This window comes from Uloborus diversus, chromosome 6 (genome assembly GCF_026930045.1).
Source record: "Uloborus diversus isolate 005 chromosome 6, Udiv.v.3.1, whole genome shotgun sequence".
NCBI classification, from domain to species: Eukaryota; Metazoa; Arthropoda; class Arachnida; order Araneae; family Uloboridae; genus Uloborus; species Uloborus diversus.
Genome location: NC_072736.1, coordinates 139,551,983 through 139,624,071, shown reverse-complemented (window position 1 = coordinate 139,624,071; position 72,089 = coordinate 139,551,983). Strand labels below are relative to the sequence as shown.

At 33.3% G+C, this 72,089-nt stretch overlaps 4 protein-coding genes across 4 annotated transcripts in view; 1 reads left to right on the top strand and 3 right to left on the bottom strand.

Annotated features, from left to right (window-relative positions):
• The window catches only part of LOC129224626 (uncharacterized), a 19,599-nt gene extending 14,918 nt beyond the window's left edge, over positions 1 to 4,681 (bottom strand). The window contains exon 1 of the mRNA XM_054859110.1: positions 4,474 to 4,681. Coding sequence (XP_054715085.1) covers positions 4,474 to 4,561 — 88 coding nt within the window. The 5' untranslated portion in view covers positions 4,562 to 4,681. The remainder of the gene's footprint in view (positions 1 to 4,473) is intronic.
• A 7,046-nt stretch (positions 4,682 to 11,727) lies between these two features.
• LOC129224008 (protein YIF1B-B-like) lies at positions 11,728 to 37,305 on the bottom strand. The gene is made up of 10 exons (XM_054858403.1): positions 37,239 to 37,305; positions 33,678 to 33,717; positions 30,591 to 30,734; positions 28,392 to 28,537; positions 26,720 to 26,824; positions 25,650 to 25,731; positions 24,018 to 24,075; positions 20,206 to 20,361; positions 14,977 to 15,070; positions 11,728 to 11,958 (listed from the first exon to the last, which is right to left on the bottom strand). The coding sequence occupies exons 2-10, from the start codon at positions 33,697 to 33,699 to the stop codon at positions 11,785 to 11,787; spliced, it is 981 nt and encodes a 326-aa protein (XP_054714378.1). The 5' UTR covers positions 33,700 to 33,717; positions 37,239 to 37,305; the 3' UTR covers positions 11,728 to 11,784.
• A 232-nt stretch (positions 37,306 to 37,537) lies between these two features.
• Positions 37,538 to 38,865, top strand: LOC129224321 (methylglutaconyl-CoA hydratase, mitochondrial-like). The gene has a single exon (XM_054858759.1). The coding sequence runs from the start codon at positions 37,842 to 37,844 to the stop codon at positions 38,742 to 38,744; it is 903 nt and encodes a 300-aa protein (XP_054714734.1). The 5' UTR covers positions 37,538 to 37,841; the 3' UTR covers positions 38,745 to 38,865.
• Positions 38,866 to 45,397: 6,532 nt separating this feature from the next.
• LOC129225204 (ADP-ribosylation factor-like protein 2) lies at positions 45,398 to 71,863 on the bottom strand. The gene is made up of 5 exons (XM_054859771.1): positions 71,743 to 71,863; positions 65,158 to 65,268; positions 64,901 to 65,063; positions 57,158 to 57,238; positions 45,398 to 47,329 (listed from the first exon to the last, which is right to left on the bottom strand). Exons 1-5 carry the CDS (start codon positions 71,805 to 71,807, stop codon positions 47,195 to 47,197), a joined length of 555 nt encoding a protein of 184 aa, XP_054715746.1. The 5' UTR covers positions 71,808 to 71,863; the 3' UTR covers positions 45,398 to 47,194.
• Between the last annotated feature and the right edge of the window lie 226 nt (positions 71,864 to 72,089).

The window sequence follows — 72,089 nt, the reverse complement described above, 5'->3', positions numbered from 1 at the left end:
GAACTAAAGCCTTATTAGACTTTAGTGAATGTGAAACACCTGCTGACCTCGTGGTGGCTGTTCATAACCTTTCACCACTGCCTTGTAAATATCAACAGGCTCATAAAATTCACTCTGATAACACTAGATGGTTGCACCGTATTCATGGGCCACAGCAACATCAGTTTTACCCGCCTAAAATTCTTATTATTTAAATCCAAACTTACGACTGTCTTTTAATGAATCCGTGTCTGTTACTCTACTGTTTTTTTTTTAATTATTTTTATAATTATCGTTATTATCATTATTATTCTTTTTTTTTTAAGAAAACGAATTCATATGCTCGTTTTGCATCACTAACTACAGTGCAGCGTATCTAATAGTGTTTCTGGAATGGTGTTCCGCGGAACCTCAAGATTCTATGCCGAACAGTCAAGGGTTCCGCGAAACTGGACTTTCTTATAGTTCAAATTAGTCATTTGAAAATCGATAAAAATACGTTTTTAATTGGAGCTTTAATTAGTATTTTAAGATTAAACAGCAGAGAAAGTATCAAAATGAATGGGGACGTTTCCAAAATTTTAAAAGTTTTTTTTTTCTGAAAGAATATGCTTAAAAACATAAGATCTAACCATTTTTTAAATAGTTTGTTTAAGTTTAATATTTTTAAAAAATTACTTAAATCGGTGCGCTTTCATTATTTACATTTCTTGCCGATGACATCACAAATGATGAAATACCATTCTGTGTTGCCATTCACAGAGCAAAATATTTATTTTGCATCTTTACTCACGCGTATTGGCAACGATATGGTTGATTATATGGTTTATAGCAAGCGTAGAGCGCAATTTTAATTCGCTACTTGATTATCATAACGTGGAAACACGGTACAAAATGCGGCAAAGTGCATCATTTGTGACGTCATCAAGACCACGCCTTGTTTGCAAAATCGGACATTTTAAAAAATTAATTAAAAAATAACTGTTGGGAAAATGAAAGAATTTTCTGGGTCCATGTTATTTTCTTTGCTTATTCTATCAATTTCAGTGACTAAACGTACTTCTTTTGACTGAAGGAAACAACCCCATTGTAGATTAAGAATTAATTTATTATCAACTAGAAAATCGCCTGCCAAGATATGACGGGTGAAAATTGCTTTTACATTTGAACGAAGCCATTGCCTGTTAGGTGATAGTTTGATAGTTGAAATTGTAACCCTAACTCCAGTGGATTAACCCTTAACTACAGTAGGTAGCGTTCATTGTTGACAACTTTTTCGTTTCTTCATTCCCCTGAAATGACACAGTCTATCCAGTAGAGCAGTTAAGTTACCGGATTCAGTTCAGCCTTGTCACAATCAAGCCTTTCCATGCATTTAAACATTACCAAAACATGTTATCAAATTATCATGCCATGGCGCGAGTTTCATTGTTGATGACGTCACGAGCGTTACTCGATCATTGGGTACTATATATATGAGGATGCACGACCTTCATGTATGTCAGTACCAGAAAACGAAATTCTTATTGAAACAACGTCTGATTCATCCTTGTAAAAGAAATGAAAATAATAGTGTTATTGGAATTCTGGTGCAGTTTAAAAGATGAATGTTCTCGATTGTCATGAAAGGTGAGGTGCTAGTACTTTTACCATTTTCAACCACATATACGAAACGGGGTCAGGAGTGCCCTGAACTTCAATTTTTAGGAGAGCGGAAATTTTCAATTTGCCGAATGGAACTCCAAATTTCCCCGAATACCGTTACATTTGCCGAATAGAGCTATAAATTTTGTCGAATGATGATAATTTTGCAGAAATCGTCAGACAACATTTGCAGAATAAAGTAATTTTTTGGGAGGTCACAGCGATCTTCCGTGAGACCTCCCATCGGAGTGCTCCTGAACGGGGTTCTCCAGTTATGCGTTAATAATAAATATCGTAGATGATGCTATTCTTGACATTCGAGCTCAGCTTTCATCTATAAAGCATAGGAAATATCTACAATAATAAAATAAGTACCCTTTCATTTCATTAAAATTGTGAACTTCAAAATTTCGTTTGAAACGAACTGTTTAAAGATATTTTAAGAAGCATTGTGTTAAAGTTACTTTTCGACGACAATAAATGTTACGTGAAATAATTTTCGTTTTTAATGAAGTGAAAGATCTTCAAAATATTACATTCAAACTAGACCATTAAAGAAAAGCCAAGGGTTCCACGAAAAATAAGAACCTTAAAAAGGTTTCCAATTATCAAAGAAATTAAGAATCGCTGTAAAAGAGAACTATCAATGATTGATCGCTCATTTACAGGTAATTCCAGATAGAGGGCGGGGAAAAATGAAATAAATCGATTTAGTTGAACATCCACAGCTAAAGGCATTTTTACGACAGTTTTTCTTTTTACTTTCTTCTATATCTAATATATAGAAGAAAGTATTGGATTCGTGCAAATTTTCGAATTTCGAATTTTGACGGATTCGAACGTTTTGAGGTGTGCTGAGTCCATTTCGACCATTTTTGGAAAATGTCTGTCTGTCTGTGTGTGTGTGTGTGTATGTATGTGTGTGTGTGTGTGTGTATGTATGTGTGTGTGTGTGTGTGTGTGTATGTATGTGTGTCACGTCTGTGTGTGACCAGTTTTTTGTGGCCGCTCTACAACAAAAACTACCGCATGAAATCGAACGAAATTTAGTACACAAATGTGCCCCTATGTGAACTTGTGCCCATTAGTTTTTGGCGCGAATTCCTCCAAGGGGGGTGGAGCAATGGGACGTTTTTCGAGTTACGCGTGCTTTCTATTCCTCAGGAAGTTACTTGCGGAATCAAACAAAATTTGGTCCATATGTTGGTATTAACAGGAACAGGTGCTGATTCAATTTTGGTGTCAATAACACAAACGGGGGTTGAGCTATAGAACGTTTTTTGTCGTCAATTGCGACTGCTGTATCTCAAGAAATAATGAACGGAATGAAAGAAAAATTTATCGGCAAGTAGCCCTTAGCGGGTATAAGAACTGATTTTATTTTTGTGTCAACAGCTAAAAAGGGGGTAGCGCAATCGCCCGTTCTTTTTTTCCATTGTGCTTTTTTCCCTATCTCAAGAAGTAATGCTACGTTCTGGTTGAAATTTGGAATATATGTGAATCCATACGTAAACAGGCTTTGGTTCAATTTTGACGCCAATCGCTCCAAGAGGTGTTGATTTTTTTTTTTTTTTTTTTTTTTTTGCGAATAAAAATAGCTTTATTAATGCAACAATAAGAAAGATAAATCGTAATAGATTGTCGTCTGCGTATTTCTCGTGATTTTAATTGTATGGAAATGATCGGAAATATTATCTCAATGATTTAAAATTTTTAACTGTTGCCATCTTATGTTTGTTAACAAATACAATATTTGTAATTAATTCAAGCAAGGCTTTTAAAATAACTTTCAATTTTCGCTCTTTGCTTTGCTTTTGCAATAATGCAGACATTGGGATGGTCGTCAAGTTTTTTCATGTGTAATTTGGTTTTTGTTGGGAATATTGCTTCCTCGTCAAGCATGGGGAGGGATCAGAAAAAAAAGAAAAATATAGAAGAAAGTTTCGTGATGGCCACAACATACTAGTTTAGATTTAGTTTCAATGTCAGTAGTTAGTGTGTATATAGAAATCATTTGGTACTTTTTCGTACAAATATTTTAGAAAAATTTCAATCTAAATTCTTAACTTTTAAGCTTCTCTCCGATGGGGCTTAAAGTAAAGCAACTTAATGAGGTACAGATTGCAATGAACATATAAAAATTGTCTTCAAAGAACCAGGGACGCTCCCCCCCCCCCCCCAAGAGCAATGGCTCGCCCCCCTCCACCCCAATTGTCACGAAGACCCTTTCCTCCCAAAAAAGAGAAAAATACCGCTAACCCCCCCCCCCCTTATGACGTGTTTTTGAGTTACAAATATTCAGTGCACAAAAATAGATGACTCGAACAAATATTTTCCTACAACTCCTGAAATTTATACAATTAATACCCCACTTATTACGTTTACCTGATGCTGAGTAGATTATTAGGTAATTATTTTCTTTTAATCATGAAGTTTTATTATTCATATTAATTGGTTCACTACAGGTAGATTTTTATTTGCTTATTTATTTAGTTAATACTTAATGCAAGAACAGTACGTTTGAAGAGATGGGGGTCTTATTATCCTTCTTTTTTTTTTCCTCTCTTTTTGAAATTTTTGCTCTGAATATGAATTTTACACATATCCAAATAACAAATATAAATCGTACAAAACAATTACTTTCAGTAACATAATTTATAAAATATACTATAGGCTTTTCAAAGTGTCTTCCTGCTTTTATTTTATAATTTTCTTGAAACTAAATAAAAATCTCGCGGTATACTCGAAACTTCTAATTTATGTTACCTACGTTACAAAACTTCTTATTTGTCAGGAAGCCATTGAAATAGCGCCAATTCATCATAACAGATATCGAAAACAAAAACTTACTTGTTTTCAAAGTTGCATCGCCATCGTAGACGCAAAGTAACAACGTCCAAAACACTAAAAAACATCTTTCAATAGCATTTGGTCTCATTTTAAATTCAGAGACCGTAACAAACCTAGATTCTTAACTTAGAAGAAAAAAAATACTTTCAATATTCAGGTAACTAAGAAGCGACAGGTGCAATATTCGCCTGATAAAAATTGACCAACCACACCCGTTTCCAAGGGATAATCGAAGTTTCTGATTATTTGAATTGCTATCTTCTAAGAGATAATTTTTTTCTGCAAAAAATACTTTATAAAGGACTCGAATGAAGTGAAATTTATCGCAACTCCCTTTCTTTTTCTTGTAAACGACAAGTTTCTTTATTTTTTATCTTTAAGTGTCAGCAGTTGGTAAAACTTTTCTATCTATACTGGAAACGAGATTTCAGACGCTCTGTTATGGTTTTGGCTGAGGAAGGGGCTTCGGAGGCGTAGTATTTTGAGTAGGGGAAAAGGGGGCACATGTGAACATGGTATGTTTTACTAGGATAACGTCAATCAAAAAATCTTGAAAATTCTCAAGTAATGGCAGTACCCGTCCTACTTCTTGGCCAAACTTTTGGAGCAGTGAGCCAGTTTATGTTTCTGTGGTGACAACTTCTTTGTTTTAACTAGTGTTGTAATTTTATTGCTGTTTTCTTCAAGTGAAAACATATTTTAAACAAACTAATAAGCTAAGCTTAATTATTGCAAACCATTATACGAACATTCAAGCAAATTTATGACAATGTTTAAATTTTTTAATTAAATTTAAATAGGTTATTTTTAATAATTAGTTCTAAAGTAGGTGACGGGGTCGGAGCACTTGTGAACACAACATGTAGGGGCACATGTGAACAGTTTCCATATCCTCACCGTAATATAAATACTAATATATCATAGAGGAAGATTATGCAGTCTTGAACTAAAAAAGAAGGAATTTTGAAGGAGTTAAAACCAAAATGAAAGAGTTTGAAGTGCCCTTTAAAAAAATTTCCTGAATGGAGGAGTATTGGAGAAGATTTGAAGGAGCGTACGAACAATGTGCTAATCTCTGGAGCTTGAAGTAATTTTGTACCAAATTTCAAGGCTGTAGTTGCTAAGGTGTCTCCTAGAAGCAGGCACGTCACAGACAAATTTTCTTAGGCGTTATTTTCTTTTTAATATGTAGAGATTATACTTTGCTTCCAACCTAACACAAAGATCCTTTTCATTGTCATCTTTCCTAGTTTTACTGTAGTCTTTCTAGCTTAAACCCTACCCAAAGGCCATTCGTCACCGCTTGACTTCTGACCTGTATAATCACTAGACATCCCATTTTCATTAACTATTCAATGTTCTCATTTGAACTTTCAATCCATAAATTCCTATATTTTTTTCAAAGAACCAGGCTTTTATAGTTACTCATCTGGTTTCATCAGCTCCAAACAGTCATTTTAGTACGCCTTTAGTCCAAGGCAGCAGTACACGGTTCCCAAACGTTTTAGGTCATGGAATCCTTAGTACTTTGCTTTAACTTCAAGGAACCCCGTCATTGTTTATGACTTTTGACAAAATAATAACGATCTGGGAGCCAAATGATAATGATAAAAAAATTCATTCGAATGCTTTCTTTTACATAGAAGAAACTACTAATCATGTAAAAATTTTTGTATTTTGACACATTAACTCATTTTAAGGTGTGCTGAACAATGTACCTATTTTAAGAATTTTGGGAAACTAGCTGTCCATCTGCTTGTGTTTGAATGTATTTGACCCATTAATTGTGAGCGTTTTAATTCAAGACGTAATATATAGAGTTGAACGAAGGTATACATCATGTGTACTCCGTGTGAACTGGTAATGATTAGTTTTGGCACCAATCTCTTCAGAAGGTAGTCCATCCTAACGACATCTGATATTAGCGTGATTGCCGTATTTCAAACAGCAATACAAGGATTCGCATAAAAATTGATGCTCGTATGCACTAGCACTTCAATGGTAGAACTGCTGATAAAGTTTAGCCAACAAACATTTTCGAGGGGTGTCACAACAAAATGATTGCTTTTGTCTTGAAAAATAATGTGCGAATTCAAACAAACTGAGTTACCAGGAAACCTTAGCTAAAGCATTTGCGGATTAGTCTTTGGTACCGATTTCTCAAGGAAGGGAGGGTTATGGAGTGCTTTTGTCACTCTGTTTGACTGATATTCTCTTTTATGACACAGCACCTTTGCATAATCAGAACTAGAACTGTGACTGAGACACATAACCTATACAACTTGGTAGCAATAACACATAAATTTGAAAATAATTCAAGACAAAAATTGCACCAACTTGGTTAATATAACTGGTAAAGTTCAAATGTTGCCATAACTCCAAATTATTATAAATGCAATAGTACGTAAATATCAATTGCTTCAATAAAAATTTACAGAAGAAAGTTTCATGATGTCCACTACATATATGGTGCAATCCAAAAGTAATGAGCCTTCGTTTAAAAAGATAAGTTTATTGAGCTGATCGGTACAACTGCCTAATAGTCTTAAAAAAAGGCACCTCCTGCAACAATGTACTTCTGTAGGCGTGGCTTTTCCACAACACAAAGGCATCCCTGAAGTCCTGTTTTGAGATATCTGCAAGGGCTGTCTTGACATGTGCTTGGATGTCCTTGATGCAGTCGAAACGTTTCCTTTCCAGCGCTGATTTTGAAAGTGGAAACAAGAAGAAATCAGGAGGCCACAAGCCCAGACTGTAGAAAGGCTAGTGCACCAGGCGAGCGTTGACTCAGACCTTCTTTAATCAGAACTTTCGTGCAGACTTTTCGCATATGCAACTTCTCTGAAACAATGTGTTGCACTGTTGTTTCTGATAAGTCCAGGGCCTTTGCTACTTGGTAGAGACTCAAACACCAGTCCGTGTTCAAAAACTCACTCGTTGAACATTTAAGCCAGTACAGGCCGAGGATGGGCGTTCAGACTAGAGCTCGCCAGTCACCACTTCCCGGCCTCGTGCAACTTTCCTACTTGCAAATAAGAAAGACACTCAGTCCCAAACACCTGTTGAAAAATTGCGAATGTTTGGGAAGGAAGCTGGAAGCAAAATCTGATCTCTTTGCCTTGCTCTGACAAACTTTGCATATCGCTGTGTCACGCACCACGTACAGGGGTTACTGTTGAAGCTGATGGTACCACTCCGAAAGCTGGGAGGCAACTGACTTGTGTTGCGCTGTAAAGCCAACAACCCAAACCAATGTTGCTGCATGCATCAGTATAACGTGAGGCTCATTACTTTTGGATCATTCCATGTACTCCAGGGTCCTCCATGCCTGTCACAGAGGTGGTTATCCTGTTTTATGATTCAGGTAGGGGACAGGCAACACCAGATCCAAAAAAACCCTAGAATTGATTTCAAATGGAAACTTGGAAGATTCGTCAAATTAGCTCACGTGATGGATCTTCAACCGATGTTGGTATCGTACCCGTGATCCTTTTGCCACAAACCTGGTGCCTTACCATTAGGGCTACCTCGGTCTGTGCTCACAGCATACTAGTTAACTTTTTACAAAAGGAACTTTTTAAAAAACTGAAGCTGTGTCAAAAAAATATCAATTTTAGCTTGAAAACAAAAGTAGCTCATTTAGTAGTCAGTTTAATAGCTCATACAAAAAAAAAAATTTTTTACATTAAATTGTTATAACAGTCTACCTTTATAACTCTTTGCAAGAAATTATATTAGTATGAAGAATGTAATTGATTCATTGCATTATTGATAACGGCTGTAAACTATGGTTTTATGACAAAAAGTTGAGTATGCATAACAGGAGCAGAATCCAATTCAGAACTGAATTTCTTTTTCTTGTACACATTAGTTGGAAAGCTTATATTGCATTAATAAGTTGTTACGTACCAAAGCTGTTTTAAGGTATAAAGTTTTGACTTTTTTAGCCAATGAATAGTATTCCTTTTCAATATCAAAAAAAATTCATCGAGTGAAACAGAATTAAACCAGATTTTTAAAATAGATTTATTTTTCACATTCTGGAAAGGACAGAGTCATTTGGTAAATGGGTTTTGTACTGTCGATTCAAAGTCCTTTTGAGAGAGCGGGAAGCGTTCCGCAAAAGATTTTGTAAGGTTTCTCTGATGACGAGATGGGTAATGCTTTTTTAAATACCACGAAATAGTTGCACTGTGTTTTCTTCATAGAGATGGTTTTCTTAAAGAACTTCCCTTTGCAGAGAGGAAAATATTGTATGGTGATTCCTCTTAGACAGAGAAGAAAACACTCATCTTTCTTTTTGCTGCGTTATTTTGTCTCCAACAACAAATGAGGCAACTTCTTCCTTGAATAAAATTAGCAACTTAGTTCAGTTTACCAAAAATAGTGGCAAGATAGGTAGGCTGATTATATTAACTGACGTTTTTTGTGTAAAAAAACTGCTAAAGATATTGATATCTCTTACTCCAGTTGAAAAACCTTCAGTTCATCTGCAAGTTCATACAATCTCTCAAAAGCTTGTTTTGGATAGCCAGCGTATTTCGTACGAAAAAGAACCAAAAACTTTCTCAAAATCAGATGCTGTTTTTTTTTTCTGGCATAACGATGACACAATGACGCTTACTACTCCAATCTGAACTGTGTAAAACAGATATGAAGCCCTATCCTATGAGCCCAGAACAACCACACTAGTGTGATCCGAAGAAACCTTGAATCTTATTTCTCTTTGAACAGACTCTGGTACATGCCCAGGATTTCTTAAAGGGAAGTGTTATGAAGGCCGTCATTTGGGAGATAAAAAAGATTCAATCGAAGCCCTCCCCAACTTCAATTAAATATATACATACATATATATATATATATATTAATGCATTTTGATGACTTTTCTCTGTAAAATACAAATATCATTGGTCTTCCCCCTCTCCCCCCCCCCCCCCCAACCCTGGCAAACCTTGAAACTTTGATAGGCCTGGTGTTATATGTTAGAGGTTTTATAATGTCAGAAAAATACACTAGTGTATCAAATAGTGAACGTTTGCTTAAAGACCACAATGAGGAGCGTAGCAGGGGAGAGGTTCAAAATTCCACCAGAACCCTTGGTTTCCATATTTAAAAATCCTAGTATGGTATTTTAAGTAAATATTTTTGTGAAGTGTTCCCTGCCCCTCCCTGAAGCTAAATTCTGGCTGTACTAGTAACTGCAATATTCATTCATTTTACAGCTTCTTTCGGAACAAACCTCATTACATGTTTAGTATGCAGCACATTTCAAAAAGTAATAAAAACTGTCCACAAATAATTATTGTCTTATGCCAATATGCAGATGTGCTGCCAGCAGAGGGCAACGCGTGTGAATCGAACTATAAAACACAGTAACATCATCTTAGAACTTAACTGACTTCTACAGTTTAATCAGTTTTCTTCCAGGACAATGAACACTCTTTCTTTCTGCTCTCTGCATGAGCAGAACATTACAATTCTTAAACCAAGATGGTCTTTACTTTTGTTAATTTAAAAGTTTATTTCGATTTCTGTACATACATTCATAGTGGAATATACGAGGGTCAATCCAAAAGTAAGGTTGCCATCAATTTTACAAATATACACCACTGTCTATGTCTATTCTCATTGAGATTTACATCGTTGGAAAGAAAAAAAGTTTCTCTATTATCATACATAATTTCCATCTTTTTCTGTGCATTATTGTCGACGGTGCCCTAACTTCTGTATCGAGTGTCACAGAATTCCACCGCCAGAGTGGCACATGACAGTCAACAAACCACTCCGTTCTTGACTGCAGTCTGGAGCTCAAGTCTAGTGATTACTACTTGTTTCCTAAGTTTAAGGAAGACTTTGATGGCCAACGTTTCCGGAGCGACGACAAAGTCAAAAAAATGAAAAGCTTCCTCAACAAGTTTGCAGTGAACTTCTGTGATACTCGATACAGAAGTTAGGGCATGTCGACAATAATGCACAGAAAAAGATGGCGATAATGTATAAAAATAGAAAAACCGTTTTTTCTTCTGAACGATGTAAATTTCAATGAGAACAGGCAATGCTTGTTCACATTAAAAAAATGCACCAAATGTTGTAATTCTTTCTCTTTTCATCTTTATTTGTTTTCAAAAAAAGCAATGACACAGTTTTTTTTTTTTTTTTTTTGTTCTTATGGGACTGTTGTTTCACCCAACTGCTTAAAATTAAGAAAATGTAACTTCTTTTTTTTAAAGATCTACAAGTGATTGGGAGTGAATTCTGGACTGTTCCCATTGATTTTAAATATAAAGCTAACAGAGAGCTGCAAAAAGTTTTCTAGTAGCATATTTCAAACTTTAAACTTTATAAGCTATAAGTAGTTAATTTATAACACACCAAGCAATTAAAAAATTTATCATATGTGACAAAATATAATTATTTCAGACAAATATAGAGAAAACAGTATTTCAGAGTTTTGACAAAATTTCTTTACAACTACAAGCCTGGTTATTTCATCCAGAGGCTGCAGTTTTGTCCTTGTTATGGACTCATTAGTGTGGAGTAAGGAATAATTAAGCTCGGTTATTCCCTAGTACAAATTCATAACCAAGACAAAACTGCAGTCTCTGGATCAGAAAACCGGAATGCCAGTATATTGCACGTAGTTCTGCCTTAGCCCTGCTTAATTTATTTAAAACATTAAAGTAAAGGACGGATACAAGGGAGGGGCGATTGTCCCTCCCTTGAGGGAACCTGCACCAGCAATTTTTCTGAATTAAAGTCCTAAAATGCAAGTGTCGGCCCTTGTTGATGATGTTAAGAAAAGGAATAGGGTTCAAATCCCCCTCCAGAAACTTTTCTGAATTTAAATTTCAAAAAGGCAATTTTAGACGATTTTTGGCAATGGTAGGAGAAGTTTGGATGCCTAACCTCGGTCATTTTGCAAAATAACCATAAATAATGCATAAAGACGCGATTTTAGACACCTCGTGTAATTTCAGGGGAAAGAACGGGTTCAATGACGATCCTCTGATAATTTTTAAAAACTGAAGTTCCAAAAAAGCGCAATGATTGAGGACCTTTGATGATGTTGGGGAGGGGGAGGGTTTGAAACATCCTTCACTAAATCTTTATACTTGAGTTGTTTTAAATGAAAATCATGTGGCATTAATGAAAATCATTGTATTTCTTTTAAAGTTTTATGGAAAAATAGATTCATTAAGCAATATATAAAGCCCATAAAATACTGACAATTTAAGTTTCAGGAAGACATACAAAGAAGAAAGAAATAATTTTGTATTTAAATACATTTACAAAACATAATTTAATTACATTTTACTCCACAATTTGAGATACAGTTTGTTGAGAAACAAAGTGTTTAGTAAGTGCATACATAAGGATAGGCTGAACTATACAAATTATTAACAAGAGATAAGAGCTGTGTCGGCTGCTAGAGGAATAATGATCAGCAGTTGTTTTTGGCAGAACTAGAACTCGTAATGTACGTATCTAAAGTAAAACAAGAATATAATTTCAATATTGAATATCATTAGTTTTCACTATAATCAGTGCAAAATATCATACTATTTAAAAAATTAAATAAAAATATATATGCCAGGGTTTTTACAAGAGGATTTGTGATTCCCATAATATTTTACAAAATTCCACTCAACTCCAAGGGCACAGTGGTCATAAAAGTCTCACTTAATATTTAGATCAAGGCAAGATATCCCATATTAAATTTTCCCCTAGTATGAACCCTGTATGCTTTTTAAGTCTTATATGCATCGCAACAGTTATTAATTTTAATGAATATACAAAAACACTTTGAAACATTTCCTGATCCTTTTGCTACTTAAATTTATTTGACATGTGTTCAAAAAAGTAGTTTCCATTAATGTACATAAATATTTATGTATAGTGCTTCCTGTACCCGCATATGGACTGTAACTTAAAAATGAGTATACATGTTAAGAATAAAATGGAATCTAAAAATAATTTACAGCAAAACATTTTCCACTTTCTGCAGTAACTTTGCTTTGATTGCATTTACCTGCAACTGTAAGTCTCTCAAATTAAAAACAGCAATCTTATAATATTTTCCTCTCAAGTAAATGAATTTCACTAACTGTTAATACTAGAGAAACAACACACAGATAAGGAAAAAATTCTTTTTAATAAACGATTTTTCTTTCAGTTACAAAACAAGGCAGCTTCAAACATGTCTGCTCTTATCTGGAATGATTATTATATTCACTGAACATTTTGATCACCTCTCGTATTAACAAGCTAAAAATTTTAATTTTGTAACAGAAGTAATGTGTTGCACAGCTAATTATTTTGTTTCATTTTAAAAAAACTTACTGCAACAGTTAAAAAAATATATGTAAAATAAGAATTTTTGCTCAACACCTAATAGTTGTACAGCAGCTATAAACACTTTTCATCATTTAAAATATCATTTAAATTGACTGACTTTGCTTTGATTCAGCTGTTGCTTTTACTCTGGACATTCTAGATTATAAGCTTTGTTCACATGATGCTTTTTTACTCTGGAATAAATCTGCTTTAAACCTCATATCAATTACGTCCACACTAAATGTGGATCTTTCTTCTTGCTTCCTTCCGGAGTAAATGACAGAGTTTTTTATACCCGAAATGCACTATGCAAAATGAGTTTGTTTTCTTGCTGGGTATAGCCACTAAGGATGCTGGGTAAAACCAATTCCTCGAGTACAATGTATTACCTCTTTTCACACGTGAACGGTGAATTTTCCAACTTTTTTTTTTTTTTTTTTTTTTGAAGCTGGAGCGGAGAAATGTGAAGTACAAAAGTCTCATGTGAACGTGGCTATAGAGTTTTGAAACGCTTATCAGATGCAGCAAAATATGGAGGGAAAAACCCAAAAAAAGGAAGTGCTTTGAGAAGCACTATTTAAGTTGCAGACTAAATAGTGCTTCCAGAGATGGATAGAAAAGCCCTTTGTGATCAAGTTTGTGCCCATTCTGAGCATAACCACTTGGATAAATCCTATGAAGGCAATTGTTCCTTAAGAGGATAAAAAAATGCTATTGGGCAAAAAACACACATTTTGATCCATATGTGACAGCTCATATGTCTCATTTTGCAAATTAAATTTAAAAGGCAATGAACAAAATTTTGTGGCATAAGGAATCACATATTACCTTATAAAATTATAAATTTAAAAAAAACATAAGCACTCACGTGCGGTACAACACAGCAGTTTTTCGTGGAATGGCCCTATTGCAAATTTTAATAATTATTTCTCAAAGTGACCTTAGATAAACAGAATTTGGAGACTCTGGAATAACCAACATAAGAAGCGGTAAGAGACTATAACAAAATCCCTATTAAGTCAACTGAGATAGTTCAAAAATAATGATAAACCATAAATGCAAGGTCGTCTTTTAAGTGACATATTTTAAAATGAGGTTTGACAGTGCAGTCGAACCTCGTTATCACGACACCTTTGGAACTGTCAACAAAGTGTTGTCATATATAGCCGGAGCGACGTCATAACCGGAATAGTTTAAAAATTCATAATTAAACATTAGTTAACATTAAAATTAGATTTAATGAAGAAGTTAATAGTATATATATATATATATATATATACATTTCAAATTAGATTTAACTAATGTAAATTTGAATTACTGGTGGATATAACAAAAATTATTTTGAAAAATATATATATTCACTTATTATTATTATTTTTTGTATAACTAAAAACTTTTCTAACTAAACTAACTTTTCAATAGCATTTTTAACACTCCTCCTTTCTATGAAAGTATCAACAAGAAAAAAACCAATTTAAGACTCTTCACTTTTGTCCTCAATTTGATTAGGTTTTGACATCTAAGCCCCACCTTTAGAAGATGAAAAAACCCTTTCTAATTCTTTTGTCCACTTTAGAGTTGTGTGTCCCTTTTCAATATAATGAGGAGCTCTTATCTCTTTTTCTCTCATGGGAGAAGCTTGTAGTGACCACCTACAGCTTAAGGTAGCTATGGTCCTTCTCTTCTCTTGCTGTTTCTCTCGCCCAGTATTACAATCCACCTGCTTTGAATTCCTTTCTATTGTCCCACTTGTCAAAGTCTGAAACTTGTACTTTCAGGACTTATCTACTCGCCCCCCCCCCCACCTCCATTCTTGAGGTGTCATGCCTGGTCAAATCTCTTGTAAGAGTCCGAAGTTCCTACAACAAATATTTCCAGATGTTTTCATTATTTTACTGAAAATTTAACAATTGCAAAGAAATATTTGATCCAGTTAGTGCAGCTCGAAGTGTCGTCGTAACCAGAGGTGCACCAAAAAGACTGTCGTAAAATCCGTAACTGCTTAACATTAAAATTATTTGGCATAAGTTCGGGACTTTGAAAAAGTGACGTGACATCCGGAGTGTCCTGAAATCCGGCTGTCGCGATAACGAGGTTTGACTGTATATGCAAAACGAAAATAAATAAATAATATTATGCTTCCAAAAAGAGCAGTCTTAAATTGCTTACCAGAAAGAATCCAAGGGACAGACTACTATATGCTAAAATGACATAATATCCTAATGAGCTGAAGCAAATACATGCTATTAATACAGCAACCATACTGAAAAATAAAAAAAAAATGCAATAAACAAGAATTAAAGTTATGCAATAACAATGGGTATATGAAATGAAAATAGAATATATATTTTATGCTAAAGATTTCATTTAAGCACTATAATTTTACCAATTTATAATACATATATGATGGCCTGAACTTGCAATGAAAGTAGTTTGCATGTATTTTATAAATATTAGGGTTCAGTACATAATACTGAAACTAAGATTTTGATTTTTCAGTTTAATTTTTCAGTTTAATCTCTAACAGTTTAATTTTCTTGGAATTATACTAGTTCATTAAGCAGGAATATTGAAGTACTAGATTTTCTGCTAAAATTTAGAACTACTTAAATATAAAGTAATAAAAGGCAGATTTTTTTTTTTTTTTTTCCACTGATTTCAAATATCAAAAGTAAGATTTGCAGATTTTGTGTGGATTCAATACTCTAACTTCTTCACTTCAATAACATTCCGTACTGTTTTTTGTTATAATGCTTATGGACTATGAACAACAAAGTAATAAGCAAAAATAGAAGTGTGTCCTCTAACGTGACAGCTACTGTTAGCATTTAAGTCTCATTTGGCAGTGTAAAGCAAAAAGATGTGGGCTCGAATAAAATAAATATAAAACTGACTTATCAGGGCATGTACACTATTTACAGAGTAAAAAACCAAGGAATTTCCAGGACTTTTTGTGGCAAAAAAGGAGTTTATAGTACAAATGAAATCAATGTAACCAAATTAAATACAGGTTACATTGCAAGTCAGAAGAAATGCATTAAAAAAAAAAAAAAACATTTAATTTGCAAAATTCTAATTGAAATGAATTCACTTTGCATTCAATACAGTAAAAAAAAATCTTAAGATTGCAATTCAATAGGTTTATATGCTAAGACAGAACATAAAAAATATGTCTGAAAACTTAGTTTTAAATAAATCAATACACATTTTTAGCAGTAAAGGGTTCATATGAGGCATGTAAGATTATTTAATTTATTTGCAGTGACAACATTTTTTAAAGATATTAAGCATGTTAATTAAATCATTTAGGGTTAATAATAATTCTCTCCAGAGTTTTGAAGCACGAATGAAAAACTAAGACAAATACAACAAAAAAGAGCATTTGAAAGAATACAGAATAAATTCAAGTTTGATTTATATATCTTACAGGTGCTCTATGTGTTAACCCTTGTTGACACAGTAGACAAATGTAATAGATCAGTTCCTGTCTCATTCTACTCAACATGGTACTGTCAACGTTATTGATAGCATATGTCATTCTTGTGAACTAGTAGTAGGGGTATATAAAAGTCATAGATTCCATGTCCTTTTTACTGCATTATTTAAAAGCACTGCATGAATGAATAACATGTGATGTCATAACGTTAAAAGTATTATACTGAGAATAGTGTGGCACAAGGGTGAATACAAGTCCTGGTTTCAGAGGGGGCCTTTTCTGGAAGGTTGACATAAGTGTCTGGGCATAAAAAGGTCAAGGGGAAACTTTCCAAAACATCAAGTCCCCAAAAAGCAGCTTCAGGGTATCTTGGTCACTTAAAAGGGGGCAGGGGCATGACCCCTATGAGATCCCCCCCCCTTCTTCTTCAACACCAGGTGTGGCAAGAACTGAACTATGCATTCTTGCATGTGGTATGCTCTCTGCGATGTACTCTTCTTAGTTTGTTTGTTTTTTTTTTTACTACACAGCTTTGAAACTGTGAAGGATATTGTGAATAATCTAGCATTTTACAGTTTGATACAGTATATTTAATTGAGAAACAGATTCAAGTTTAGTTACCTCCCTGTAAATTTTGTACATACAGTAGCCCCTCGTTATATCGCTCATTCGGATATATTGCTCTTTTCTTCTGTCTCCGGAAATATTAAAAGTCAAAGGAAAAAAAACTTCGCTTTAAGTTTGAAACCATTTCTCAAAACATATGGTATTGCTCAGAAAAGGTCTCTTTCTTCTTTATTTTGTCAATAAACAAAAAGAAGCTGTTCTTCAGAATCCACTGGAAAAGCAGCAGCAATACCTGTCATCCAAATGTACGTACCCGCGCAGTATATATCAGTCTGTAAACTACTTGACATCTTCTTTTGTACTGATACATTGCCTTTACAATGAGTGAGAGACATCAAGCAGGTGTCATACTAGCCCATGTAGAAGAGCACATACGCCCTTCATTTAGTACAGAAAAGATTTGTGCTTGGTTGCACAAACCGGGATTTGCATCAAAAAAAAGAATGATATGGACGGGCAAAAGAGTTTTCTGTAAACAATGGGGTTACTTTTACTTTTCACATCCTTTCTACAGCAAGTCAAACGTATTAGAAAGTCTATTAGGAATAAGAGGGTATTGGAGAATGCTCACTTTTATCTCCCGGCAGCTCAAAAAGATCGTCTTCATTCACCATTTGATATTTTTAACTTTCTGACGATGAAAATTTACTTAAATTTCAATCTTGTTTAAATTTCAATAGGTGTGATAGTACATTCGTGAACTACATCGAAACCATTAGAAAATCATGTCAAAAAGAACGAATGCTAATTTACTTATGTATTGGACTTATAACTATTTTTAGTGACCTCGGTTATATCGTGCTTTCGGATATATCGCTCTTTTTCTTTGTCCCCCGAAAAGCGATATAACGAGGGGTTACTGTACATTTTTATACTCTGACACATGATAGCAAAATTTTAGTTTTGCCAGAACCCAGTTTATACCAGTATTTTTACACCTTAAACAAAAAACACATTCTGCTGGAGGAGCTGTCTATCATGAAATGTTTCATTACATTATATTACACTACAGAGTCCTTGCAACTACCACTTCACATGATTTACCCGGTTGGATGTTGGATGGGGCCCTGAAGGCCTGTCTTTTGATCTAGACCAGGAGTCGAGCAACCCTGGATCCAGCACTCCCAGAGGTATTGTTTTCGAATAGGAACATGGAGGACTTTGTGACTATGATGTATGTAATATGCCCCCGTCATCATTAGTGAACACAGAGTGTTTTTGATCCTGCTGCCATCAAACCTGGGACCCTCCAGTCACGATTAGGCCACCAAAGTCCTAACGTTTTACTACACCAATCACACCATGCGCTTGCCTGTGAGAATAAAATAATACAAGGATTTTCCATATGTTTTTTTGTGCAATGTCAAAATTTCTCATGATTTTCAAGGCCTTGAAAAAAAATGAAACTCAAGGACTTTCAAGGTTTTTCAGGTCACATACGCACCCTGGCCTAGAATTTATTTATCTACTGAACTATATACAGTTGGCTCTCGATAATTTGAAGCCTTATAACTTGAATATTCCTTTCTCTCGAAGATTTCATTCGGTCCCAAAATAACTTAGTGTTTTCAATACAAAGTTTTCTCTGTACCTCGAATGTACTTCTTTTAAATCTAAGTTTTTGCAAAAGCTTCATTTTCATTTTATGAAAAAAATTAACCCCATAAAAAAGCACATTTTTCCTTTCATGCATTGCTTTGCTTATCAGTTTGTATGAAAAGGATAACAGGGTTCATACTCTATTTGGATGAAAAAATTCCATGACTTTTTCATGACTTCATAAAAATTTTCATGACCTTGTTACATGGAGAGAATAGTAGACTATTTAATATCAAACTTACCAATTTTTGGCAATGAGCATTAGCAAAACTTCTATGTGAACGCCACTACCTCATTGAAGCACTTACTCATGATTGAAAAATTATCAGTGTATACCAAAAAAACTAAACTATTATTATGTTTTTATCATATAAATTTAAGTAAAGTAAAATACAGTGAAAGCAATACAATAGTAATTTAATGTCTAAAAATTTCTTTGTAAAAGGGCAGAATGATAACGAATGGGAGAAAGGTTAAATAAGTCATTACTAAGTTTCAATAAATTTGCTACAAAAGTTGCATTTTAGTGTCAACAGTGCATTTAATCATCCACATAATTTGACAGTATTTTGGTTCTTTAAAGTAAACCCACATTACTTCAGTAAACTTATGCTTCTCTCTCTAAACCAGATATTTATTTTTTTTAAAAAAAAACATTCAGTAGCGAGTTAATCTTCTGAGTAAAATGTACTTGTTTACTTATTTGCACATTCTCAAATGCATATAAATTAACAGTTCAGGATTCCTGACATTGAACGTAGCAATGGGTTGCAAGGATTAGTTTTGCAGGCTGTATAGTGGGCACTACTGTTTTAGAATATTAGAATTTCCCTATTTTTGTATTATATCTCCTGACTAAAGATCTTCATTTTCTAAAGCTTTCAACAAATTGAGATAAACTGATAAATTTAGTAATTAAGTTTTTACGAGTGATGGAAACAAACTCAAATGCAATTGAATTGCGTTTTTTGAGTGGGTGTGGCAAAATCAAGAATGCAAGTTCTCTACTGTAGAACATAAAATATAAAAAGTGTTTAAAATAATGGTAAATAGGAAATGAGTGATATCCAGGCAATAAAATCACATTGGAAAAAGAACGAGCGGCTGCTACAGAAGTGGATGTAATGAGATTTCAAAATTCAAATTTGTTTTTGGGGTCGTTCAATTTTCCAGTTTTAATCGTTTTCATATGTGCAATACTGTTAATTCACTCTAGATTTCTAATGCCCTTTTAGCTACTGTTACTCTCTCTTAGTCCAGGACATTTTCCATGACTTTTAATAAATTTCTATGACTTTGAATGAAAATTTCAATTTTCCATGACTTTTCCAGGTCTGAAATTTGCTTATTTTTTTACATGACTTTCCAGGATTTCCATGACCCGCACTAACCCTGGGATAATTTTTTTACAAGAATAGTTGCGCTATTCATTATAATGCCCACAGAGCTGCAAGATTGCGAGAAAAATTCGAAGATTTTAGCCATTCCCTTGGACTTGGAGTTATCGAGAGTTGACTGTAAACAATGTTGCAACTTGCAACTAAATACTTATGGTACTTAAATAGAAGCAGAAATTCTTGAAATAATTTATACAAAATGTTAAGAAAATAATAAAGAACATTGAAAATATTAACAGAAAGTTCAAATTTTTCCCTGAATTATTTAAAAGCAGATTTATACAACCTTAATTAATATCACATTTCAAAGAATCAAAAAAAAATCCACAAAATACTTACCAAACATATTTATAGCAACAAAATGAAATCAAATCGAATACACTCAATGTTGAAGAAGCATTTAAAACATAGAGAGCGAGAAACAATAACACAATTTCTACCAAGGACCAGCCTAAGGCAGAGCTTGCTTGAATACCAAGCTGTTCTGGTGTAAATCTAATAGAAGGGAGAAAAATACATAAATTAAAACTTCACATTTAATGAACTGAATAATTATGATATTTCAAAAATACATAAAGTTATTTAAGATTTTCATTTTACAAACTGGGTTTTTTGACAGAACACAACAGTATTACATGAAATACACCGCCAGCTCAGTCATTCCAGCCGAGGACTGCAGTTTCGTGCTTATTAGCATTCGTCAGCTCGGCATAGGAAGGGAAAACTTCTAAATTAAGCCAAGAGTAGTGCCAAACAAACTGGAAGCTAATATAAAATTAGCATAGACCAAACAAGTGACCAAAGCACCACCTCCAGCTCAGTCGCTTCTTATGCCGGGCTGACGAGTGTTAATAAGCACGAAACTGCAGTCCTCGGCTGGAATGACTGAGCTGGTGGTGTATTTTATGTACTTCTGCCTTGCCCTGGCTATATGGCGGTAACTCAATAATACTACAACAGTATTATTACAACAGTATAAGAAAAACATTATTATTTGGTAATTTTGAAAGGTCAAAAGGAATAATGCTTAAATGATCTGAGTGATTCACGTACAGCTTCAGAAGTCCTTCTACTATAATTAACCTTTTCTCTCTGGATTTGCTACAGTTGAGATTTAAAAAAAATTATACATTTTTCAAACTTCCACTACATTAACAGTCTTAGACATTGGCAAAAGAAAGCAGCAGACTGTATCTCATTCATTGCATTCTATGAATTATATGAGTCAGTAGCAATTCAAGCTACAGCAAAAATGTTGGAGCATTTCCAGTGTTATAGCTATTTTGACTAATGAAAAAGAAACAGAATAATGACAAATGCATAAGATCATTTTTTTTATCACCAGATAACCTATTACGAACGGCTGCTTTATTTTTATTAACAGTTGTTTCAATGACTTAATAGCTTGTTAGGAGACATAAAGTTAATTTATATTCTCAAACTAAAATTTTAACGGAAATAAAAAGAAATTTAGTTCATCTATTTTGTAAGAAAACTTTTTAAAATGTCGAAACACACAAAATCTGATTCTTACGCAAGATGCAAAAAGATTGCACACTGAAATCAAAGTATGCATTCTTTTGCTTGCACATGGAAAAGCAGGCTCAGTAATATTTCACAGCATTTCTGAAATACAGTAGCACTCTCGAAAACTCTGCTGTTTGTTTTCTATATTACTTATCATTTCCTAAATAGTGGACTGTGTAAAACATGCACTTAAGCAAAGGTGCAAAATTATTTTTAACAAACGTGTTTTTTCTTTCTTTTCTGAAATCCTTTTTTTTTTTAATACTTAGAAAAAACAATACGGATTAAACATAACAGTGGAATTCATTGAATTGGATGATTAAAATTTGCAGAACTTCACCAATTAGCAGAAAAATCATAAGTATGCAAATGGCATCATAGCATCACTGGAAAACTTGATGAATTATCAATTTAATTTAAGGAAGGGAGCAGTCCTTTTCATTTGTATCAACCAACTTTTAAACACTGTTCAGCACTGGTTGACTACACCAAAAAACAGTTTGTTATTTTTAATTATTATTCTGGAAGAAAACAAAAACAAACGAGCTGATGCGTGCCTCACGACTTCCTTTTACACCAATTTAATGTCATTTTCCCATTATTGGTAATTTTAATGTGATTCAATAGTTTACTCCCTAAATATCACCAACAGTGGCCAAATTAAAACCAGATTTTTAAAAAAAAATCGCCAAATTTGTTGCCAAGTTGGCGACCAAAGGACTGGCGATATATCACCAAGTGTCCGCCAAATTGTAACACCATTTCAGTTTACATCGAAATTAACAATGATTTCCCCTCAAAAAGGGGCAAAAGACCCCTTAGAAACACCCGAATGCAACCAAAAGGGGAGGTGCACAACTAGACCCACTAGGAGTATACGTACGAAATTTCAAATTTCTAGGACATATCATTCTTGAGTTATGCCACATACATATGCACATACATATACATATAGACGTCACGAGAAAACTCGTTGTAATTAACTTGGGAATCGTCAAAATGGATATTTCGGGCGTCTATAGCTTCTTAGGTATGTATGCACATGTGGTCGGGTCGAAAAAAAAACTCAACATTCATTCGGGGGTGAGGAAAATGGAAATTAAGGTCGATTTTTCAGTGAAAATTTTTTCGTGAATACAATACTTCCTTTTTTGTAAAAGGAAGTAAAAATGATTATTCAACATTTCCTCTCTTTTTTATTTTTAACGATTAAAAAACAATGGTTTCATTCACTTTTGACCCTCTAACCTCATTTATAATATTCAACACACAATACAACATAAGTCTGGAATTCTCTTGTCTTATTTGTAAACTCCTCATTATAGTTACTACTAATGAGTATCTATCTTCCTTTCCTTTTTTGAGCAATCACGATTGCTTATTGTTCTCATTTGACTGTTTTGATGTCCTATGATTTTATTTTCCCGCCAGCACCCTCTGCAGCATCACCGTCGACCGGCCGCCTCACGATGCTGCTCTTGCAAAAACAGTGTTGCGTCCATATCCTACACACACACGCATACATACATACACCCACCTACACATACACACACTCCTACATACACACTCTTACACACACACATACACACACTCATGCCTGCACACAGACACAAACACACATGCCTACATACAAACACACACACGAACGCCTACACAGACACACTCATGCCTGCACACAGACACAAACACACATGCCTACATACAAACACACACACAAACGCCTACACATACACATACACACTCATGCCTGCACACAGACACAAAAACACATGCCTACATACAAACACACACACAAACGCCTACATGCACAGCACTGCATACACAACATCACACACATGCATACATACACTCACACACACACACACACCCACACACATGTGCCTACACAAACACACACGCTCGTGATTGCGAAAAACATAATTGGAATTCAAAATGCCAAAAATTCAAATTATTATTTTTTTTTTTTTGAATTCGCATACAACTTAAGGACATAAGAAAACTTTTGATATACTGTATTTTTCTGCGTATAATAGGTGGGTTATCAGTAAAAAAAAGTGTAGTTATTGAGGCGCGGACTATACGCAGCTGCGAGTAATTTGTTCCTTTTTCTCAACAACAACGCATTGAACCTCAATATTTACAGTAGGATTCACTAATAGAGACCGTTTAGCTGCCTGTATGTTGTTTATTTTACATAGCCTAAGTATTCTCTTACGCAATTCAGACTAAGTAAAAAAAACAACCTACAGTTAAGGACGAAGTCTTCATTTGCACAAGATGAGACTGTTTTCTCCTTTGTCTTGCTCCTTTGTCAAGACTCTTTGTCTTTAATTAGAGTACTATAATCCAGATTTCAAGAAGAAATCATTTTTTAGATTAATTATAATTGTACCTTAAATGTTATTACTTCTTCCCGTTTTTAATTTAGTTGCTAAAATTGTATGTTAAATAAAAACTTTTTTTTTTACATCATATTATCTGTGGATTATACACCGCTTCGAATAAAACATTTTTTTTCTTCAGGTCAATTTTAGAACCTGCGGATTATACAAAGAAAAATACGGTACTTACAACAAAAGCAATCAGAATAGTCATTAATTATGAAATTGAACAAACAAAATTACCTGTTCTGTGAGCCAAGAATATAGCCAGCTGTCAGAATGTATGTAACAAATGCCATGGCTACAATTACATAAATGACTAATTAGTTTAAAGCACATAACAAGAAAATATAAAAATATGATTGCAAAAAACAGTATGTACTGACATCCTGCAACCTAACATACAAACTGCTGATATTACTATATCACTATGCATTTCAGGACTTTTTCAATTTAACATAATTTTGTAATTAATTAGCTTTAAAGTGATTCCAAATATAATAATGAATACCCTCGAGCCACTAAATATGGAAGAAACTGAACCACCATAAGTTTGTACAAATGGTGGTAAATTTTCTGCTATGTACATTTCAAGTAGATGGCACTTTAGGGAAACTGTAGAACCATTAACTATAAAAATTAAGTAATCCACTATAATATTAAAATTTGTTCGCGTCCGTCCGTCTGTCTGTCTGTCTGAAGATCGAACTTCTCGAGAACCGCTGCGAATCGAGAGTCGAACAAGATACTGATCAATTCGAAATTTTCCAAAGAAAACAATAGGACAAATCTCGTAATTGTACGACTTTAATTAGCGGAGATATTAATTAAAACGTTAATTAACATAACGTTATTCGGGAATTTTTATTTCTTTCCTTTTGCCATTTTTCATATGGGTGAGCAAATAAAATTCTAAAAATTGTTTTAAAAGAGATTTTTTTGGCTGCTGTCCAAATCTTAAAATAATGTTTCCATCTAGAATTTCATTTTAAATTAGTTTAAAATTGGTTGCTCTATTCGGATGTAGCCTTTATTTTATCGTCTGTCCTTTTTTATTTTTTACACTCAACGTTCTTAATTCTTTTCAGAATATGAAAAATGTTTCTTTAGTAATGTTTATTGATTGTAGTGTAAGTTTATCATTCACCGGCCTCATATTTTGGTACATTTGGGATGTGCGACTAATTTGGTTTATTTTGTTGGACATTTTACCGTCACATGGGTGAGTTTTCGAATTGTAATGACTCTCTTTTTCCTTTCAGTTTCTATTTTTGAAATAGAGTTTGTATCGTTAAAGGAACACGTTAAATTAAGATTGTTTTGATTTCTTTAAGTGAAACAGAGTTGAACAAAAAATATTGTTTTTAAGGGTTTTAACTAAAGCTTAATTGAAATCTGATGACTTGATATTAAATTAATGCTCATTGGTATTTAGTAAGTCTTGGTGCTTTAGTTTCACGTAATCAACCAAAAAGTGTGTGTCATTTTATGTAAAAAGCTAATTGTAATTGTACATGAATATTTCAGATATAGTCTATCAGATGTAATTCATTTGAACATGAGCCCAGATTATAGTAGATAATGCATATATTTTCATCTTTTGTGCTATTGAAAATATTCATAACTTGTATCATTGATAACTATGATTAACATTAAAGAGATTTTTGCCAAAAATATGCTCTACTGGTGTTTTGCAAACCTTGCATTACGCGTATTTATTTACTCTTCAGAGTAATACAGAAACATCAATTGGACATCTCTTTCATTTTTTAAGTAGCCTGTGCAACGCCGGGCACGCAGCTAGTGAGTATACTAAATTTTAAAATTGAAATTTAACATTATTAAAAAGAAAAAACATATAAGAAACTAACTTACTGGGAATATATAAATCAGGGGCATTAACATCATATCTTGGAGCAACAGGTTCATTTTGATTATTATAATGAACAGCCCATTCCTAAAAAAAATCAGGATTATATTCTAAATAAAATTGTGGTGTGCATTGGTTACAAATTAAGCCAAGTTGTACTAATTATAGTATGCAGTCAAACCCCGCTAACACGAAATCTCTTAACATGAAATACTTGTTTGGTCTTATGTGTGGAATGAATGAATGAAATGAAAGAAGGGGTTTCAATCTAACCAAGCATTGTTCCCCAAACAGAAGTCTTAAAACAGACCAGTAGCTGAAACAAAAGTCAACTAACATCTAATAGGAATGTCAAGAATCCCCCATGGTTCGAGCAAATGATGACCAAGGTGTTCAAAACTATATGGAGAAAATACTTCACAATCACACAGGATGTATGTAACCCTTTTCTCAAGAAAGAGGTAACCTCACGTTAGATTATTACTGGCACCCATTATAGCAAGGTGCTGTTTTAGGGTGCAATGACCAGTAAGAAGACCAAAAGCCATCCTAATACTATTTCTATTAAAACTGAAAAGAGTTCCTTTGCCCTAATACTAGGACAGCCCTTAATAAGCTACTTAGCCTCATGTTGTCCATCCAAGTTACACCAGTCACAATACTGTTTTCGCCTAAAAATATCAAAAACAGCATTCCTAATAAGAATCTGACAGTAGCTATAGAGACTCTATTAAAAGCTATATGGAGGAAAACAGCCAGAGCTACTTCATTGTCTTTTAACGACTTTTCCAAAACAAAGGAGAGGCTGTAGAGCAATCCAATAGATCTGCCAGGCTGATAGGCATGTTGACATAGGGAGAGGGGCAATGCTTTAAACAAGATGCCCCTAAAATATCTATCAATTCAATGGCCTTAAAGAAGAAATAAGAGAGACTAATGAGTGAGTTTATAACCGTGGAGCTAATCACTTAATAATTTATCAGATAAAATAAAACAATTATCATGGTCCCAGGAATTGAGCGTTAACGAGGTTTGACTGTATTCACGTCAAGAATGAAGTAGATGAGAAACTCACTTTATGCGTAAAGGGGAAAAAGAGCAAACCAAGTTTTTTTGTCACATAGCCTGTATCAACTGCAAAATAATACTTCATCTTTGATATGGGAACATATTTCTCCAACTGAAAAAAATATAACTTTTATTAGAAAAATAATAATAACATAATTTCTATGTTACACATTTATTCTACGAAAGTACTTCCTTTAAGGGACCAGGAGCGCCCTCATGGAAGGTCACTGTGACCTCCCGAAAAATTCTCTTACTCAGCAAATTTTGTCTGACATGCAGCAAATTTAAAGACAGCATTGTAGCACTAAAATTTTTTATATGTCTGGTGTCTTTTCTCATTAGATGCAAGTAAATGTGCACGGTTGTATTTTATCATTTGGTTAAATTCAGAGTTTTATTCAGAAAATTAAAAATTTTCCCCTCTCTCCAAAATAAAGAAAAAAATTTGAGTTCAGAGCACCCCTATAAGAAACACTTCTCTTTAAGGACATTCTTTTCTAGTCCCAGTACCTTTGAATAGGAAGAAGAACTGTAACATTTGTGCCTCTGATTAAGAGACACTCGATTTAAGGAAGTTACTGAGAAAAATTACAAACATTAATAAAAGAAGGATTAATAAGAAACACTGAATTTGCTGGAATTCAAGCTGAAGAATATATGTTTTGGGCACGAAATTTTTTTGAAATTGCTTGGGTGTCATTAAAAAGCACCAAATCAGTCAGGAATAAAACACCTCATAGGGTATAAATGACACTAATTAATTACATAAGCAATGAAAGGAGTAGTATTTTAAATATTTACTTTCAAAAATAATTAAAGAATTGGAAATATTGTTGCAATTGATCATATTTCATTCATAAAGTTAAAGTATTTGAACACTGTAAATTGATGATATTGTTGCTGATTTTGCAGGGGGGGGGGCAGTAGCGTACATAGACTTTGGTGCCCCCCCCCCCCCCCCCCCCCCCCGCAAGATTTATAAGTGCACCACCCATAAGATGAAATGTGCTCTCATACTTCTTGAGTGCCCCCCCCCCTGCCCACCGCAGGAGTTGTGGGGCTGCTATGTAAGCCACCGGAGGAAGGTCTTGACCCCTAAGATCTTCTCCTTATATCTGCCACTGATTTCATATACCTCCGATCCTCGGAAGAGACGCCTCCATTAGCAAAACAAAACGTCTCCCCCCCCCACCCTCCAAGTGTCCATTATTGGGAGGTTCTACTGTACATTACTTTTTACAGGTGCAATTGTAAGCTGTGACATTGCCTTTTAACTTTTAACACTAAGAAAATGACATTTATTGCACTTTGTCCCAGGCCCAGCAATTTAAAAATTAAAAAAAAAGATCCCCAGATTTCAAATAAGATAATTTTATTCAAATAAATTCCGGCACATCTCATAAAATAGTGAGTATATTTTGATCTACTACCTATCAAGAAATGTAACAAGAAACGCAAAATTTCAAATTTACTGTCCACCTATTTTTGTATTTTGAACTACATTTTGCACACTCTTTTAAATCTCTAGCACAAAAAATAAGCACAAGACTAAACAAATTAACATTTTTTTTTCTTTCTACACTTTAACAATGAAGACAAAGAATTTGATGCTCCGCCTACATTTTTTTTTTTTTTAATTCATAACTTTAGAACATAATAATGGTAATTTTATGCAATACCTTTTGCTCAACCATAATCTTTCCTTGATCAGCAAGATTCTGGCCATACTGCATAGCCATTGAAGCCATAGGGTCAGTTAACAGTTGCTGTCCAGGAAAGGATGGCTGGGCAAAACTTTGATCCCATCCTCCAGGAGCCATACCAACTAAAACAAAGAAATTTTTAAATCCATTAAACAGTAATCAGACTGAATTTGCACATTGAATGCATAATGTAAAAATAAAGGAGCTTCAATAATATTGTTTGTTTCTAAGAAAAATTAAAATAGCAAAACTAAAAATTCAGGAACACTGCAAAATTTATTAGAAAATATTTGTTTAATTCATCTTTCTGTTTAATATTTTTTCGAAGACCACCTGGAGAGATTTAAAAAAAAAAAAAAAACTTTTGGAACATAGTCAAATAAGACAATTAAGATATTCTAGAATTTTCGAAGTTTCAAGTCATTGATTTTACACTTTGTCATGTTATGTTGCGAAATTTTCAAAAGAACCATCACTTAAACACAATAAAAAAAAACATCATAATACCAATTTTTTTTTAGTGTAGATATGGTTTGAATGCTTATCCTTTACATCACGGATAACTAAAGAATTCCTTATACCACAGATATTTAAATCTGTTCATTTAGAATATGCTTTTCATTTTCATTTTGTCGCATTTCAAGAAAAATAGGGGTTTTATTTTTCATAAACAAAATATTACAAGTTTTGATGGAGTGTTTTATTTATTGACGTTAAAGTGCTAACACACAGAGCCCAGATCGTTGATGGTTTTCTCGAGGAAGAGGATATTTGACGTATGAATAGTTCCTCGAGATCTCTGGACCTCAATCCTATTGAACATGCTTGGGATGGTCTAGGAAGAGTCATTCCACAGCGTAGCCCCCCTCCTAATGCGCTCCAAGAGTTGATAGTGTATTGTTGTGAAGCTAGTGTAAGAGTGCACGGTGGTCACACTTCATATTGGACACACTTTATCTCTGATTCATAATCTAACACTTTTTGATACACCTTCTTTTTTTTATTCCCAATTAAAATATTTTCCAAGTTGTTATGTTTCTATGTTCTTTCTCCTATTGTAATACACCTCTGTGCCAAATTTTGTGACAACACAATGAGTAGTTTTCAGTTTTCTCAGATTTTATGTTTGTGACCTTAATTTTGGAAATGAGTGTACATGCTAAATGGTTACAAGGATCCCCTTTCACAAAGAAAAAAATGAGTTTATGGATAAAAAGACATTAGACAAAAGTCCTGTGCAGCTAGCAAAAATTCAAGCTTTCTTTAATTTTAAACGATTTAGTCAATTGTCAATTGTAACTATATCAAAACGTGTTATATGTATAATAACGATACAAACTGAAATCATTTTTTGTAAATAGACTTGATTGAGCATATTTGAGCTCAACAAGTTATATGATAATGTTCATTCTTTACTAAAAATAAAGCTCAAAGTTTGTCTGGTTCTCTGTGACGCACATAGCGCCTAAATTGTGCGGCCGATTTTAATGAAATTTGGTTCAAAATTAATTTGTAGCATGGGTGTGTGCATAACATGGATGAGTAAAGTATCATAAAGTGGAGGAGCAAATTACCGTAATGTGGACGAACAAATTACTGTAACATGGGCAAGCAAATTAGCATAGCAAACTGGTGAACCAAATGACCTTTTAATTTTCTTATTTTTATGTTGAGACCAGAGCTGGATCTATGGGAGGGGGCAAGCCGGGGTTCTTGCCCTGGGCGGCAGCTTGTGGAGGATGGCAAATTCGAGTAGTGCTTCCGGCAGAAAAAAATTGCTTACTGCTGAAAGACATGTTTGTGAATTCAATTTTCTGATTAAAAATTTTGCAAAATGTCAACTTTGAACCCAAAACTAATCTTGCTGGGATTGATTCATCCAAAACATAAACAAACATTTTTGTATCAACTTTTCAGAGTTCAGAAAAAGTATACCACAGCTATCATTCAGCAAAAGCATTTTTTTTTTCCAATGTGTTAAAAAAGAAGCATATTAAGAAGTTTAACTTGAACAAATTTATTTGTAAAAGGAAACATAACTTTTCCACCTTTTTGAAGAACAATAATTTTTCCATAATGGAAAAAAAATATATAATTTTGTGGAATTTTTTTTTTTTTTCTTTTTTGCCAGTTTATGAATTTTAAAGCTTAAAGTAACAGAAATTCAAAACATACCTGGGCCAAGATTTTGAGGATAGGGAGGTTGGATATATCCACCACTTGTGTCATTAAAAAGTTGTGGAGCAGCGGGATTGAACTGATTATACCGGAAATCAGCTGGATTGCCAGGCCTGTGCTCCTTTTGCCTTCTAGGGCCACCTGAAGGAAGCAAAAAAGCAACTCAGCTTATAAAAATAAAACCATTAAACAATAACTACACTTCTGAAACGTATAGTTTTAATGTGTAATATTTAACCAGTATTTTAAGGTTTCATTTAAAATACAATGCAATTTTCACGTTGGATCTGAAATGGGAATTGAAGTACATATACTATGTAATGTAAGTTAATGTATATGCAATAAAAGTATTCTGTTTTGATTAAAATCATACATTATCCAATAAAATTAAGATAATACTTTGCATTTTTATCTCTTATTCATTAAGTAAAAATGAGCTATCCAGGTCCGTCATTTCAAAGCTTTTTGGGAAGAGGTGGAAGGGAGAAAAGGGCACATACTCATTACATAATATAGGGAGAAAATAACAAAAAACGTATGCACAAATGTATTTAAAACATACATTTGCATTGTAATTTACATTACGTTTCTGAAAGTCTCCTGATGCCTTGAATGGTGGGCCAGAAACTGAATATGAGCAATTGACACAAATATTAAAACAACTTTTAAAAGATAGTTTGACTCAAATAATAGTTTTATTTACGAAAACCAAATATGAATTCAATTCTTATTTTTTATTATGTGTATAATAAGGGTGCAATGAATGGGGTTTTGGGAGGTGGGTTACCCTATGCCTTGGTTTTAACCAGCACTGAAAAATTGTACTGCACAGCAAAGGCAGATTCAGCATCTTGAATTGAGGCAATGAGAAGCAAATGGATGTAGGTGGACGTTTTCAAGTTTTGAATAAAACGTGTCCAAAAGATAAAGCCCTAGGTAGTCTTTTATGGATATGTTTTTCTAAATTACGCTGTACCGCTCTTGCCCCAAGACAGGGAGAGGAAAGGTTCACCTAAGATTTGTACTGGTTATCTCCAAATTTTTAATTTTGCCACAAACATCCCTTTGCTTCTCACTGCATCAATTGGAGTCTTCTTGGTCATTATCAAAAAGGGGAGAGGGGTCAAAAGTGTCAGGTACAAATGACGGGTCTGGGTTAGAATTTTTGAAACATAAGTCCCAAAATATATTAAGGGCCAATCCTAATATGGTGTTTTTAAACATTAGGACATTCGGTCAAAAAATACCCTAGAATATAAATTCTGGCATTAAAGTAACGTATGCAGTTGAATTCGGTTAATACGAACTGGAAAAAATTCACGTATTTGTTTGTATTAACAGTTAATTGTAACATCCGTAAATAAGTAAAATGGAGAAAAATAAAAAATGCATATGTAAAGTTAAAACAGAATTGCTTTCCAACTCATTAACAATGTTTACCTATTCGTGAATTGTTAGTGCTTTTCCTTTTATGCTCCCCTCTTTAGCTCTTAATGGGCTACCAAATAAACCAACATTCAGTTTTTAAAAACGTTGGACTGTCAGGCGGGATAGATACAACGAAATTTTTTCTTGAATTTTGATTCTAAGTGCCTATAAAATTAAGCCTATTTACAGCATGAAATAACGTGCTTTATCAATATCCTAGGAGAGACTAAATAGAAGGGTCGGAAATAGTGGAACAGTAACTTTTATTGAGTTAAAAAATTTTTAGCGATGACTGAACAATCAATTCGAAGAAAAGTGATAATGGGGGGGACAGGTGGCAATACCCAAATGAAAAGATAGAGCAGTCCAAAAGTAAACAGGTGTAATGAGCTTCAACTCTTTCAGAATAGCAGAGGCCTTGGCTACCCACAATAGCTCAATGCAGCGGAGAATATTTTCCACCCCCTAGAGAGCTAACAAGTATGAACTTAGGGTGTATGTTCAAGATTAAGAAGAGGCAGGTGATATAAAGAACAATTGGGGGATAATGCTGGCATTGACAGCAGTTTCATTTTCACGTGAAATTTTCAGTGCCACCTGAAAAGAAAAGCTGTGACTAAAGAAAAGGGTTGAAAGCAGGGTTCACCGATATATATATCATGATATATATCACGATGCATATCCGATATTTATTTTGTAAATCTCATGATATTTTGATATTTTCAACATTTATTTTTTCAACTATGGTATTTTCAATATAAGAAGTATGTTAATCATAGTAATTTTGATTGTTCATTATTAAAATAACCAAAAAGTACATTTCATAATGTACTATATTTCATAATGTATAACACATCATTAATATAACAAAGTAATATAATATTCCTGATTTACTTGTTTTATATTCATAACATTATTAGTAATGTAGCAATTTTAATTCATATTAAAAGTGCCTAATTTAATTTTAAACATTGCTCAGAAAAAAAGAAAATGTCTTATGACTGTGCATCAACACTTATTTTTGAATCACATAACTGTAAAAGTAGCTAATAGAAGAAAAAATAATTAAAACAGCTAATGCAAATTTAACTCCATTAAAATTGATAGAAATGTAAACCGAAATATTAGATATAAATAATGAAAGAAACCTTAACTTGAAGGCTACATATATTGTAATTATAATATAAGAAATTAAAGAGTGATTTGAGGATGCATTTATTATTTTGAAGACTTTAGTTTGTCGTAATTGAAAATATCGGATATATATCAAAATATCCGATATATATCAAAATATCTGATATTTTCAATATTTTCGAAAATATCATATTTTCGAACCCTGGTTGAAAGTTACTCTAGTTGGAAGGATTAAGGAATAAATGGAGAGCTTTATAAAGTAACAAGAAATTGCTGAAAAAGAAAATTGGAGCACTCGATCAGTATTTTTTTTCCAGGAAGAGGTCAGAAGTTTTGCTTGTCTTAACCAAAACTTTTATCTTGATCTGCGTAATATCTGTGCCATTTTTAATGTAATTATACAGTAAACCAAACTAACTCCACAAAGTGTTCATTTTAGCCGAGATTTCGTATTAACCATGGTCATATTAACAGAGTTCAACTGTAATACTTTTATAAGAATATAAATAAAAAGTAAATTACTTGTTCTTCTAGAAGGATTCATCTTTTAGGATTAGTACGCCTGCAAAACAAACATATTTGCGTCAATAAAAGTAAGAACTTTAAACACATTCAGACTGAAGTAGTATCCTGCATTAAAAATATTCGAAATACTTTGCAAAATATCTTATTTTTAAATTTCTTAACAATAAATAAATTAAATTAAAATAATAAAAATTTGTCATGGTTTAAAAGAGAAACATTTTTTTTTCATCAGGGTAAATTCTCTTTTTACCAAATACATAGTGCAGTACTAGAGGTCTGGCAAGAGAAAATTTGAGCAAAAATTTGAACAACCAAAACAAACCCTTCATAAAATCCTGAAAAGTCAAAACAAACCCTTCACATAATTCTAATTAACAACAACAGACTTTTCACAAATAACTAGTAGTATTGCCAAATATAGTGCTAACAACTTAAGTCAGTAGTTCTTTTAATAATTTTGCTTGTTTGTTTTATCAGAGTCAAAACAAAATGGCCAGCGGTAGTGTTGTCCGTAGTGTTGTCGTTATAGATTTCTCTGAAAATGCTATCACTTACAGCTTGATATTGAAGCATAAGGACTTCTCTCCCCTCTCATGGTTCAAACAAAATCAACGTAACAGAAAAATAAAAAATAATAATCCATCTTACATAATTAAAAACTGAACATACGTACTTATCTATGTATCCAGGGGTCTGTCCAGGATTTTTCACAGGGTCCGTTTTTTGTGAAAAATCAAGTAATTTTGTGAAAAATCAATTATTTTTGTGAAAAATCAAATAATTTTGTTTAAAAAAAAAAATTGCAAAAACGTAAGTTTAGACTTTTGAGATGGTGGAAACTGAATCATTGACACTTAAAGTTGAGTGTTTTCTCTCTTTTCTGTTAAGAATATCATTCTTGAGTGTTTTTCTAGTATTTGGGGAGAGGGGGCGGGGGGGGGGGCATCGCTCCCTGGAAGATGGGCACCCCTCAAGTATCAATATTTATCTACCATTCTACATCACGTTAAATTATACTAGAAATGTTATTTGTGTAGTATTTAAAATAACTGTAAGAAAAAAAATTCAGGCAGGGGTTCAGCATTTAACTTTTTAACCCAAGACACTGTTTAAGAGCAGAGTTTCGTTTAAACCTTATAAACTCTGTGATTTTTACAAAAATAAAAAAATATTTTATTTGTTTACCTCTTAACTAAGCGTACTAAACATCAAAAATTCGAAAAATCAGATTTCCACAGCGGATGCAAAGAGATTGCAATCCTTAAAGTGAAGGCATTAAAAGTATAAAAATGGCTTGTAAAATAAATTTTGTGATAAAATTATTTTTGAATTGCATTTTAGAGTCCTATGATAAACATATCATCAATATCTGGACACAGTTGAAGGAAAAATAAATAAATAAATAAATGAAATAAAAAATAAACCATCGATTCAGCATTTTAATTATTGACTCATAAAAGAAAATGGAATTCCACTTTAAAAACTTGAAATAAGCTTTGTTAAAAAATAAAGAGATTTTTCATTTATTTGCGTCCTAATAAAGCAAAGTTACTGGCTTGAAAAAAAGAACAAAATATGATTCTCATATCGGATGTAAAAAGATTGCGTTTTTAAAAATGTAGGCATCTATCGAAAAAAAAAACGGTAAATAAAAGTTTATTTAAAGTTAATTATCCTTTTTAGCATCCAAAAACCAAACCCATATAACTTTCTCCCAAAATAACAGTTTAACATTGCACCACCAGACACTAAGTGGCGATAAACAGTTAAACATTGCACCACTAGATGCAAAGTGGCTATAAGTTTGAATTTTGTAACCCTATCTGAAGCGATCACATCCCCACCCCTACACTCCTTTTCAGTTCTAAGTTCCTTTCACTGTACATTATTGAAGATTAAATCATGAGTGGGGAGAAAAGTGCTTACTACGCCTATTCAGAGAATGTTGACGCTTTTTCAAAGAAGTTTACAACAACATCGCTGCATAAAACAAATAAGCAAAATTATAAACCAAACTGACTTTCAGCTGTTAATTTCTTTCAAAGAAACCAACAACAGGCATTATATTTATTGGCCGTTTTATGGCTTGCAGAAGCATCACAAGTGTGCCGATTTTTTTTTCTTTTGCAAAATTAGCTGATTTTGTACAAGTTGATTCCTCTAATTTAACCTTAAAAAAGGTTCCAAACATTATCGTTTTTATACAGGAAATATGCTGTATTATTTTAATTTGAGATTTGCTCTTTCAATAAACAATTTGTGAAAGATCCGTTTTTGTTTATTTATCAGAATTTTGTGAAGGGTCCGTTTTGGCTGATAGGGATTTTGTGAAAGGTCCGTTTTGGTTGATCGGATTTTTGTGAAGGGTCCGTTAACGGACCCAAATTTGCTCTGGCCAGACCCCTGGTATCTATCTATCTGAGTTACTTCTCCCGACTATCAAACCAGGTATTCATAGATTCATAATGTTCCTGTTTCTATGTTTGGCTACTTAACATAATCCTTCAATAAGAATTAGCCAGAGATATCAAGTAAAACCTATTAATCATGATACTTTGATTTCGACATAAAATCCTTATTTTTCGAAGGTTTTCCTCCACTCAAATTATTATTTCATCTCAACTTTCTGTAACAATGCTTTTATTAAAATTTGTAGCCTGACATAAAGTAAAGAAATTTACATAGAGAGGCCTCGCCTGTGGTAAAAAGGAAATGAACTTGAAGCCGGAATTATGGGATACTACAGCAGTGCAATGATGAGCGGGGTTATGATAACATGATCACTTAGCAAGAAGTTTTCACCAATCTGGCAAAGAGACCAAATAAAGTAGCTGGCAGATTGGCTTGCATTTTAATTCATGTTTTAATGCTATTTTAAACACGTGCCTCATAAACTTGCAACAATATCGAAGTTTTAAACTAACAACCAATTGAGTTCAGCAGTGGAATATTTTGAATCAAAACTCTCTATGTAATTTCTTTACTCTATGTAGCGTGAAGAAAATCATTGAGAAGAAAGATCTGTTGCCATTTTTTTTCTCAAATACAAACAAATAAAATTCTGGGCTGTGTTTTGAGACTTTTCCTGTTTTCGGGGGATTTAAAATGTTTCCTTTTTGGTTAGTTTTTTTTATTATTATTATTTGTTCAAGCGTCATTGTTGAACACGCATCACTTGACAGAACTTTTATTTTCAAGGTAAGCCACACAATTAAACGTCAGTGCTACCATTCAGATTCATTTTAAAATTCCTTTAGGAGTCCCAGCGCTAACCAAAACTTTCAAGTGAAATCAATCATACCCTCTTACAGCCTGTAAAGCACACATGTGAAATTTTTATTTCACCTCTATTTGAGTTTTTTAATTCAATAGCAAACTATGATTCGTGAAAGACTACGTTACACTATGATAGTTGTACTTTGTTTACTGACAAACTAAGCCATGTCAAGTTCCAATTTGAAATTGCTTTTTCTCAATTCATTTTGCACAATCACCTAGTAGAACATCAAAAGTGTCAAAAATTTCCAAGACATTAAAAATATTGCAAATTAAACTTACTTTTCTGACTAAAACATCCTCCTACACCAAATCCATAGACGAGAAATGAGCTGTACAAAACCAAACTAAAAAAAATAAACAGTTGCAGTTAATGAATTTTGACGGGCAATAATTTTCAAATTTATCAACAAATACAACAATGCTGGAAAAACTGAAAACATTTTGAAACTTCTAACGATATAAAATACAATTAAAACGTACTACACGATAAAAACTCTCAAATACTTTTTCAAGATAGAAAGTTTTTAAAATCCTAAGATTTGACTGTAGCCGTAGCTGTAGTTTTGACCCATATGGGTGTCAAATATTGTTTATCTTGTTGTCTTGGCACTTCAAACTTAGATTTTATAAATGTCATTGCGCTATAATTCAATCATTGATCTGCATATTAATTTGTAAGCCAGGCGAACATCATTGAACCTTTTCAGTTCAATGCAATTTCAATTAAAAGTTTGGGATTAGATAAGCATTTATGTGATTTCAATCACTCAACAGAGAGGATACAAATTCATCTATCTACTTTTGGACGATAATAATTTCTTTTCAGTCACAATTATTCTTCAAGAGGATTGATAATTGTTATTGTTTTAGCTTTAAAAAAAAATGTATTTCACAAATCATTTCAGAAACATTCCATTGCGCTTAGCTTCTTCTAAATTTTACAATCCTATCAGGAAGAGTGCTTGCAAAGTTAGTACAGTTCAATCTCAAGGTTTTGTCATGGAAAAATTGACAGGAGATCGGGAAGGTATTGTAACATTAGGCTTCAATCGTCCAGAAACAAAAAACGCATTAAGCAAGTCAATGTTAGATTCCTTTAGTGAAGCTGTTGAGTCAATAAAATACGATAAAAGTGCAAGGGTGGTTATACTTCATAGTTTAGTGAAAAATATATTTTGTGCTGGAGCTGATTTAAAGGAAAGAGCGGTAATGCCCGAATCTGAAGTAGGACGTTTTGTTGGCAAAATTTGCCAATTAATTACGAACTTTTATGACCTTCCTTTGCCAACGATTGCTGCTATTGATGGCCCAGCTCTTGGTGGTGGTTTAGAAATATCATTGGCATGTGACATAAGAATCGCGTCTTCGACTGCCAAAGTGGGTTTGGTAGAAACAAAGCTGGGTATCATTCCTGGAGGTGGAGGAACTCAGCGTTTGCCTCGCATTGTCGGACCTGCTGTTGCGAAAGAACTTATCTTTACTGGTCGAATCATTGATGGATCCACCGCTTTGGAAATAGGATTGGTGAACCATGCAGTTGAGCAAAATTCTGATGGGAATGCAGCATTTCTCAAAGCACTAGAGCTTTCAGAAGAAATAAGTAAACAGGGACCTATTGCTGTGAGACTGGCTAAGTTAGCAATCAATAAAGGCTTGGAAGTTGATCTCCATACTGGCTTAGCATTGGAAGAAGCCAACTATGCTCAAACTATAGGAACAAAAGATCGTATTGAAGGTCTTGTTGCTTTTAAAGAAAAAAGACCTCCAAAATTTACAGCGGAATAAAAACTTTAACTAGAATTTAAAAAGAAACTTATATTTTGTTTATTTTGCTTAAAGATTTGAATTTTTTTTAAAACTTTATTATTGTTTAGAATAAAATTATTTTCTTAAATATCAAAAGTCTATTTAACTTGTTTGATTTATTTCATATTTACTGAGTAAGGAGAGGTGGGGCACGTTGGTCCGCTTTTTTACTTATCATTTTTTACCTCATCAAAAAATTTAATGATTAGTTCGATTTTCTACAATAAGTTTCACTAAACACTTCTCAACACCACAGGTTTTTTTTTGGAAGTGCTGAATTGATAAACTTTTTTTATATTAATTTTTTAACGGAACCTCCTAAAGTGGACCAACCTTATCACAGTTGGGGTACATTGGTCCGCCTGGTGGGGCACATTCGACCGCATAACTCAAACAACATTTGTTATAATTTTAGTGATAAATACTATTGAACTTTGTAACTACCTTATTCTCTGTTATGCGCAGAGTGAAAAATATTAAGTTTAAAGATCAATATAACATATTAAATTGATTTTTTGATAAATCATCTTTATTTAAAAACAGCAATAAGCATTCACCATTAGTACGCAATTATTTTTTAAAAATCAAAAGAAAAATCATAGAATATTGTTATAATTATTGAGATTTAAGAGCAAAAAAAAGTTTTTAAATTATGTGGGGTAGATTGGTTGGGTCCAACGTGCCCCATAAAGAGTAAACTAATCTACCCCACCTTCTTGGTCTGAAAAAGTGATGTAATTTTTTTTTTTTTGACAAAAAATGAAAAAATTGCCAATTATATCAAACTAAAAGAACTTATTTTAAGAAAGGAGTTCAATTTTTTTCCCGCAATCTTGATGAAAACCATTAAAAAAAATAAAGTTACAGTTTTCTGAAAACTACTCAGGAATACTGAAATAATGCTTTCTGAAGTAAAATTTGTTCGATATAACTGTACCATGTGATTTCATTATAGGATTTCTAGGACCACAGGTGCTATTTGTTGGTTATAAAATAAAATATAAAATATTAACAGTATTAAAATAATTGAGACCAGTCCAATGTGCCCCACGGTCAAACGTACCCCACCTCCCCCTATTTAATATTTTAGGGCAAAAGGAATCTTTTGGGGGGGGGGGGGGGCAAAAATTGCAACCCTATGTGTAACGAGAAATATTTGCACATCTTTTGAGTCATATTTAATTTTTTTATCTGGTCTTTTTTTTCTGTCAATCATTTGCAAAGTTCATTTTATAGGCATTTAAATATTCTGCTTTTGCATGTTTTAAAGCCTTAAAGTTTTAGAGACTCTACTTCTGGTTATCCTTGACAGAAAAAAAAAAGCCTACCAAAATGTCAAATTTGTGGAACAGATCATCCTGGAAGAATAAATTATGTTCCCTCTCGGTATGGCAGTGGTGTCTAAATTGCTCCCCCCCCCACACACACACACACATGGAAATAGCTGTTACTTCCATCTAAATTAAGTGCCATAGAGATAAATATCAGGCAGACTAAGTCTCCAGCAATTTTTCTTAGGACATTTTATTTTTCTTTTAGAACATGTGGTGTAGCTGTAAAATTTGTTTTTCCAGAACTTAAGATATTGGAGAGGAAAACCCCAACCCCTGGTGTCAATCTGTTTAACATGAGTAAAAAAGTATTACACTACCTCCATCCTTTTCCTTTTTTCAACATGTCTGCAAAACTATGCAATTAAGTATCAAAATGTTAAGAAACTGCAAAGTGCAAATGAAATGCTTTAAGTTAATTTAATAGTTTTAGAGTCCTTGAAAATAATGTCTTTGAAACTCCTTGAAAAGATCTTCAATTTAATTTCTTATCAAGTGTATAAAGTAGAAATTGTTTGAATGGCCATGATGTTTCTCTTTGGCGTTACCTTTCTCCTAAATCTCTATATCATTTCTCTTAAGACATTTTATGAATTTTTAATTATTAATCATTTTAACTTAGTGCTATAATGCTTCTCAGTGTCGTTGGGTGGGAGGGGGTGTATTATACTGAAAGCGGATATGAGCAAGTGACATTGAGCTATCTTTTATCCTACCTCGCTCTTCCTATATCAACAGTTTGTAGAAGCAAAAGAATTTTTTATTTTAAAATAAATTGTGTGTGAAGAAGTGTATAACTTGAAAAAAGGTTTTGTTTGCCTATTTTTCCCCCATCTTTAATAATACCAACTACCCCTTATAAAGAACCAAAATGCAGAATTCTATATCTATTTTTTAACCCCCCCCCCCCTCCGGGGACACTCTAAAATTCAAAATACAGTAAAACCTTGTTATTCCGGATCAAAGTTTATGTTTCGAATAAATAATGTTAAATTATGAATGAAACTAATAAGTGTGCTGAACATTGTTTTCATTTTGATAAAAAGTACAACTCCCTGCATAGGTTGTACAATAAATTATGGTACTCTGAGAAACACCTCTGCAGCTGAACTATTATGATAAAGCGTCAGGTTGAACATGTTTTGTTCAAACGACACATGTATTTGAACCAGAAGACAGTGGACTAATTCTTTGGTTAAGAAATTTCATGAAAAAATGTTTAGATATTTTGTAATGTCTTTTAAACAATTCTGTTCAGTTTTACAAAAAAATATGATTTTTTGTCGTAAAGAACGATAAGTCTACTTATTTAAAGATTTGCTTGGCTTATTGCCCATACTACCCAGATTATTAATCACTTGGACGGCCTTTGTCCCATGTAGTCCACCTTAGCGAGGTTGAACTGTATTCATACACCACTCAAATAGGCAGTGCTGGATCCAGGAAGAGCTAGCTGGGGCCTTGACCCCAGGTGGCAACATCTGAGGGGCGCAAATGTTCCCTATTTCTGTGTTTTTCCTGTTGAAACTACATAAAAACTGAAAGGAAAATGGGTTAGGGCCGCAGTTCCAACATTTCGCCCGGCTGGGAAAAATCGTAGATCCAGCACTGCAAAGAGAGGGGAATTAATCTCATGATACCCATCTCCTTCGAAGGTCAGTACAAAACAAAAAGCTACTTTGAGCATTAAAATGTTTGTAAATATTAATAACTAGTGGTACCCGCACGGCTTTGCCCGTAGTTGAAAATTAAAAGGTTATTCGGTTCGCCTACATATTTATAAAAATAATAGATGATGCATTTCTCACCAATTGGCTATGTTTATTCGCTCTCCCATTCCACGTCATGATAATTTCAAAATTTGCTCATCATCTTATGATAATTTTGCTCCGGAAAATGTGCTGTCAAAATGTTCTTTTTTCAGGGTTGCCAACAATTTACTACAAAAACGGCGGCAAATTCAAATCTTGCGTTAGTTTTGGGACACCCTTTACACTGATGTCTGCCTTTTGATAAGGAATTAAATTTTTTACACAGCGAAAAAGAAAAAAAATGCATGATTGTTCATATGCTTTAACAAGAAAAAATATGACATGAAAAAAACCAAAAAACACGCCGCAACACTATCTCACTTTTCTGCCTTTATATAGAAGTTTGGTAAGACCTCTTTTGGAGTTTGCTGTTTAATTTTGGTCTCCTTATCTCAAGAAAGATATTTCTTTATCGTAAATGGTTTAAAGAAGGGCTTCTAGGCTAGTAAGGGGACTTTCAGATTTAGATTATGATACCAGACTTAAAATGCTTAATATGTATATTATCAGGCTGAGCATCAGCTGAAGTCAACACAAAATATGCATGTCGTTTTGCAAGGATAAGGACAATCTAGTGATAGAAAAATCATTTAATTTCTTAAGTTTTAAAAGTAGTGGGACTTTTCTGTTTTCCACTCTGAGACATACACCATTCAACATAAGTAGGGATAGGGCATGGGGAAGCGATATAGACTATACTCTGTGACTAAATATGAACTATATGATAGTTTCCGTCTATCAGGATATCTTTTCTTGTTGTTCTAGCATCATAAAACATTTTACGGCATTTATTTTTGCTAACATTTGCTCAAAGAAAAAGCTTGAAACAAATTTTACAAAATTATCCTTCTAATTTACATTAAACCATCATAATAACTTTAAATAATTATAATATATTCAAAACGAGATGTATACTGTTCCTTTCAGTGGGTTATTGCCCTTTCAGAGATCTTTTAGTGAACATTTCCCTTTATGCATCTTGTATAAATATTTTAAAAACTTTCCAAGTTTTCAGGACAAATTCCAAGAATATGTAGTGAGAAAATTATAGGGACTACTCTTAAAATATTACCAAGCCTGAAATTAGCTCAATATTTTCCACATAACACATTAACAAGATGTTTTCATTCTGAAAATCAAAATAAATGTCATGTTTTGGCGGGGGGGGGGGGACAGGTCAGCATGGTGAGAGATATTTTTACTTTTAGTAGCTGAACTATTTATTTTTATTTATTTTTTTATTGAGCTAGCAGATTTTTGCAGTGAAATAGTTCTCTTCACCAATAGTGTTATCAATTACTTATGAAAAGACAATCATATACTGACTCACCAATACTGATTTTAGAATTGTTGATGATTTGGCTTTCAGTGTGAAAAACTGGCACATAATGAGTAAACATAAGTCTGAAATCTGGCATCAACCAAAAAGGTAATTTAGTGGAATACTATTAATATGAAATACTGTTTCACAAGGAATATTGAAGAACAGAGATGGTCGGCCCCCACACTTAATATTTTCTTTCTTTATTTTTTTTTTCTAATATAAAATATGCATTTAAAATTTTATATTATCTTACATGGTTATTTTTAAAATTTTAAGCTAAATAGTGTTTTATAGCTTATTTTACTTCCATGGTTATTTTTAAACTACAATTTCAAAAACTGTGTGGAAAATTATCTTTTATGAACAGCAATCAAAATTAGTTTTCTAAAAAAAAATATTATCATTATATGTTATGAATCATTAATAGCTATTCATTTCCTAGAGCTTTTATAGGTAAATCACAAAACTTAATAAACGTCCCTGAAATTATTTAATCTTAGTCAGCATTTTAGTAATTTTAACATCCACAAAAGTTGTTTCATTGCATTTTACCATGTAATTAACACACTAATGAAACTATGAACTAATCTATATTTTCTGGGATGTAATCAATAAATGTTTTTTATAAATCAATATAATATTTAGTTCTTCATTTCACTGTAGCCATTGTAGCAAGCATAGCTAAATTTCTTGCTCCATTAAAATTTAAAACTTAATCCTTTTTCGTGTTTATTATAAATTTTAAGTATATTAAACTAATTCATTCAAACTACTAAAATAGCATTATGAAAACAATTAACAACCCAAAACAGTCACATTTGTTTTCAACCGTATGTTTCATTTTTAATGTAATTATGAAAGTTTTATTTTCAATAACAATACAGCGAAGCACCGTTTATGGGTTTTTCTTTGACACGTTTTTATCAATTATACGTTTACTGAGTTGGTCCCAACAGAGTCTCATAGATATTAACGTATACCTATTATATGTTTTTTTCTTTATATGCTTTCTTCATACAGTTCCTTCAAAAAGGTATAAATGGTGCCTCACTGTAGTTTATAAAATTACACTATAAAAACCTTAATTCTGATATCGTGCAAGCCACTTATTCAAATACAACTAAGAATAAAGACATACATTGAAGAAATGAAAATAATTACTGAGATAATCTTCTGCAAAAGATTTTTTTCATACAGCGATATAAATATAAGAATTATCTAATGATTAAAAAAAGATCTCTTAGTTTTAAAAAGTTTAGATTATTTCTTTATAAACAAAAATAAAATTCAAGGTATTTTAAAATTTTATAAATTAAAAGTTTTTGCTAGCAAAGAGAATTCATTAAATATCACTGGGCAAGATTTTGATGTAATTATCTATCATAAGAAAGTAGATACATATTTAAGAAATACGAATCATAACAGAGTCCTTAGAAATGGTAAGAAATTTAGAAGGCAGGTAGTACAGTTTACATCGAGAGGAAAAAATTCAAAACACCACAAACCACTTCTACTGTCTCTAAATTTCAAAAATATTTAATATTGGATGTAAAGTTGAGAGGGAAGCACAAATAATTCCAAAACTAATAGCATGATTACAACATTGTCAACATAGCAGAAGTTCAATGCCAGAAAGATTACTATGAAAAAAATGATCAACTGAAGCTATCACCTGGTATATCAATGCATAGCTGACAGCAAAAGTATAAATAGTTGCTAAATGACAAGATACTGGGTGTGTTACGGATTTATATTGTAAGAAGCACAATAAATATCTATGTCAGCAAACATCTTTTTGATTTTCACTAATTTTGCATCATTGGTGCCATTAATTTATGGACATAACTACATTCTCCATGCCTAGTTGCTATAACATCCAAGTTTCAAGCCTGTCATTTGAGCGATCAATTTTATAACATGTTGTAATTGTGCCTTTTTGAATGTTATTTCAGTGCTTTTTTCCAGTAAAATGCATTGAAGATATACCCTCCCCTCCCCACAGAAATTTTGAAATGACGGGACTACTGAGTTTATGGCCATTTCAATGCACAAACGGTTTCTTATTTTAATGAAATTTCCATTCTATTGTTAGATATCTATAAAGACTTCCTCAATAAGAGTTCTGAATTGTCCTGCCAATTACAATCAAACAATAGAAAATTTTAAACAAATTTTATTTCACAACACATATAAAATATTAAATTAACTTTTACATGAATAAGATTCCAAATAACAGAACAATTTTACACTAAGGTTTGACTTAAGAAATAAATACATTTGAACACATATTTTTTAATAAAATTGTAAGACAGAATGTTGTATTCACATTCGATTATATAAAAACACTCAAACGTTTGTGCATTATATGTCTAGCTGTGAAAACATATTATCAATCCAGTCTATTGGGAAAATATCAACATTTTGGAGTTAAAGTTGAAAGAAAATAAATATTTTAAAAAAAGCAACTTTCACCGAATACATAGAATATTATTCATTATTTTCACACAAAAGGGAAGGGGTATATTTCCTCCTAAGATTTTTTTTTTTTTTTTTACAAAAGTTACCTTAAACAATGAAATTTCAATTATTCTGAAAGGAAAATATTTTGAAACAGCTATGTGATGATGAAAAGTAAAAGTGATTAATATATGTCAAAACTTCTGAACAACAACAAAACCAAAGGTATTTTCATGATGTCAACTAAGTTTTCATTTTTAAGGGAAGAATAATAATTATTGTTCTAGAAACCATTGCTGTAAGTGTGAGGGGGGCTTCCCCTAAAATATTGGGTTAATTATTGTAAAAGTTTTTAAAAAATAATGTTAATTAGCTGGAAACTATCCTTTTAAGAAAACTAATGCCTACTTTTTGAATAAAAGGTGATATAAGTAATCAAAACTAAGCTTTTTTGGCCTAACTAAAATTCACCAACCATAGCATATACCCAATAAAAAAAGGTGCATTCCTCCAAATATTTTTTTCCAACTACAATAATGGTAAAAATACTTTTTACTGATACATTTCGATTCGCTGGAATTTTATGACAAGTTTTATAGGCATCCTATATACCCCTGAACAATTAAATCCTGACACCATTAGGTAATGACAGAACAAAAACTAAGAAATTATTTAATACAAGAAACAGGAAGAATTACTATGTCAGGTTGACAACTTCTTAAAATATGAAATTAAGTGCATCAAAAGTATAGTTGTCACTTAATGTCAAATAACACTTTCTATAAAAATACTAGTTTTTACAGAAGTACTTGCACTCTAAGTCTTTTTTAAGATCATACAGTTGAAACTGAGATTTATAATCCAAAAAAAAAGATATTTCAAATTATACATGAAATATTAAAAATTCATTCTTTAACTATAGGTTTGAAAAAGAGATCGAATTTTTGAACTATTATGAGATTATATTCAATTCCAACTCGCTAAATATTTGTATTAGCTTATTAATATTCTAGGTAGGTGTATATATTTTTAACATGTATCATGAAACCTAAGATTATTTTCAATCTGCACATTGAAAATTAATGGTTTTTAATTTGAAGGTATAGTAGAAAATCTCAAAACCCTACCTAATTTCAACACACATTTAAAAATTTTCAATGTTTTAAAACTTTCTGGAAATCTATATGCACTTTTACAAACAAACCAATGTCTATGATATAATTTTCAATAAATAACAGGAATATATATATTACAATTACATACATTACAATTCTTTTTTTTTAATTCCATTTTGCTTTTGGTTAATAGACTATATATTCACTTCAACATAATTTTTTAAATCGTAGCATTCAATACTAACAAAAATGGAATGATGATAAAATAAACTTAGCATGAAGAAACTGATTGATAAATTCAGTGAATGATTTAGAAACTGAAAAATAATACGTATTTAAAATGCAGAGGGATAAATTACACATTATGTTAATGACAACAGGTACTTAAACTTCAGTCTAAGGTAAATATTCTTGCTGCAATATCATCTAAAATCCAGTCTATTCCTATTAATAAGTTTTCACCAGTAACAGCACTGCAAGGCACTATCTGCCAGTGATGAGTTTTAATTTGACTCAATTCCATTAGCTAAAAAAAAAGAACATGGATTAAAACTAAAAGTTACAGAGATATCTTTTATACATTTATTTTTAAACTAGTGGTACCCGCATGGCTTTGCCCGTAATAGAAAAATTAAAAGGTCTTTTGGTTCGCCTGTATATTTACAAATAATGTATGGTGAATTTTCTTGCCAATTGGCTTGTACCCATGTTACGGTTCCACGTTATGATAATTTCGTCATTTACTTGTCCATCTTATGATAATTTTGTTCTTAAAATTGGAATAGAAAAAGAACCACATCGAATTTTCGAAAAATCGCTTCGAGGTGCACACCACTACAAACTAACTTTGTGCCAAATTTCATGAAAATCGGCCGAACGGTCTAGGCGCTATGCGCACCACAGAGATCCTGACATCCTCCGGACATCCAGACAGAGAAACTTTCAGCTATATTATTAGTAAAGATAAAAATGCTTTGAAATATTTTAAAACACATTTAATTTTTATTCCACAGTGTAAGCTTATACAAAAAATTATACACATGAAATAAATGAAGGAGGTTTTTTTTTTAATTACAAGGAAAAACAAGTCCTTATTTATAAATAATTTAACCTTTAGTTTTACTAAAAGAAGTACAGAAGTCGATTCTTGATTTTTTAGCAAAATTGAGTCATTTTCCCCAGGTGGTTCATGAACTGTATTTTACCTAAATACAGTCAAACCTAATTAAAAACTTGTTTGATCCTGTGAGTTAACGACCACATAATAATTTATCCAATAAGATGAAATGTAGCCAACATCAAATAATAACCATCGTCCAGTGAATTTCACATGAATAAGGTTTGACTGTATCATGTTTTACGGTCTTTTGTAAATGAGAAATATCAAAAAAAAAAAATCTCAAAAAGCGGCATCTGAGTTAAGAAGTACAGTTAATTCTTGATTATCCATGGGCAGCCTGTCAGCAGGACAGATTGACTACGACCTTTCACACTTTCAAAAAATATATATATAAATTTCACCAATGACTTACTGAATCTTTATATATTAATAGGCAAGCCATTTTCTTTCGGTACCGATTCCTCCTCTGTTTGTGAACTGATTTCCTTCATTCTTTTTTTGTTCAGTAGCTATTGCCGAGTTTTAGTGTCTTCAACAAAATTTTTTGAAATCGAAAGCTAATTGACGGAGATATTAATAAAAAACGCATTTTCGTCCTAAATGGCTCTTTTTACGCGAACGGATGGTTCATTTTTTTCGAATTTGATATGGCTGGAAAGATCTTTAAAAAATACTCCTAACGAAGAAAGTGTCAGGGTGCCCAAGGTCCAATAACCTAAATCCACTAGAAAAAAGTTATAAGCGTTTTTTAGTTAGCGAACTCAAAACTTTTAATTTTATCTCTTTTCCATTGTTGAAACTCATTGTTGGAAACTTAAAACATTAAGTTTTAATTCATCTTTTAAACCGCTTTTTCTACACGAAAAATGCATTTTAATGCTTCGAGTTTGGTATGGTTGGAAAGCTCATGCAAAATACTTTGAAACACGTTCTACCCGGTTTTACCAAGCGAAAACGCCAACCCACTAGAAGCGCTAGAAGCAATTAAAAGTTAGTGAAAATTCATTTTTATTTGATTTTTCACGCGACACAGTTAGCGTGAAGAAATTGCTGGATAATATTGTGGTGTTGCCAATTCTTGCTAGAGCATAAAGAAATGAAATACTTGCATTTGTTTTTATTATTGAGGTTTTTTGGGTAACTCTGGGCATTTAAAATATTTTCATTTTGATTATGTTTTCGCAATTTTAATATTTAAATAAATTATTTTACGGATTGAGGGACGACTTTCAGTTCCAGCTCCTAATAATACCTGCATTTGCTATCACCACAAACAGATCTCAAGGTGAAACTTTTGATAAAATTGGCGTATTATTACGACGTCCAGTGCTTTCGCATGGACAATTATATGTTGCTGTGCCGTGAATAGAGTTTGTTAATTTGACTGTGGGCAATTTTATATTTAACGGCAAGATCATGCCTACTTTTACAAAAAAAAATATTGTTTGTACAGAAGTTTTACGTATTAAGGGAGTTTTGCGCCATCATTTCATTCAGAAGGACTTCCATAATTGTGAAATTGGCGAACTTTATTCATTTTGGCACCAATGCCAGGACGAGAAATATTTTTCTTTTGCATTCATAAAAAACGAGTACAGAAATGTCTTTTTGCAAGGAACTGACTACGAAGGAAGTCCCTCTTTAAGATGGGGTTCATTAAATTGTAACCATTCGTAACAAGGCGGAGGAAATAAATGACAAGAGGAACATACAATGGGGAGAATGGGACATCAAGCTTTTTTTATAAGAATGTTTATGAAAAACAGTGTGATATGTGGCAAAGGGAAAAAGGGTATGGTGAAATGTGAAACTTTGCGACAAAGGGGAGATAGATCAAAAATTTTGAAAAGTGCATTTGTCAGTTTTCCATTAAACCGTAAACAAATCACAAACACGATTTGTTTTTTTTTTAATTACACTATTATTGCAACGTCCATTCTTTTTGAATGGACAATTTTTAATGTAGCAAGTAGAATTCGTTCATTTGACTGTTTGGAATTCAATAATTCTAACGGCAGAAGTCAAGGCAATTTAATCAATAATGTTAAACTTATTAAAAGAAGCATTGTTCAGGCTGAAGTTTTACATACAATCTGAGTTTTGCAGGATCATTTCATTCGGGAAGATTTCGATAATTGTTAAATTGGCACTCTTCATCTATTGGCGTCAAATATTTGGCACCAATTGCAGCTCGAGAAATGTTTTTACTTTGCATACGAAAACAAAGAGTAGCGAAATGTATATTTGCCTCAAAATAGGGGCTGTCCACAAATAAAGTCCCGCTTTAAGGTGGGGTTCACGAAATAGTAACAGTTTGTGACAAGGGAGAGGAAAGATATGACAAGAGGAGCATACAATGGGGAGAACGTGACAACAAGCCTTTTTTTAATAGGAACGTTTACGAAAAACAGCGTGACATGTGACAAAGGGAAGAGGTGGTATAGTGAAGTGCAAAACATAGTGACAAAGGGGAGGAGAGGGTCGAAAATTTTGAAAAGAGTGACATCAGTTATGCACCGCCCTTAACCATAAACAAATCACAAAGTCGACCTTTTTAAAAAATTGTACTATTATTACGACGCCCAATGTTTTTGAATGGACAGTTATATGTTGACACGAGTAGAGTTCGTTCATTTGATACTTGGAAATTTATATTTCTAATGACGAAGAAGCAACTTATTCAATAATAGTAGACGTTTTATAAGTAACATTGTTCACACAGAACTTTTACGTATAAATTGAGTTTTGATGCTTCATTTCATATGAGAAGATTTCGAAAATTGGATAATTGGTAATTTTTATCCATTGACGTTAATTTTTTTGTTTCCAATGCCAGCTCGAAAAATGTTTTTCCTTTGCATGCATAAACAAAGAATAGGGAAATATTTATTTGCTTAGGGTCAGCACAAAGCAACATGATATCCAAAATAAAATTATTCAAGCCAGTAATTTGTCGACCACACCAGTTTCTCAATGGGATTGTTTTCTTCAACCAAAAGTACTACTTTTAGTCACTGAAATAGATAGAATGAGAAAAAAGAACGTTGAGCCAGAAAAAACTTTTATTTTCTCAACAGTTTTTTTTTTTTTTAACTTTTTTGAATGACCGATTTTGGAAATAAGGCGTGGTCTTTATGACTTTATAATTGATGTACTTTGACGCGCGACTCCATTGCCGCGCTAAATATTTATGGTTTTCTCTCAACCGCGTTTTTGGGTTATGATAATTTGAGCTGTGAGCTAATGGCATCAATGAGTGGCATTTTATCGCTTTTGATGCCAAAAAATTAATTTCAATGTGCACACCAATTAAAACAGTTGTTGAAAAATATTAAATTTTTTCAAATTATTTAAAAAATGGTTGAAAACTTTGTTTTTAAGCATCCTCTTTCAGTAAAAAATTCTTTGAAAATTTCGGAGACGACCCCATTACCGAAATGTCCCCTTCCATTCATTTATTTTAAGATTAACAGATAAAAAGCAAAATTGGAATAAATTATTACTGTTTGGTATTGTGTGTCCGTATAAAAATTGTATGTTTTCAGACATGCAGTAAACATGAGTAAGAGTAGAAATAAAAATGTTGGAAATAGTTAAATTCATACAAGTTTTCTCAAATATTCATTTATGAATATGGTCGAATTTCGACCACTAGGCGAACACTCAGGGCCGTCGCTAGGACAAAAATCTGAGGGGGTGTATGCAGTTGGCGGCCCCTTAATTGTTTCAAACGCATGTTTTAATATGCGGAGAGAGAGAGAAGATTCCGCTTCTGGTTTAGCTGGGATAGTCATAGTAAAGGATAATATTCAATCAGAAATAGGGGTGTCGGAGGGCTACCTCCTGGAATTTTTTCAAAATTGAAGATATAAAAACACAGTTTTAGACTATATTTTAGGTTGGGGAGGAAGGAGAGAGGAGGTCCAGGAAAGCCTCTTCCGATATTTTTTTCCAAATTTAAGTTCCCAAAACAGAACTGTAAGTAATGATTGATTATGTTCAGGAGAAAGAGGGGGTCTGGGTTTTCTCCCTCAAGAATTTTTCAAGATTGTTATTTGAAACACGCAGTTTTAGACGATATATGGTGACGTTAAGGGAGGAAGACATTCGGGGTTATCCCCCGATATATTTTCCAAAATTTCAAACTCCAAACACGCAAATGTGAATTACTTCTGATTGTGACAGGTCAAGGGGGTAGAAAATTTTGAAAATTATAGTTCGAAAAATGCAGTTTTAGACGAACTATGGTGATATTAAGAAAAAGAGAGATGTGGGGGCCATCCCCTCGAAATTTTTTGAAATTGAAGCCATAAAAATGCGGTTGAAGGCCTTTTTTTTTGTTAAAATGTGCACCGCCAGGTTCTTGAAATTAAAGCTCCGAAAACGTAATTTAAGCCGACCTTCGTTGAAAGGGGGGGGGGTTGAAGGGGCTGGCGCACAGAAATGTTTCGTAATTGAAGCACTAAAAGCGGGATTTAAGACGTTTATCGATGGTGTTGGCTAGAGAGAGAGAAAGAGAAGCATTCTCTCGAAAAAAATTTCGATCTGTAGAAAACGCAGTTTTAGAAGATTTTTGGTAATATTAATGCGTGGAGAGATTCGGAGTCCTCCTCTGGCAAATTTTCGAAATTGAAATTCAGTTAACACAATCGTGGGCAATTTTCAATACTGTTAGAGGAGTAAGGGGTTTAAGAGATCTCACCCGAAAAATTTTCTGAATTAAAGCCTTTACAATGAAATTTTTTAGGAACTTCGGTTATATTAAAAGGAGGACAGGTTCGGGAGACCTCAGGAAGTTTTTTTAAATTAAAGTCCAAAAGACGAAATTTATTCCATCTTGAATAATGATGAATGAGTAATTGAGAGGGCTTTTATCGGAGGTTACATTGGGAGCACTCCCAAGGTATTTCGATATTGCAGTCCTAAATACTCATGTGTAGTAGGCCATCTTTAATGACGTTTGGCCGGGGTGGTGTTTAAGAACGCTTTCCAGGAATTTTTTAAAAACCTAAGTTTTAAAAACTCATATCTTTTGGGCTTTGGGGCTTTTTTTGGCTTTGGGGATGTAAAAAGAAGGGTTTGGAGTTCCCCGCTCTTCCATCAGTTTGGCTATATCCCTATCTTCATTTTAAATTTTAATTATTGGTAAAAATATTGTATCAAGATTTTTTTTCAATTTTCCTTCGCCAAAAACTATTTTTTGCTTGAATTTTCCCTAGTAAAATTTTCAACTTCCAGCCTAATATCTTTGTTTCCTTGAAATACATGAGTCTGCGGCCCCAGAAAAAGAACTTTTAACATTTTGAACGGATGTGGTAATTTTCTGCGATACCTTAGGTCTTTATTCCACTTAATTTTATTTTAAATATGCCTCCTGCATCTCTTGATCAAGCTTTGATTTGCTTGCGATTTTTACATTCAAGCATTTAGAACTTCTAGTATGAGTATTCATTGCAATACTTTTAATCTCTCTTTGCATTAACTGTAATTTTTTTCTATTTGAAATATATTTCGGCTATCCATGCATTTTTCTCCACTTAACAATGATTTGCAGGACATATTTTTCATCAAAAAAAATTGCATATGGGAATGTTTCGGCGGCCCCAATGAAGCTATCCTATTTATTTATCTTTTTTTCAATGAAAATTGAAAAACCTTGGTTTTGTATAACCAGCGCCGCCGAGAGACAAAGAGCGAACTACGTTAGTTTTGTCGCCGGTCCTCCCCCTTATTGTGCTAATTTTACTCTATGCACTATACATTAATTTGAGCCGGGCCCATAGTTTCCGACTAGCTAGACATACCTACTCTGCGGCCGCGGCCTAGTAAAATAGTGCATTGAATACTTTTTTTTTTGGGTTAAAAAATGTTTGAAGCATACATTTCCGAGGCCCTTACTTAGATAATCTTAATAAAAGAGTTTCATGGATGTTCCTAAATTGTATTTTAAGATGACTGTTTCTATTCAAATTTTCAGAAAAAATGCTTTTTGTCACTATTATTTTAATTGTTCGGTTATAATTATTATTATATTCTTTTAAACAATGAAGAGTTTCCCTTTTTCTTTGTTTTTTGCATCGCTAAAATGAAATTGGCGGCCCCACCTCTGAAAAACCGGGAGGGTGTAGCACCCCCCCCCCCCACACACACACACCCTTGGCGTCGGCCCTGCGAACACTAGTATAGATAAATGCACAAATTTTCCTTCAGAAGTGCAAAATCTATTTTTACACATTCTTATTTCTTCCCTTTCCCTTCCAATGACATCAAACCTTTCAAGATCACCAAAATCTGACTGGTTAAAACCTGATTTTTACATCTCCCCTACATACTGATTTTGAAATTGTAATACTCCCCTACATACTGATGTTTAGATCTACCCTACACACTGATTTTTATATCTACACTGCTTAGGTGCCTGAACTAGTGACCAGACCAGTCTTAGAAAAATATCCTCTCCCCTCCCCTATGCGTTTTTGAAGCAACCTAGCTTGATTTGAACTGCTTGCACGATTTTCCGGCGTATGTGTGTAATCTGTTTGCAATAATAAGCGATCTTTTTACAGCTTTAACATGCATTTTTTACGTATGCTATTATCGTCCTAGCTATTGTTGATATGTATGCAAGTGTTTAGGAGTTGACGGTATATGGGTTCGTAAAACTTTAAAAAGCGATTTCTCATTTTAAGTTCAGCTGCAGGTATCACTTTAATATCTTTTAACTTACTTCCCCAGGAGGAAGTCTTCTTTAAAAGTGTTCAAAAGAAATTTTGTTACTTTGAATCCAATCGTTTCTTGTCGCCCATAGCCTTGTGTTTTAGCTGTTATTAAGTAGATAACATTATGCTGGTGTATAAATTTTGGAGCATGATGCTCAACATATATTGAGTGAAGTAATTCAAACAAAACATATTTCTGTAATTCTGTATTGCTATAATAACCATGAGATTCATATTTGTGTAATTATTCACATTGCATAACTGTAATAGTGATATAAGTTTAAATCAAATATCCTAAATATTTTGGTGCTATAATGCATCAAATGCTTATGAGCATAGGTGGCTCGTCCAGGGGGCAATGGCATCCACTTCTAAAACTTTTTTTTTTTTTAATCCTACATCTGTCGGCAGTATTTCTGCCATTAATCAAACAGCATCCCAATAAGATGAAGAAGTATAAAAGTGTGAATACATGGGCAGCTCTTGAGATAATCACCGTCCATCTTTTCCTAGTGACACAGAGGGCAACACAGTGAATCCTTCACTCCAATTTTATTCAGATGTTTTTGCGAATAGTCATGTCCAGTAATTACACAAAAACAAACAGACTGAGGCAATGAATTATGGATTTCTGACTTCTAAAAGTAAAAGGCCTTACCCCTTTACTTTTCAAAGATCAAAATTAGCCATCAAACAAAAATTGATTTTTTACAATGTGGAAATTGTGGATTGATTAATTTCATGAAAGTTATTACTAAATTTTCACATTTTCAGTTAAGCGGACTTTTTTCACGTTGTTATCTAATAAAAATTGAAAGGGAACTTTGAAATGGATGGCAAGAGTCTATCACGGTGTTCATTCATCTCGATTTTTGAGGTTGTGTTCTGAATTTATAAAATAGCACAATTTTAATGAGAACTGGCTAGATTTGCTGTCCCCTGCACCCCCTTGAATTATTTTGATCCCCCAATTTTTCTGTGCAACAGTCAGCCTAAGTTCATGGGAGTTACCACCTATTCTCGCCCAAATAAAGCACTGCCCCCCCCAAAAAAAATTCTTCCCATCATTTCTGATGATCAAAAGTGTATGTTCTTCACTTCATCTGTGTCTGACTTGTATCCCACTCAATGAAGCTTAATATCAGATATTAAAATTGGTATTATCTTCAATGATTACTTGTACAATCTAAGTGAAATCCTTAAGTTTGGACTTGAAATCAGAAAGTACCCATGCACTGTCGATCCTTCCAAAACAAAAGTTTTGAAAGCATGACAAAAGGAGCAATTTTGTCTTTCATTTAAAAGCAGGTTACCTTATTAAACGTTAACTGAGAAAATGGAAGATGGAGGCCCAGCCTAAAGTGTTATGCAACATTTAATTGCAATATTTTAAACAAAGTAATTTTTCAAAAATGGCAGGATTTTTGAGGAAAGGAATAAGCTTGTCATTTGGTCGAATGATTGCTCCCACTTTTAATAATAACATCAAATACAGGGTGTTTGCATTTAAGCTTGTTTTTTTTATTTGGGAATTAAGTTGCATACAAATATAGTCAAGCAAAGTACTGATGTACAACTAACCATGCGCAAACTAATCCAAAAACAATCAATCACAGGTTTTCTTAAAGATTTTGTACATTGTTTTCTAAGTTTTGAGTTTTTTTTTTTTAATTTTTTAGCCCTTTCATAGTTAAAAAAAAAAAACAAAAAAAAAACGTCTTATGACATTTATGCTCTGAGCGTTTCTATGTATGTCAGTGCATCACTCTCTAGTAATATCACTGTCACTAGTTTCACCTTCTTCTGTATTCACTGCACTACAGCGTTTGTAAACATATTACTTTTCACCGAAAAATGATCGTGTAAAACGGAAAATTCTTGGACTTGAATCTGCATGGCATTGAAATCATCCAAATAAAGTCACTCAAAATTGACCTTACAAGCAATTACTGTATTTAAAACCAGACCATATATCCAATAATAAATAACATAGAATTCCTATTCAATGGGTTGGGACTCAAGATCAGCGACCTTATATGCAAAATAATCTTATATGCTGGTGACCTTATATCAACACTCTAGGGGGTTGATCAGTTTTCAATGCTAGCACCACCTACAAGCCTTAAGCTAATGTTGTAAAAATGGGAAAAAAATTGAAATAATTAAGGATAGATCTTATAAATGGTATTTTTTCAAGTATACTTTCTTTATCAGTGAAAGACTTAATAAATAAATATCCTGTATATTCAGTGGCAGCTTTACCATGTTTCAATTGCAAGGGGCCCTCACAGTCATAGGAGCCTGAAGGGGATACAAAAATGTACACTACAAATGTTTTACGTAGTTCTCTGATAGACAAAGGAGTCTCAATGTATTGGGGCTCCAAAAAAAACCAGTAAATCTGCCACTGCATATATTGATATATGATTCATGAGAGTTAAAATTTTTTAGGACACTAAACAGCGAATGAATTTATTTTGCAATAATTAAAGCATATTTGGAACTGACGACTTACATCTTTTATGTCTTCTGATGTCAGAGCTCCAGGTAAATCTTGCTTATTTGCAAATACTAACAGTGTAGCACCAGAAAGCCTCTGCAAAATTTTAAAAAAAAATGAAATAAATATAGTATTTTCAACACTAATAAATTCCAATTACAGTGACAAACATGACACTAAAAGTATTTTACGTTAATTAATCAAGATATGAAATTCAGAAAATATAGGTTATAGTGTCAATATGCTTGTTTAATTTGGTACTTCTGTATCATAGTAGCTCCTGAGCTCATTTGGCAACCTTAGAATTACACCAACGTTGCAATTAGAATTTCACCTAGCTTGTGAAAGAGAAAACTAACAACAGTCGCTCTCACAGGTTTCTTTGCTGCTAATGAGATTTCATAATGATCTTGGTGGTATATCTACGATATTTTGCAATTTATCTGGGTGGCCGCTATGACATGGAATCACCTTTAATTCAGTACTAGCAGCGTCACCTGGCTTTGCACTGTCTACCTCGAAAATAAAAGTTGTCAAGTGATGAGCGTTCAACAATCAGACTTGAACAAAAAAAAGTCCGTAAAATTTCCCGACAGATCATGGAAAAATAACCAAAAAGGAAAATTTTTAAATCCCCCCGGAAAAACCTCAAAATAAAAGTAAGAGCTTGATTTGTTCACAACTGAGAAAAAAAAAAGGCAACGGATCTTTCTTCTTAATGATTTTCTTCACACTAACTAAAACTGAGTGGGCAGCAGGCAATAAATTTCATATTCAGCATTGATGTTCTTTTACTTTAAAATGCTAATAACTTTTTTCTTGGTGATTGAACAGCCTTGGTGGTTTTGAATTCCAAAGGAAGTAAATCCACTTCAAGGGTATTTTTTGTAGGCTTTCGAATGAGACTGAAATTAAGACAAGAGGATAATTATTTTGGGTAGAAAGAGAAAAAAATAGCTCCAAAAATCGCATGTCCTCTTAGTCATAAAAAAACAATAATTGAGCTGCTTCGAAAAAAGGGGGGGGGGGGGATGCCTTGAGCTGCTTCGAGAAAATGGTGGTATGACTGCGCTTTTGTTTGACTCAACTGGGCTTGCTCTACTCGCCCCCCAAGTAGAGCAAGCCCAGTTCAATTTGTTCAAGTCGGGCGGCGGGGGGGGGGGGGGGGATTAATGAGAGGTAATTTGGGATCTAGGTGATGTTAGGATGTAATATCAGCATTTTTGGAACTCTTACATTGAAAAGTTTCTGGAAAAAGTTCTGAACCCCATGTCTTCTGCTACGTCATCAAAGATGGCCTACAATTGCATTTTTAGGACTTCAGTTCCAAAAAATTTTCCAGGGGAAACCGCCAAATCCCCTGCGCTTTTAGCATTACTAAAGATATATAAAATTGCGTTTTTGAAGCTGTAATATTATAAAACGACTGGGGAGAATAGAATTCCTGAATCTCATCCTTTCCCTTCAAGAACAAAAAGATAGTAACCAATTGTGTTTTAAAAAATATACCCTTAAAGATCAAAAAATTTCCAAAAAGGGACCACCAAACTTCCCTTCCACTTATTAACCACCAAATAGTCTAAAAATGGCGTTTTTAACAAACATTTTCGGGGGAGAGCCTGCAAACACTCCTACTTATGAGGGAATATTAATCAACTGAACAACAAACAAATCCATAACTATCTTCAAATTTTATTTATAAAAGCAATTTTAGTATTTCATTATGTTTGGTACGAAAACTGGTAAAAAGAGATGCCATTTTAATACTACAACCTTTCTTTTATAAGGAAAAAAGTAAAATTGAGGAACTGAATAGCTACTGGAAAAACTTCACGAGTCCTCAAACGAATCAAAAGTTGAAAAGTTTAGATTAGATAATAGATCCAGAATACTAGCATAGAAACTCCTTTTTTTTTTTTTTTTCAAATTTTCATTCTTGTGTGTGTGTGGTACTCGAAAAATTTATAACTTTCATTCAAACTCTTTGAACGACACACGTTATTCCAAAAAAATATAAAAACATGCTTCAGTTCTTTAACTTTTTTCTAAATTTTATTTTCATTAGTCCCCTCTCCCCCCCCCCCCCCCCCCTTGATGCATTACTCAATCGCTCCTCCCAACAGGATCGTCTGGATCCGCCGCTGTCTGTGGATAAGGTGCACAAAAATACAGTAGTATGGGTAAAAAGGCAGAAGCAAGATTATGCATTGAAAAAGATAGGAATAAATAGGAAAAAACAGGAAAATGTTTGAAAATTTTAAAAAAGTAGGAAAGTAGGAAAAAATAGGAAGTCTGCGGACCCTGCTCATTTTACCACTCTTGTTTGTACATTACACACTTGTTCTCAAAATAGACTACATTTTTTTCCTCACAAAAGATGTTTTGCCTAATAAAAAACACTGCAATACAGAAAATATTCTTATTATTCAAATTTGTAAAACTAACAAAAACCCCGGTATAAAATAAATTTTATGCCCTAAATATAGAAAAAAAAATATATATATATATACTAGGCGCTAAGGCTGCTCGCACGATTCGCCTCTGGTGGGTTGGTGTACAACTCTGTTCTTCCGAAGCACTAAAGTATAGAACCATTCCATTCTAAATCATTCAATAACTTCCACTTTAAGCAGAAAAAAGAAAGAATTTACGAAGGCAAGATAGCATGGCCTTGAGAAAAAGAAAAACATTCACTCTGTGAGTCACTTGCGCTTAGCCGCTTGCCAAAATGAAGGAGAATATTATAGGGAATATTATGGGTGGAAATGTTCCGAAAGAAGGGAAAAGTGATCCGAAGAAGAACTGCTATGAAAAAGAGTTGGGGTTTTAATTGTTTTTAATTAATATCTCTACTAATTAAAGTCACACAGCTATATAGCTAAACATGTAGCCAAAAAAATTACGAATATATCAATACCAGTATATTCAGTAAATTACCGCCCATTAGCCAGGGCTAAAGCAGAAATACGTAAAATACACCACCAGCTCAGTCATTTCCAGCCGACCAGTTTGTTTCGCACTCTTGGCTTCCTTAAGAGGTTTTCCATCTCCAGCTCAGTCACTTTCCTATGCCGGGCTGATGAGTGCTAATAAGCACGAAACTGCAGTCCTCGGCTGGAAATGACTGAGCTGGCGGTGTATTTCACGTATATCAATACCAGGTTCGATGCTCAGTTTTCTGTCGTTCACCTGAAGTAGCGATGGCTCCTTTAAAATTCCCACAAAAATACATTTCAAAATACTTACATAGAAAGATAATAAAATATCTTTATGAATACACTCAGGAACATTGAAAATAGCGAGCCATGAGGAAAGCATTGGATTGAAGTGAAATTTGATGCACAGAATAATACAGATGAGAGATACACTTGATCCCAAAATCTAGACAATTAAACAAATACAGCTAAGAAATGAGATAAATACAGTGCTACTTCAATAGCGCTTTGGATCCCTTTTGCTGCAATATAAGTCTCAACACAGTTCGGCATTGAGCTAATTTAATGTCTGATGTTGTTCTGAGGCAGATGGACCCCCAAATTTTGAGCAGCCACTTCTAAATCTTGCACAGAGTAGCATGGCGACATCTGGCATTACAGCTTATCCCATACTTGCTCTATAGAGGACAACCCGGTGGAGCGGGCTGGCCATGGAAGAGTCTCTAAATGACGTAAGAAGTTTTGAGCAACTCTAGCTGTATGGGGGTAAGCATTATCTTGCTGGAAAACTGCTCCTGGGAAGCCATTTAGGAATGGTCCTAGATGTGGTTGAAAAATGTCATTAACATAACGCTGGCCTGTTAAGGTTCCACGTACCACAACTAGAGTAGACCGACTATCATAGGCTATAGCCTCCCAGACCACTGTGCCCGCTGTGCGGGCAGTGAGTCAGGCAATAGAATGGGTGGAGTGGTACCTTTCTCCAGGGCGCCTCCACATCTGTGCCCGGATACCATCTGACCCCAAAACGAATCGGGATTCATCACGTTAGCACCACCTTTTGCCAATCAGTGACATCCCACATCGCTCTGGCTTCTCACCATTGCAGATGGAGTTGCTATGTTTTGATGTTAAAGGGAATACACAAAAAGGGCTCTTCGACTGCAGATTTCCTTCGCAAGACGTTTAGAAATGGTTCGGGGAACAACTGCTACCGCAACGTCTGCTTGTATGGTGAAACGAGTCACTGTGGGATCCACGAGCGCTTGCCGCACGATCCTTCCATCTTCTCTCCTTGTGGTCTTCCTGGTCGCTCCAGACCCGGTTTTTTGCGCGTGGGTACCATCTCGTGTCCACTGCCTCCAGCAGTTTCTAACGGAACACTGCGAACGATTTATCTGGGCTGCAACACAGCTCATCAACCAGCCTGCAATTTTCATGCCAATGATCAAACCTCTCCCAAACTCGCTTAACTGTGACAAACGCTTTCTAACTCGTCCACCTGAAATCTTTCACTCATTAAGGTTCTCCGACAATCCGGATGTAATCGTAACATTTATAAATCTTAAATTATGCACCGGTCTATATAGCACCTTTTCCCCAATTTCACCGATACTGTAGGGTAAACCGTCATGCGCAATTTCACCAAACTTGGATCATTTGCATATTAGATGTCACTCTTCTTATATGCAAAATTGCGCGATTGTACCTTTCTTCTTTCTTGGGGCGTTATTTTCAGTATTCCTGAGTGTATATAGCCGATATTTTTTTAATAATATTTTTTTGCAAAGATTAAGAAAACAATATTAAAAATAGTTTACATCTAATTGTTGAAACACAACAATTTCAAAATACAGTCGCATCCCTCTATTGCGAACCCGGGATAGAACAATTTTATAGTGAACATTCTAAATGGTCTGAACTGCAACCCTATGTCATTAATGCAATTTCATATGCTTGTAACAATCAACAAACACTACATAATGATCTAACTCCCATTCAAAAATTTCTAAATGTTTAAGCTAGTCTTTGCCCTTGTCCCAGTGGCGTTCCTTATTAACTGTTCTTTCGGCAAACACTATTCTCTACCATACTTATGCCTTCCCAGGTAGCACAAACCATCGGATTTACATTGGAGAAAGGTTGAAAATGCATCGTAATGGTTGGAAATACGTTTTGGTTAGATATTGGTTCTTTTCATACACTCATCCGATCATTCGAAGCATCGGAGGATGGTTTAAAACCAACCTATATCCGACTAAACGCATTCCCAACTTATTTCTAACCTTCAAACCTGTTTCACATTTACGCCCATTATTGCCCCCTGATTTGCGCGTTCTGCAAAGCGTGCGTAATGCGTCCCATAAGCCCCCCCCCCCCCCCCCCCCCCCGCCCCCCCCCCCGCCTCTGCAGTCTTGTTGAGACCCAGGACTTGAAAAAGGGATGAGGGAGAGCGATGCGCCAGGGGCATAGCCATTTTCTTTTTCATTCCAGGGTCACATACACATTCACACGTGTCGTACTTGCTCCCGGCGAGTGTTCAATCTCGCAAGTACTCAAGTCTTCCTAAGTAATTCAATTCATTTTTCCAACTATTTATCTATTTTTCTTTCTTTCAATAAATTTAAAACTAAGAAGATAAAACATTTTTTTTTTCTTTTTGTATGTGTGTGTTTGATTATTAAAAGAATTCTACTTTTATTTGGTTTTCTAAGCACAACAAATGATTGTGGCTGTGCAGGTCCAGATTTTTCTTGTTTTAAACTGCTAGAATTTTTTCTACAAATTCATTTTGGCAGGGGGTTTTAGGGGGAGGTTGTTTCTAGGGGATTTTCTCTTTTTTGGGGGGGGAGGGGAGGGGTCTCCGATGAATTGAAATTCTTGCTCATTCGAACTGATTTTCTTTCTTCTTTTTTTTTTTTTTTTTTTGATAGATGCTTTAACCAGTTTTTTTAGAGAATTTTGTGAATGCTTTGAATTCGTTTTAGAATTTCATGTTGTTCCTTTGTTTAGCTTTGGTAATTTTAAATGCACAATACATGTGCAATTTACCATAGAAATAAAATTGTGTCTTTGAATGAACTTTTCTCGTTGATGGATAAAATACATTGAAATTCCTTCCCTAATAGTAAAATGAAAAAAAAAATCAATGAACATGAACTTTTGAATGAAATGGGAGAGTATAATAGTTCGACAAAACAGTAAAATAAGTATTTTTCATGATATTCAAATTTAACCCATGTCATTTTAATTGTTATGAAGATTCTAACTGAATGTGTATGCGTATGTTTTTTTTTTTTATTTATTTATTTATTTATTTATTTTTTTAATTCTTATTTCAGGTCAAAGCAAAATTGAACCTTCAAACAAGCTAGGTTATATTTCATGGCAGAATTTTAAAGTAAAAAATTTTATTCTGTCTTAAGAATAACCTTGCTGGTAATTAATATTTCCTGAAAAAGAAAAAAAGAAACTAATGTATGCTTATGAAGATAATTTTCGAAAAATTATTCAGAAAAATAAAAGGTAAGAATTATCAATGTCTTAATTTTTGTTCATATTCTATTGAAACGTTTGTACATGATAGAGAAATGATAAATTGTATGTCAAATTCAGCCATTTTATCATTTTATGTTAATATGAATGAAAAATTATTCTTTACACTTGCTCTTCTAAGAGCACCTCGTAATACTTATTTTATTAATGAAATGCTACGGTTAAAGTAGATAACATTAGAAGATAGTTGGTTTAGCGTTGAAATTCATAGTGGAATACCATTAGAAAATGTAGGTTAAGCGTTGTTTTTTTACATCGAAATTACGTTTGGAAATTGTTAGTTTACTGTTGTGTTTTACATTGGAACAACATTAGAAAATGTTGGTTAAGCGTTGCTTTTTACATCGAAATTACGTTTTTAAATGGATAGTTTAGTGTTGTATTTTACATTGGAACAACATTGGTTGAACGTTGTATTTTACATCGAAATTACGTTTGTAAATGGTTAGTTCACAGTTGTATTTTACATTAGAATAACGTTTGAAACTAACCAATAACCAACCGTTGGATAACCGTTTTCCGACGTACCGTTTTAAGGTACGTTCCGATGTAAGATGCCGACGCTGGTCCAATGTAATATGATAACGTTGGGCAAATGTTCATGTGCTAGCTGGGTTTTGAGCCAAAATACCCCAGTTCAAACCATTCCTCACCTATTGTACTTTTGATAAAGCAGCTGTTTGTCCAAAGGGGGCATGGATATCTTTTTTTTCAAGCTCCCTCAATTTTCAAATGGTTTTCGTTAAATGATGAGGTCATTCATGTGTTTCGGCTGATTTTTTAATAGTACTACTGATAACTTTGTGAACTTCCTAGTAACTGTAATTAGCATGGATAAGAGAAAAGCTTTTTGAGGATAAAGTGCAATTTATTTGAAAATTAGAGAGTGGCGAAAGCCAATTTGCTAAGAATTTTCACTTTCTGAGACTATTTTAGCCATTATCTGGAAAAATCTTAATTCTATTATCTCTGCATAAGAAAAAATACAAATCCCTATTTTATAATTTGCTAATTATTGAATTAGAGTACAATATAGTTTTAGTACAAATATTTCACATTATTGCCCCTATTGCTAAGGGAAATCAAGTGTGATTAAGGTGTACATTATAGTAAGTATCTTACGGACTTATGCCTCTTTTAAAAAAAAAAAAAAATTCGGATGTAGTGAATCCTTGCTCATAGAGATCTCCCCAGCCAGTCCATTGAGGGATCGCTATAGTAGGGTCTGACTGTATACTCAAATTTAAAATATTAATCTATAATGTACTTCTTCCAACAGCAAGGTTCGTAATTCATCTCGGCAGTCCTGCAAACGGCGACGATCTGCACTATCAACAACCCAGATCAAGCCATCTGTACTTTCAAAATAATTTTTCCAGTACGATCTCAGAGACTTTTGTCCACCAACATCCCACATATTGAGTTTGAACCTGTAATTTAAAAATAGGAATGTTAAAGTTAATTTAAGACATAAAATGTGCCAAATTTAATAGCAACAAAGAATTTAAAAAGAACTAAATATACCCTCTATGCTCAAGTGTTTTAATATTAAATCCAAGAGTTGGAGAAATAACACTGATATCTTCACCATTGAATTTCTTCAAAATGGTAGTCTTGCCAGCATTATCTAATCCTCTATTGTTCAGTTAAGGTTTAGCAACAACATATTTCAAGTAGCCAAAATATAGGTTTAATAAATATCTTTAAAAATTGCTCTAAAATTAAGTATTTAGACCTAGGGGCAATAGAATGCCTCAGATAAGGATTTTAAAATGAAAAATAAAGGAACTATTTTGAAAATTAACACATTGGTTCACAGAATAGAAATCTCACACATGCATCTTGCACCAAACAAAAGTATATCTTGCTATTAGAGGTGCAACATCAATGTGAAAACATTGACGTTTCAAAACTTTAAAGAACAGAATTAAAACATCAATGGTTTTGATACATCGATCAAAAAAAGATTGATATTTCGAAACATCAATGTTTCGAATCATTGACTTTTTTTAATGTACAGGGTCTGGTGTATTAACCTCCTTTATTTGGAGAGGAAGCTAGTTACAAAACTGCATGAGTGACATAACTTGGAAAATTTTACTGCCAATCACTTCAATTTTTCTTGGGAAGTGGATTATAGTGCTGCCTGAAATATTGAGCAGTCCAAATAAGTCTTTGGGTGGAACGAAAAATTTTTTTTTTGATTTTCAATATGCCGTAGTGCGGAAAAGTTGCCTTTTCATGCAAACAAGATGTAAAAAAAATATGAAAAATATTGAAGCACGTCTTGAGGTGCCGCAAAGAGCATTAAGTTTTGCAAAAATTGCAATTTTTGCTACATTTTAATTTTAAAAAAAAAATTCAAATTTATCTTTATGCTTCAAATGCTGTCGAAAAGCAATTTTTATGCTCAACAGCTCGCATGATAACTTTTTTTTGTTGTTTGGATTATGTCTTGAGGTGCCGCAAGAGCAAAGTAAGTTTCGCAAAAACACACTTTTTGCCGAATGCACTGGCATCTGGGAGCTTGAGTCATTGCAGCAGCGAATGTTTAAATGGGGTGGGGCTGGTCAGCAGTGATTTGTGTGGGTGGGACCAAACTCAGATCAGGTGTCAATTTCTTTGTCGAGTTGAGTTAGTGAGTACCGTAAAATTTCATTAGTTGGTAAAATACTTTATTGTTGTGAGTTGCAATGGCTCAGTCTAAACAAGTGCAGACGAGACAAACATCAGAATGTCCTATTTTTGGAATCTTTAGCGATTTCAATGAAGTTTCACTACCTACTTACGAATATGTAATGAAATGCTACTGCTTTATTAGACACGGCGTAAAAAGTGCGGCTGGAAAAAATCTTTCTGTAAGTGAAATAAATATGACTTTTTAGTTTCCAGAATAGATTACATTTGGTCAAGAGCTTCTTTGAGATAACATGAATAGAAGCCTAATGTATTCTTAGATGGTAAAACAAAAGAATCAAACGAATTTAAAGACAAAATAGGTCAACAGCTGGAAACCTGTTCTAATCTTCCTGTGGTTACTTCCTTCCCTATTGAAAATAACCTTCTTTTTGAGAACATACAGGACATAAGTACCGATCACAAATATGTATTGGATATGTTTGTCAATACATCAAGTGGGACTTGCTCACTAGATTTATCTTCCAGGAACCTGGGAAAACTTCCCCACTCCAGATGACTTACATTTGCAAATCGTTTATTTCGATTGTACGTGGCAACTAAAAATCCGACTGAAAATCTCAAGACTCTGACTCAGTACATTGTTAAAGTGTAGTAAAGTATAGTTTCCTATATAGGGGCGTGGCATTTCGCTAAAATTGTTTGAAACAAATAATAATGCTGAAATATATTAATAGTAATCATTAGATAAAAATGGAACACGGTTTAAAAACACAAAAAGGATAAAAACTTTTTATCCCTTTTGTGCTTTTAAACGTTGTTCCCTTTTTATCTAATTTACCTTGCACAAAGCTATCGCTTTTCAATAGTAATCATTATTCATTCATACATTTTCAAGAAAGGATCCATTTCTTGTACGGATCAAGTGGGCAATGCGTATGCTCCTGTGTGATTTAACATCAAGTTGAAACCTTCTCGTACTTACGGTTCTAAACATTGATTTGAACGTATTTTACATTCACGATATCTCTCTCATGATTTTAAGAACATTTTAGACCGGGTTATATAAAGAAATGGGTATTTTGATGCAACAGAAAATCTCCATTTGGTTATGTTATGCAAAGAGCGTAGAAATGTAAGAGAACTTGGATTACGACGTGTGTTGAATGCAAGAACACAAAGTAGAGGCGGGGTTAAGAAGTTTAAAGTTCACAAATAATTTTTGCTGCCAAAGATTACATCGATTTGATCTCATGGGGTGAAAATGAAATAACCGAACCCCCCTTGGTAAAACATTTGTCTAGTGAATCCCTCAAAGTGAAACTTGTAACCCCTAAGCGGCTCTTAAAAAGTATCGTTCAGTCACAAGAGACGAAAAATTCACTCAAAAGTTATTTGGAAGAAAGAGTTATTTGATACAAAAAAAAAAAAAAACACTTTAATGTGTCAAAGAAGTAGACACAAACATCATACAGGTTTAACCATTTATTTACAATCATTAAGAATACTTTAAACGGTAAAAATGGAATTGTTAATGTCTTTTATAATACACTAGTAATACCCGCACGGCTTTGCCCGTTGTAGAAAAATTAAAAGGTCATTTGGTTTGCTTGTATATTCACAAATAATGTAAGAATTTCTTGCCAATTGGCTTGCCCATATTACGGTTCCACGTTATGACAACTTGGTATTTTACTCGTCCATCTTATAATTTTGCTCGGGTAAATTTGATTAAAATTGGAATAGAAAAAGAACAAAATTGAATTTTCGAAAAATCGCTTCGAGGTGCACACCCACATGCTACAAACTAACTTTGTGCCAAATTTCATGAAAATCGGCCGTACGGTCTAGGTGCTACGCACGTCACAGAGATCCAGACAGAGATCTAGATCTCCAGACAGACTTTCAGCTTTATTATTAGTAAAGATTATGATTTTTTTTTAACTGTATTTCGGAATTAGTTTTTTTTTTCTAATATAATGCTTAAAAAATGTATTTACTGTCATATTTTGTGCTGTTATATACAGTAGGAAAGCATAAAAAGGAATTTCATTGTTAAATGGAAATTTCGGTTATTATCAAACTTTAAGCTCGTTGCGGCACCTAAAGATGTTGTAGTAAAGCAATGAAATTTCTTCTGCTTCTTTTTAAACTTAAATGACAACTTTTCCCCCCTACGGCAAACCAAAAAAATTGAAAAAAAAATTTAAGGTCATTTTTTTTCCACCCTAATGTGTCTCCCTCTCTCCTAAATACAGAAAAATTGTTTTAATAAAATGGTTGCCACTTTAACTAATTGAGTGGCTTTAACCAGATCTGTATTTCTTTCAACATAATAACCTTTTTTATGATGTTTTTTGTCTAATCACAAACATCGAAATTGAAAAAACATTGATGTTACAAAAAACATGAATCTTAAACACTAATGGTAAAAATGTTGATTTTTCAAAAACATTGACATTAATGTTGCACCACTACTTGTGAAATTATTATTAAAGTTAAATGGTGTTGATAGCAGCAGCGGATGAAATCCTTGAATCGCTATGACATAGAGAAGTCAGGCTGGATTTCATATCAACATTTAAAAGTTCAGACAAAGCTCTCAAATAGATCAAATGGCACTTTTATGCAAATTTGTTGCACAATATTTTTCTATTGATTATCTATCAAAATCTTTTAAAGTCGAAGTAGGCACCCAAAGGTGACGAATATTTTCATACTTGAGATTTCGAAACAATTGCCAAATTTTGGACAATTATCGTTTCACTGAAAAATTTAGTAACCGGAATATATTATTGCCATCAGGTAGCACAAAATTGAACTTGCACCTGCTAAAATAAAATGATGTAGTTTGCACATCAATATAGGTTAAATGGGGATATTTCGATAATTGGGAATCTGGCGCGGTTGTCTCATTTTTGGCGTAAATAATTTTATTTTGTTAACCTTACTGATTTATAGTAACCCTATGTGAATAGATGTTTCCGATCTCTTTGTTTTGATTTGCGAAGAAATTACCTCTCGCGCAGGCACTGGAGCCAAAAACTGACCCCAATGAAGAAAGATTGCCAGATTCTTAATTATAGAAATATCCCCGTTTAAATTGCTTTACATTCCAAATAGAGCTGTCAGCAGTGAGTTCTTGGGGTTGGCAAGCAATAGCGAGCAGGGGGATGTAACCCTCTTGTCTTGTCTACTTAAAAAATTTAGTAGCATATGTCAAAGGGAATCTTTTCTTTAGAGGGGTACATTGGACCGCCGACCTACCTTCCAATCCATAGTTTTAAAAATAAATAAACTATTTTTTTCCTCACATATGATTATCAGGGGTCTGTCCAGGATTTTTCACAGGGTCCGTTTTTTGTGAAAAATCAAATAATTTTGTGAAAAATGAATTAATTTTGTGAAAAATCAAAAAATTTCGCAAAAAAAAAAACAAAAAAAAAAAAAACTTTTTTTTTTTTTTTGTTAAAACGAAATTTTAGAATTTAGAGATGGCACAAACTGCATCAATTAAACTTAAAGTTGAGTGTTTTCCTCTTCTACGTCGAGAAAATCATTCTGGATTTTTTTTCTGATATTTGGCGGGGGGGGGGGGGGCATCGCTCTTTCAAGTATCAATATTTATCTACCATTCTACATTATGTTAAATTATACTAGATATATTTCTGTACAGTACTTAAAATAATTGTAACAAAAATATAAATAAATAAAATAAAATTCAGAATAGGGTTCAGCATTCAACTTTTTGACCCAAGACACTCTTAAAAAGCACAGAATTTCGTTTAAAACTTATAAATTCCGTGATTTTAACAAAAATAAAAAGATATTTCAATTGTTTACCTCTTAACAAAGCGTAATAATCATTAAAAATTCGAAAAATCGGATTCCCATAGCAGATGCAAAGAGATCGCAATTCTCAAAGTGAAGGCATCAAAAGTATAAAAAAAGCTTGTAAAAGAAATATTTTTGATAAAATTATTTTAAAATTGCATTTTAGAGTCCTATAATAAACATATCATTAATATCTGTGGACACAGTTGACCCAAAAAATAAAATAAAATAAACCATCTATTTAGCATTTTAAGTTTTGACTCATAACAGAAAATGGAATTTTGCTTTAAAAACTTGAAATGAGAGTTCTAACAGAAATAAAGAGACTTTTCATTTATTTGAATCCTAATAAAGCGAAGTTAGCTTGAAAAAAGAACAAAATGTGATTCTCATATCGGATGTTAAAAGATTGCATTTTTCAAAATGTAGACATCTAAAGAAAAAAAAACGGTAATTAAAAGAGTTTATTTAAAGTTAATCATCCTTGTTAGCATCGAAAAATCAAAACCCATATAATTTTCTCCCAAAATAACAATTAAACATCGCACCGCAACGTAAAAACGCAAATATTGACAAGCTGGCAAAATGATGAGAATATTTTCTAATCAAGTCATTATAAAGGTTCAACGCCAGACGCTAAGTGGTGATAATTTTAAAGTTGGTAACACTATCTGAAGCGATCATATTTTTTCCTCACCCTTACTATCCCTTTGCAGTTCTAAGTTCATTTCGCAGATATATATTATTATTGTTTATTAAATCATGAGCGGAGAAAAGTGCTTACCAACGCCTTTTCAGAAAAGTTTACAAAAACACCGCTGCTAATTAGCTGTGATAAAACAAACAACCCTTATATTTATTTGGCAGTAGCCATTATTTATCGCTTGCAAAAGCATTCCAAGAGTGCCATTTTTTTTTTTTTTTTTTTCAAAATTAGCCGATTTTGTATAAGCTGATCCCTCTAATTTGACTTAAAAAAAGGTTCCAAAAATTATCGGTTTATACACAGAAATATGCGTTATTTTGCTTTCAGATTTGCTCTTTCAATAAACAATTTGACAGATCCGATCTTGTTTATCAGAATTTTGTGAAGGGTCCGTTTTGTTTGATCGGGATTTTGTGAAAGGTCCGTTTTGTTTGATCGCAATTTTGTGAAAGGTCCGTTTTGGTTGATCGGATTTTTGTGAAGGGTCCGTTAACGGACCCAAATATCCTCTGGCCAGACCCCTGATTATGTATTAATAATTGTAAAACAAATGAACACTTATATGTAATTACTCAGTTTCACATACTGTCTGAATTATTTTTAATAAAAATAAACTTGGAAAAATAAAAGTACACAGAAACATTTAAAGAGAATTCAACAAAAATTATACTGAATTGGTACCAAAAGTTTAAGTAAATACAGCTTTCACTTTTATCACACTCATTTATTACTTTCAAAGTTAACTTAGTTTAATAAGAAAAATTTAAAGTTTTCACAAACACGAAAAAAGCAAAATTTTATAATATTCAAAATTGAACAAATTATGAAATCCTAAAAGGATAAAAGCCACAGATGTAAATAGGACAAATCAAACCAATTAAGTTTCGAGAGAATTTGGAGGAGATAAAATAGATGAAAGCATGAAAGGATACAACATTAATAGTCTCATTTCCTTCTCTTTTTGCTTCATTTTCTTTAAAATTGTAAGTAAACCCATCACATCTCTTCAAAATAGTCTATTTGCCGCAAACACAAACAAGGGCCGCGAGCAGAATGAAAACAAAAATATACAAAATTTCTCTTGAGTTGAGTTGATTATGAGCTGCTTCACACACAAAGTTTAAAACAGAGTAAAAGTGGCTTGCCTCTAGACAGGGATCATAAAACCTGGCTGCTAAGTATCATGTGATAATGGAAAGGCACGCTTTTCTTTCTACTTCGAAAAGATGGCAGTTTTTACAGGCGTGCAAAAAAGAGCTAGTGCAACTGATTTTAAATC

Excerpts from the sequence above, each read along its gene's own strand:
- LOC129224008 (XM_054858403.1), bottom strand. The coding sequence starts at position 33,699 with ATGAATCCTTCTAGAAGAACAA. Across the intron at positions 30,735-33,677 it reads GAATCCTTCTAGAAGAACAA|GTGGCCCTAGAAGGCAAAAG; the intron begins GTAATTTACTTT and ends TGCTTCCTTCAG. Across the intron at positions 15,071-20,205 it reads TGTTGCTATAAATATGTTTG|TATGGTTGCTGTATTAATAG; the intron begins GTAAGTATTTTG and ends TTTATTTTTCAG.
- LOC129224321 (XM_054858759.1), top strand. The coding sequence starts at position 37,842 with ATGTATTTCACAAATCATTTCAGAAACATTCCATTGCGCTTAGCTTCT.
- LOC129225204 (XM_054859771.1), bottom strand. The coding sequence starts at position 71,807 with ATGGGTTTACTTACAATTTTAAAGAAAATGAAGCAAAAAGAGAAGGAA. Across the intron at positions 65,269-71,742 it reads GAAATGAGACTATTAATGTT|AGGATTAGATAATGCTGGCA; the intron begins GTATCCTTTCAT and ends ACTGAACAATAG. Across the intron at positions 57,239-64,900 it reads GAACCTTGCTGTTGGAAGAA|AGGCTTTCTGGTGCTACACT; the intron begins GTACATTATAGA and ends AAAATTTTGCAG.